This window comes from Lucilia sericata, unplaced genomic scaffold (assembly GCF_015586225.1).
Source record: "Lucilia sericata isolate MDLA Ls3-8-SP2 unplaced genomic scaffold, ASM1558622v1 Contig000161F_arrow, whole genome shotgun sequence".
NCBI lineage: Eukaryota > Metazoa > Arthropoda > Insecta > Diptera > Calliphoridae > Lucilia > Lucilia sericata.
Genome location: NW_023994191.1, coordinates 404,138 through 460,585, shown reverse-complemented (window position 1 = coordinate 460,585; position 56,448 = coordinate 404,138). Strand labels below are relative to the sequence as shown.

Sequence of the window (56,448 nt, the reverse complement as noted above, 5' to 3'; positions counted from 1 at the left end):
ACTAGACTATAGACTAGACTATAGACTAGACTATAGACTAGACTATAGACTAGACTATAGACTAGACTATAGACTAGACTATAGACTAGACTATAGACTAGACTATAGACTAGACTATAGACTAGACTATAGACTAGACTATAGACTAGAATATAGACTAGACTATAGACTATACTATAGACTAGACTATAGGCAAGACTATAGACTAGACTATAGATTAGACTACAGATTAGACTATAGACTAGACTATAGACTAGACTACAGATTAGACTATAGACTAGACTATAGACTAGACTACAGATTAGACTATAGACTAGACTATAGACTAGACTATAGACTAGACTATAAACTAGACTATAGACTAGACTATAGACTATAGACTAGACTATAGACTAGATTATAGACTAGACTATAGACCAGACTATAGACTAATCTAGACTATAGACTAGACTATAGGCTAGACTATAGACTAGACTATAAACTAGACTACAGATTAGACTATAGACTAGACTATAGACTAGACTATAGACTAGACTATAGACTAGACTATAGACTAGACTATAGACTAGACTATAGACTAGACTATAGACTAGACTATAGACTAGACTATAGACTAGACTATCGACTAGACTATAGACTTGACTATAGACTAGACTATAGACTAGACTATAGACTAGACTATAGACTAAACTATAGACTAGACTATAGACTTGACTATAGACTAGACTATAGACTAGACTATAGACTATACTATAGACTAGACTATAGACTAGACTATAGACTAGACTATAGACTAGACTATAGACTAGACTATAGACTAGACTATAGACTAGACTATAGACTAGACTATAGACTAGACTATAGACTAGACTATAGAGTAGACTATAGACTATAGACTAGACTATAGACTAGACTATAGACTATAGACTAGACTATAGACTAGACTATAGACTAGACTAAAGACTAGACTATAGACTAGACTATAGACTAGACTATAGACTAGACTATAGACTAGACTATAGACTAGACTATAGACTAGACTATAGACTAGACTAGACTATAGACTAGACTATAGACTAGACTATAGACTAGACTGTAGACTAGACTATAGACTAGACTATAGACTAGACTATAGACTAGACTATAGACTAGACTATAGACTAGACTATAGACTAGACTATAGACTAGACTATAGACTAGACTATAGACTAGACTATAGACTAAACTATAGACTAGACTATAGACTAGACTATAGACTAGATTATAGACTGGACTATAGACTAGACTATAGACTAAACTATAGACTACACTGTAGACTAGATTATAGACTGGACTATAGACTAGACTAGACTATAAACTATTGACTAGACTGCAGACGACAGTATAGACTAGTCTATAGATAGACAAAGACATATCCGGCCAGACTTTCAGCGTTATATTGAAGACATTTAGGTCATCGACCGATTGTCGATACAGAAGGCATTGCACCATATGGTGGTCACAGAAGTCATTAATAGCTACCGGCTGGAATAAACTCTTAAGTCAAAATCAACCCACGATTTCGTGCAGAGAGGCAAACTCAATGAATACTTTCACCGGTTGTACCTGTGTTCTCAACTGCTACCAGAAGCCCTCATGATTCTGTACATCTTTTTAACTGTCACAGTATGTCTACTAATCGAAGGCACAATTTCTCCACCTCATTAATGAATTATTCAGGGAAAAACTTACAACAACAGGCTGTTTTGTTCTTTACTCTTTATTCAAATCATATTTCCCTGAGATCCTTGTTTATGGAGGATATATTGACATTCTTGCAAAATGCTAATACATACTAACTCCTCTAAAGCAGTAACCCAAACAGAGGGCCAAATCCGAAATTCTGGAAACTATGACGGAAGTAAAATCAACTGAATTATTTAAATACATACTTCATTTTTCCACAATGTTGCCTTAAAGTCCAATTCCCAAAATCAAATGAAATATTTAAATAATTTCTTGCTTCCAGTATGTTGTCTTAAAACCCAATACAAATTTTAAATCATAGAAAAGCAATAAATAAAAAAAGGACATCATTAGTATGAGTGTATATTTCAATATTCATTCAGTTGACCAAATGGATGAGTGGCAACATTTAGAGCTTAAAAAATGTTTCAAAATATATTCCTGTGTCGATATAATTCAGTCTGTCCAGCAGTTTGCTTTTTGACCTTACTCACAATCAACCGTACAATTGCTGCTGGGATTTTGTATGTTTTTTTTTTTTTTTTTGTAATGAGGATGTTTTTGGTCTCTGCTTTGTTGTTCCTTTGGCTGCCTTTATCAATGACAGGAAACAAAAATGTTTGTTTTTTCTGCATCTTTCTTTCATTTTACCTCCAGTCCAATTGTTATTATTCAAAAGGACTCCAATGAATGAATGTTGATACAACCAATTTTCAACATTACTGACCTTTTTTTGTGTTGGTGGTTATGTGTGTGTGTTAATGTATACATGAATGTATGTAATTTACTCATGTTTACATATGTAATCTACATATGTATATATGTATGTGAATACATATGCATGTATGTTATTTGTCCTTTTTTTACTTTTCCTGTTGAGATTATGTCTTGTTCACCTACAAAAGTCATGTGTAAATATTTGCTTTTGTGTTCATATAAACATAGTTAGACTAATAATCAGCTGTGGCCAATCACTCTTAAATTGTACGCTAATGTGTAAAGCAAGCGAAAATTTAATTTCTCTTTTGTGAAATTGCAACAAGTTTAGCAGTGTACCCGTACACAGTATTTGAAAAAATACCCTTGGCTGGTATAGATAAGTGGACTTATAGTAAACAAATGTTATGAATAAAAGTAGAGTAAATGAGTAGAAATTTATAGAATTTATATCAGTTCAGATATGTATACGGACATCATAGAATTCACAGAACTCTATAGTAAAAATTTCCGAAATAATAGAGATGTCTCATTTTCGATTTTAAACATCGAATGTGTTGCAGTTTAAGTAGAGACCGCGTTTAACTTATAAGCATAACATGTCATGGCCGGGATTCCATCCCCTGCAGCCAACCAACATCAATTTACATTAAGTCCTTACCAAAACTATCTAGAGAGATTCAAGAAAAACTATCAACTAAATGTTTGGTTTGTTCAATATTTTTTAAGTTCATTAATTAAACAACTATGTGTAGTATTTAAAAAGTTTTACAATTTACCCTCATTAGGAAACAAATGTATGCAGTAATATGAAAGAATAAATTCATTTTTGTTCAAAATATCTATCTATCTATCTATCTATCTATCTATCTATCTATCTATCTATCTATCTATCTATCTATCTATCTATCTATCTATCTATCTATCTATCTATCTATCTATCTATCTATCTATCTATCTATCTATCTATCTATCTATCTATCTATCTATCTATCTATCTATCTATCTATCTATCTATCTATCTATCTATCTATCTATCTATCTATCTATCTATCTATCTATCTATCTATCTATCTATCTATCTATCTATCTATCTATCTATCTATCTATCTATCTATCTATCTATCTATCTATCTATCTATCTATCTATCTATCTATCTATCTATCTATCATCTATTATCTATCTATCTATCTATCTATCTATCTATCTATCTATCTATCTATCTATCTATCTATCTATCTATCTATCTATCTATCTATCTATCTATCTATCTATCTATCTATCTATCTATCTATCTATCTATCTATCTATCTATCTATCTATCTATCTATCTATCTATCTATCTATCTATCTATCTATCGACCAACTTTAGGGCAAACTTTACAGTTATGCACTTCTTCAAGATCAAAATCACAAAAAAACTTAAAAAATAATCGATTTTTTCCCCTTTTTTCCCTACTAGATATACAGCTATACGCATACTCAATATTTGTAATATCATCAAATCATTAACACGTATACGTACAGGTGTCTAAAATAGAAGCAATGTAAAACAATGTAAAACTTTTTTCCACTTAAAATGAAAGAATGAAGATGAAGTTTTTGATTTTGTTGACTCAGAAAGTAAATTAAAACTCCGTACGATTTGCAAGATATGAGCCTGAGATATTTATCACTTTTGACACCGTGGCCCCAAATCTTTGGGGCCGCGGCAAACAAGAAATGTTCTGACACAACTAAGGTTAGGTAGGAGCAACAGGTTTTTTGTAGCTATTAAGTAATTTTAGACTTATTTCCAACATATGCTGATTCTCTTATGAGTTATAGATTAACTCAGCTTGCATAATTACAATTTAAGGATATTAGTATTTCCCCGATTCTAATTCGATAATAAAAACACAAACACTTTTTAATTTTTTTGATTATTTAGATTTGGAATATTTATTGAAATATTTGAAAGTTTGTTCTTTTTTTAAATAAAATTATACTTACAATAAAAGTGTACTTATTAGTTGTTAAATAATTGTATTAATAATTATGTAAATTTTCATTATTTTTTTGTTTTTATGTCATTATAATTATGAATATTTATAGATGTTAATTCGTTCAAAAGCAAAACTATTTAAATATATCGATTTCAATTCATTGTTTTAATTAGTAGTTAAACATTTACTAATGTATTTAATAATATTTTTTTTATTTTTGTAATTAGTTACTATAATTTAAAGAAGTTTAAGTTGTACAAAATAATAAAATATAATTTAGTTTTGATTCAATTTTAAATAAAACTGCAGATAATTTGATTTAGATAATATTTGTTAAATTTGATTTTATTCGTTTATTTAAATTTATTTTACTCAGTTAGAAGTCTAAAAGTAATTGATATGTTTTTGTTTTTTTTTCAAAATCAATTTAAAATTAAAATAAATTATTAATAAATAACGTCTATAGAGAGTAATATATTCTCAGCTGATTTTAGATTTTAAATTTTTATAAAATTCTTTAATTGTTTATTAAATTTTTTTAAACTAAATAATATATTTTATAGTCAAAGTCAAATTGAAAAGAAAAATTTTAAATAAAAATTTAATGAAATTTTATTTTTTAATTATTTTTTTCCAATTTCGTTGTTTGTTTTGTTTTACTTTCTTGTTCTTTATTAACTCCTGAACCAACCTTATGAATTTTTTCCCCGGCTGAGAATATACAAACTAAAAGTTTATTTTAAAAATTTAGCATTTAAATTGTAATTTTTATTATTATAATAAAAAAATTTAATATATAATAATATGTATGTATTTAGTTTAAAAGAGTTTTTGATTAGTTTTTCAATTTCCTTTAAGATTTATAGATTTTCTATTAAATTTCTTTCTATTAAAGTTAAAAATGTTTATTATGATTCATGTTATTAGTTCCTAGAAAATTACAATTATTATGCAAAAAAAGAAAAGTTTTTTTTTTGTTTTGAGCAAAATTGATTTTTTTTCTTGTTGTTTAAATTTATTCGTACGTTATGGAAACATTGGATTTGGGTGTTGGCAATGGTGATGTAGTGTTTTCTTCTTCTTCGTCGTTTTCCTGTGAATCCTCTGGCTCTCCCAAAGCATGTACAAATTCATAGAAATCTATACGACCATCGCCATCGACATCCACTTCTTTAATCATATCCTCAACTGGTTAAGTTACAACAAAAAAAGGTAGAAAATAGTAAAAAGGAAAGAAAATACGAAAATGGAATTATTTTGGTAAACATATGTATGTATGTGTTTGAATTACAGTTCCATATAAAACGGAATAGTGAAATTAATAAAGAAAAAATCTTGCCCTTTCAATAAACAGTTCCTAACTTTGACAGTTGACACATTGTTGATGCTTCATCTGTCGAATTGTTTTTCATTTATTCAGAGTGTCCAGGCGTAAAACATCACTTGTAAATGAAACAAATCTTTAGTTAAAATGTATATTTCAACGCTGTGGCCTATTTTCGAATGTTTAGTATTCCAAATTTGTCGAATTAAGGACAATACCAAGAGTCCACTGTCCCTCTACCAGCACATTTTACAACGTCTTTTCACAACAAAGACGAAAATTCCTACCTATATTGAACACCTTAGGATCATATACAAGACGATATCAGTGGCGGAGAAGGTTTAATATCTAGGCGCACTCCTGCTTGGATGTACATAATTGGGGCCATTAGCACTACCTCGATTAAAGATTTGGAAACATTGTTGGACAAAGATACGTGGCGAAACTCACAGATAAAAACCATATACTTTTCAAATTCCGTATTTGCAGAATAACGTATGAATGTCACACTTGAAGGCCATCCTCCGCTCATTGCAGGATACGGAAAAAAACCGGCCGCGTAGAACAAGAGTAGTTCTGACACTACTAAGATTAGGATGAAGCAACAGGTTAAATGTCTATTGGTCGCACATAGATAGTGGTTAACTATCTAGGCATTCTCCTGCCTTGATGGAAATCGGGTCATGAACACAAACTCGAGCCACGATTTAGAAACATTGTTAGACACAGAGGACGAGTCGAAACTCACTGATGATAACACACGTATCTTTAGTAGAATTGATCAAAGTCGATTACAGGACATGTCATCAATATACAAAACATCAGACGTGCCCTATCAAATACCTGTGAGACATAGGAGATCGTAGTCAACCGAATTATTTGAGAAAACCCCTCCAGGAATCTGTAGGAGACAAAACGGTTCTGGGTATTTATATTGAAAACTCGGAAACTGAAATATAATACCGTCTTCCTAATCACAACACTAGCTTCCAGATGAAAGTCCATGGGGAATGTCTAAAGAATTCTATTGACGATTACAGGACATGCCATCAATATACAAACATCAGACGTACGCTACCAGTGGGACATAGGAGATCGTAGCCATGCGAATTATTTAAGAAAACTCCACCAGGAATCTGTAGGAGACAAAAGTAATCTGGGGATCTATATTAAAAACTCGGAAACTGAAATATAATACCACCTTCCTAAACACAACACTAGCTTCCAGATGAAAGTCCATGGGGAATGTCTAAAGAATTCTATTGACTTTTGTTAATAGTTAGACCGTATCGAATATAGCCATAACCAAATAATCTGCTACCAGGTTTATCGAGGATAATCGGCCAAGAAAAAGCGAATGTCCTTGCTATTAAAAGAAGCATGTTCATTATAGCAAGGAACACTTTCTCTGTCGTAGATAGGCTTTCGGAGAAGTTAGATCAAAATATTTCGGAAATGAATGAGAAATTCTAAAGAACTACATCCAGGAAACTGAGTTTCTGAATAAAATCAGCTGATAATGTTAAATCTAAGACCGTATCGCACAGAGCCATAACCGAATAATCTGAATCATATGGGTATCAGGCCTCTCAGGGATAATCGCAAAGAAAAGGCGAATGAAAAGAAGGATGCTCTTTATATCAAGGAGCACTTTCTCTGTCAACATCTAAGATTCAAACATCATGGGAATGATTGACGATTTCTAAAGAACTATATTCAGGAAACTGAGTTTTTGAACGTTGAACCGAAATTCATGCCATAAATGGCTTTTAAGTAATGAGTACATGTGATGTGGTACCAGGCCTCTCAGGGATAATCGCAAAGAAAGGGCGAATGAAAAGAAGGATGCTCTTTATAGCAAGGAACACTTTCTCTGTCAACATCTAAGATTCAAACATCTTGGGAATGATTGACGAATTCTAAAGTACTATATCCAGGAAACTGAGTTTCTGAACAATGAACTGTAATTCATGCTATAAATCGCTTCTAAGTAATGAGTACATGTGACAATTTTACAGTTAAGGTAATTTGTAATCCAAGAATTCAGAGACGAGGCACTCGAAACAGAAGCAGTGTTATCTCCCGTACTGACGTTACTAGCGGTCAACGGTATTATAAGGCTATTTGAATACAAAAGTAAGAAAATAATCGCCTATTCAAATGGTGTAGTGTTTGAATATATTCCTATACTTGATCACTATCAAAAATTACGTAGAGAATGTGGCTGCTGGGAACGCTGTATGAGTTTACGATGGTAAAAGTTTCGCGTGATAATCATACGAAACGGGTCCACTTGATTAGTATGATCCCAGTGGAATTTCAGATCATAGTGTAAATACTTCAGATTTCGGAACAACGATCTTTATAATGTCATAGCTATGATCTAGCTATCATACAAAGCAAACGAACTGATGCAAAAGCAATAGCTCTGAGGTCTGTAGTTATAATTTATGTCTATAGTCAAGCTGTACTTAGAACATTGGTGCTGACGTGTCTGGTCTTACAATTTAGAAAAAATACTGTGTTGTGTACCAAGACACTACAATATACTGTATAATGAGTTAGATGACAAACTTGCGAGACAAGGAAGAGAAACGAATGTCGAGTGCATAACGTGACCACTTGCCTTAACGGCCTTATTTCACGGTAATCTTTTTCATCCACTGGGTAGACTTGAGAACAGTATTCCACTCGCCCCTGAATTCTTCTATGAAAAAATCAGGTGGCATGTACAAGCATTTTGCTAAAGAGGTCGAGCTATCTAATCTCTTGCCAAGGGATCACGCTGCGGAAAGACAGATAGAAAGCTACCCCTACAGGCTGAAAAGTACCTGACGAATCGATAGAGGGGGGTCAACGTAGACCCCAACATCGCACCCATTGAATCTATAATCTCGGGATCAACACCGAGATAGATCAACAGTCATGAGCCGTAGCGCCCCCATCCTCTAACGATCCGCACAGGTAGTATTTACAACCAGTAGTCGCGCAACCACGAGGCTCTGTTGCTTCGGCAACAGCACAAATTGGTAGATCGAATCACAAATTCCATAATAACTTGACAAGACTTATTTCAGTGGCCATTAGGACCTACTGCTTTATGTTAAGCATCATTAAAATAAACTCCATACACACCCAAGCTTGAAAGAAAATTGCCGATAAAACAAAGAATAAACATCGTCACCAAACCGTTCAAAAACCATCAATCATACTTAAGAATGCAGAAAACCACCAATCCATCAACCTTCTTACATCATCCATCTTTTCCAACCCTTCCGTCTCATCCGACACTTCCATCTCTTCCATCAGATAAATCATATCCAACAGTCAACACATCATTTTAATGATCAATCATTGCATTATCAGCTCATTTGCGACATTTTATTACACAGCCTACCCTGTGGTTTGTACCGCTCTTAACGACGATAATAGAAACTTATATTGAAAAGATATTACTTCACCGTGAATCAAACCAACTGTCCCTTCCCACGATTTTGGATGTAAACCACAGCCACTACGTGGATCCCGAAGGAACCTCAACCAACTGACCAGACAGGACAAAGTCCTGTGGGCAACCGGCCACCTGTAGTACCAGATTATGTGGTTCTCTGATTAGACCCCATGTCAAATCATTCCAGGGAAAAGCACGAGGACACATTTGATCATCACCAGTTTATAGAGGTACTGGTAGCACCTCTATATCCCCGGATTGCAATACACCAAGATGGGATCTATCATCAAGGAAACATGCCCGGGGGGCACGATTGAGCATATAAAATGCTATCATCGTAGATGTCTGGATCTCAGAAAAAACTGGTTAATATTGCTGGATGCAATTTATTTCGGTTTTATTAGGGAAATTTGCCGTTCTGTCAGTTGGAGTCTGCAATGACGTTTCAGATCGTCTATCACATAATTTTCTTGATCTGATTCTGACTTCTTTGACTTTTCCACTATCGCCTTATTGCAGAAAATTACAATAAACCAGAACGATCTCTGAGTGGAGTTGGACCTTAGTTTATATAACCCTTTCTTACCTAACCTTACAATATCGTAATACTTACTCTCCTCCTCATCAAGATCTTCTCCCAAACACTGTAGAACGGCTCTTAAATCTGAAGCGGTAATATAACCACGATTATGTTTATCAAATACACGAAATGCATCACGTAATTCTCGTTCTTCCTGATCGGCAGATGAAAGACCCGATTTATCCTCGTATGCCATATTCGACAAGATGTCAACAAATTCCTCGAAACTAACATTGCCATCGCCTGCCAAAGAAAGTAAGAAGAAACAAAAATTGAATGAGTTTAAGACTCCAGTTAAGTTTTATATCTGACTAAAAAGATACCAGATAAATTTTATAAGTTCTAGGTTTCGTTGCAAATTGAGCAAAAAAATATATTTTTGTTTTACAAATTAGAATATATAGAATTGTTAAATATCATCAGTATGATTTGAAAATATCGCTTACCATCAACATCGATTTCCTGCAACATTTCTTGTAGTTCTTCAACACGAGCAAATTGACCTAAAGATCGCATTACTGTACCCAGTTCTTCTTTGGTTATACAACCATCGCCATCTTTATCGAATAAACGGAAGGCTTCTCGGAACTCTGTAATGAAATTATTTATAAATGAAAACAATGCTTAATAAAGACGGATAATAACTGATCAACTAAAATGACATTTAAAAAATTATAAATCTTTTAACTGCATAAGTTTATGGACATTTCTTATGTAAAATATGCTGTTACCTCTCATTTGTGCCTTTGATATGATTCGGCCACTACCGCCCTCATTCGAATCATTTGAATACGTTCGTTGTGTTGAGAATTGACGTATTTTCGATTTGCGTTTGACACGTTTCTCACGCGTAAATCGTAAACTACCACCCTCCGTACTTGAAGTATTACTACGTTTACGCTCTTTTAAAGCCGACTCTCCAAAATAGTCTTCATCTTCCATATCATCCTCATTTTCATCATCATCCTCCTCTTCTTCATCATCATAGTCCTCTTCATCGTATTCCTCGTCTTCATCTTCGCCATCATCTCGTTTTGTATCACGATCACTAGAGTAGTCTTTCTCTTCATTGCCATTGTCCTCATAAACGATTTCCTCGGCGAAATCCCTGACACACGTGACACGAGTACTTGTTAAGACATTTGAATAATTTTGACGTTGTTGTGCTGAAATAGTGGTGGTAAAATCACATGATGAATCCGTATCTGGATCTGAAGTATGTCGCTGTTTTCGTTGATTTCTTGGTCGACGATTTCGTTGAGTATTGATTTCTGTTCTAGAGTTGCTATCTTTATGACGTTTATTGGATTTTGTTGTTATATCAGCTATTGTGCGCTCATCTTCACCATTGTCATGTAAATGGGGTTTTTTGCGTTGTCTGGGTGAACGCCGTCGCGCTGGGGGATGAGTTTTTGTCAAAATACCATCTACTGAGGGTGACGCCGCTATCGATGTACTTTGTTCATTGTTTGCCGCCGCAATGGCATGTGATATATCTGTCTGCGCTTCATCGTTACTGCCAGTTATCTGGTCAACGTTTGTAAATACGTCTGCAGTGTCATCGACACTTACGGATGTAGTTCGTGTCTGAAATAAATTTTTTAAGAAGTTAAGAAGTTAGAAAAGCCAAGTGAGAGAGTTTTGTTTCTTCTCGAAGATATTCGGGAGATAAAGGTAGATTACCAGATTTCATATGTTTCTGTTAGATTCGATATCGCGACTAGGGGAATTTTAATATACTTTTAGAAAATAGTTTCGTCCAAGAACATTTCCTGACAAGGAATAGACTGTGGTAGGAAATGTCGCGTATACAATTGAGAACTCATTTCAATATTGTAATATTAAAGTTTAAAGCCTTGAGAGATGCAAACTGTCTAGGTATAGTCCCAATGTTTACTTCTTGAATTTATTTTGCGGTCCTATTATGTTAAGTGGAATCTGAAAAAAATTTCAGGATTTAAGCAACCTAATGGATACCAATCTCATTGAAGAAAATGCCATGATCAATAAGATAATATTTCAGTAGGTCTGTCTCTCTAAGTATAAAAGTTTTTATAACAAGAACTAATAAATGCTGTAAGACAAACAAGTATTTTAGTACCTTGCTTAGTTCTGATTGGGGTTTTTACCGAAACTGAACATCAAACACAGAGTCCGAATTCCAACGGTTGCCTACGCCTACTTGTCGCAAGATGTTCGGGATGAATAGATGTTGGGGATTAAGAACATGTGGACATGTTAGGATTTCAAGTCTACTGCCTTTAGCCAACCATCCGACCACACTACCCCAGAGTTTTCAAAGTCAGACCTCCCTCCAGATATGATTAGTGGATTTATACAGATGGTTCTAAAATGATCGGCGATGTTGGTTTTTGTCTTCTCGAAAAAGCTGGGATAAGTTATTCTCAACGTGTTTCCAACAACTGTTATGTTTTTCAGTTTATCGCCTGTGTTTTTCAGGCGATAAACTTTTACTGTACCAGTTCTCAATTAGTTAGATAATTTAAGAAGGATCTGCGAAGGCTACGCATAGCGCCTACTATAAAAATGAAGAGGCAGGTGACCTAACCAGAACGAGATCTGTTTAGAATATCTCCAACTCCTTTTAAGCAGCAACTATGTTGGGATCAAAATTAGTATCCACAGACTATTTTTAAACAACATGCTGAAAATGGATGGAATAATCTAGATACTGTAGCAGGGCCAAGTTATGGGGCCTTCATTCAAGGAGAAACGCACTAGGCAACTTATAACCTAAGGGAACAAGAGGGATATATCGAGGTTGCTGGCAGCACTAACTGGACACTAAATACATATCGACTTGAGCTGCCGTTTAGCGATTTTTTCAGCTGTAAAGGTAAGGTGAATGTGCTGCCTTAACTGTCATGAGAAATAGGAAGGGAGTTACATTATATCTCACTGCTACAAGCAGGATCTAATACTGAATACAATATGAATATTTTTGGGCTACAACTCCCTTAGATGAAGTGAATAATTAGATTAAAATATATATTTAATAATAATTATTAAAAAGCACTCACCATTAGCTGTCGAATTTCCCTGGCAAATGTTGAACCAGTGAAAAAATGATTAACTGCTGTAAAAAGTTTTTTTCCTTCCAACTTGACGGTATAAAATGAATTTCGTTGGTGATAAAATGTTCGTCACACACGCACACACACACTCGCACAGAGAACGGACAGGACAATACAGGACGACAGGCACTTTCACTAGAAATGCAAACTACAATTAATGGCAATTTTCAGGGAAAAATAAAATTCTGAAATCCAATTGTCAAGCTTTTAATTGTCAGCCGTCAATTGCTGTTTAATAATGCAATATTTGTCAGTGTGTGTACTCTCTCGTGGCCAGAGCAGCCCTGAACAAACGTGTAAACACGTACAACCACTTGTTTTACAATGATTTTATATTTAATTTTCCTTTTTATTTAATTTTTTTTTAAATATTCGTTGTTTTATTGTTGAACCAGTGTCAATAAGTATTTTACTAATTGGCAATAAAATAGTTGATGGGTTCTTATTTTAAATATTTTTGTTGTTGCTGTTGTTGCTGTTAAATATTGCTGCATTGCTGATGTACAAGACACGCTTCCTTTTTTGTTTTAAATTTTTTCTTATTTTATTTTAAATATGCTTGTAAATGATTAAATTTTTAATGTTGTTTAAAAGTTTCCTGTAAATATATTGGAAAAAAGTAAATATTTAATTATACAAAAAATATATATTATTAATACAACACATATTCTATTTAAAACTGTGATCTGCCTTAATATTTTGATGTTTGTAAAAACTAATAATCAAAAGTAGGAAATTACTATTTGGCATTTTATGCACTTTTTTCCATATGTCAACTTCATTTTGTTCAAATTGTCAAACTCATTTCCGTTTGCATTATTTGATTTTATTTATTTCGTTTTTGACAAGTTGATTAAACGTTAATGTTTTTTTTCACAAACCACACAAATGTCTAAAAATTTGCCAGAATTTCATATCGAATTTTGGGAAATTAATAGAAATAATATTTGCATAATAAAGGATGATTTTTGTTTTGAATTTCCAGAAATGAAGTTTTTTAAAAGTTTCAGGTTATTTAACTTTTGATCATATATCTTTAATACATTATTGAAATTGGCATATATACCCCACTAATACCATGGTGCCACTTATAATTATAAGCAAATCCAGATTCTCAGTTATTGCTAATACCACGTTTCCACGGTGTCGCAGATTTTAAGCCAGTGGAAACATAGCATGAAGAATTTAGGGCGTCTATTTAGAGGTTGAATGTGGCATAACTTGCTGTTAGATAAAACTCGGAACAAATTTAGGCAGACTTTAAACAATGATTGTGGTTTTCAGTAATGAATTTAAGAGCAATTAACTTCGTTAGTATTGCCAACTTTTCAGTCGAATATATAAACAATAAACAGTTGCTTTAGAAAATATTACTTTTATTAAGTTGAATAATTTTATGAAAAAAAAATAAAATTATTATTATTATAAATTAAATTATGTTTATCTTCTTTCTTATTGATTATTTTATTGTTTGTATTGGTTATGTTTTCTCACTTATAATAATAATTGACGTAACTGAATACTAAAAAGCGCAAAATTTAGATTAAACTAGATTAAATCACCCAGTCAGTCAATTAGTAAAGTTATGTATACATGATTGTTACATCTTACAACGTTGGCAGTAAAATGTTAGTTAGTTAGTTAGTTAGTTAGTTAGTTAGTTACTTAGTTAGTTAGTTAGTTAGTTAGTTAGTTAGTTAGTTAGTTAGTTAGTTAGTTAGTTAGTTAGTTAGTTAGTTAGTTAGTTAGTTAGTTAGTTAGTTAGTTAGTTAGTTAGTTAGTTAGTTAGTTAGTTAGTTAGTTAGTTAGTTAGTTAGTTAGTTAGTTAGTTAGTTAGTTAGTAGTTAGTTAGTTAGTTAGTTAGTTAGTTAGTTAGTTAGTTAGTTCGTTGTTGTTCGTTCGTTTTCGTTCGTTCGTTAGTTCGTTTCGTTCGTTCGTTCGTTCGTTCGTTCTTTCGTTCGTTCGTTCGTTCGTTCGTTCGTTCGTTCGTTCGTTCGTTCGTTCGTTCGTTCGTTCGTTCGTTCGTTCGTTCGTTCGTTTTCGTTCGTTCGTTTCGTTCGTTCGTTCGTTTCGTTCGTTCGTTCGTTTCGTTTCGTTCGTTCGTTCGTTCTTCGTTCGTTCGTTCGTTCGTTCGTTTTCGTTCGTTCGTTCGTTCGTTCGTTCGTTCGTTCGTTCGTTCGTTCGTTCGTTCGTTCGTTCGTTCGTTCGTTCGTTCGTTCGTTCGTTCGTTCGTTCGTTCGTTCGTTCGTTCGTTCGTTTTCGTTCGTTCGTTCGTTCGTTCGTTCGTTCGTTTCGTTCGTTCGTTCGTTCGTTCGTTCGTTCGTTCGTTCGCCCTCCCCTCGGCCCCCCCGTCCTGTTATGACCTCCTTTACAAGTATCTATTGAAAATCTAGTCCACAACCTCCGCATTGACAAGAATGACGAAGTGCTTTACGTGACCACCTGCCTTAAAAGCCTTATTTCACGGTGGTCTTTTTTATATCCACAGCTTCTTTGACGAATCACCACCGCCCCTTACTACTTCTTACAGGTACAAACACTTTGGACTCACTCAATGCATTCCTTTAAAGCGTAGGTCGCCCACTTGGCACTTCGAAGCACGGATTCATTTTTACAACACAAGATGGGATCTATAATCAAGAAAACATGGAGGAGTCTAATCCGCACTGACATGAATGTCGAAGTGCTTCACGTGAACACCTGCCTTAGAGGCCTTATTTCACTTTGATCTTTTCCAACTACTGGGTGAGCTTCACCACCGCCCCCTTGTGATTCTAACACGCCGGTGGCAATTTACGTACATATGTATATCGAAGTTCCGGTCCAGTATACGTGCACTTTGCTCGAGTGCTCTTATCTCTGACCATTGCTGCCCCGTTGCCTTACTTCCGAGATGAAAAACATCACTTCCGTTTACAACCACGCAGATGGGATGGCCTCTGTTGAGTCGGCTACTGCACGAACGACACACCCATAAGAAAACAACATCCGACACACTTTCTCTAGGTATACGGGTTGTCAAGGACTGTATACCCCTACATTCATCCTGTATCATATACAATTAACACCAACTTATTTCCAACGCTTAGTCTCACAGTCACTCCTCTGTGGGGTATCTGTTGATATTCGGTAACAGCACCGAACTTATCCCGAAATATATGTAGATTTCACCGTGCATCAGTTTTTTAACTACAACTTACTCTTCCCGCGAATTTGGGTTTAAACCACAGCCACTAGTGGATCGCGAAGGAACCTCAACAAACTGACCAGCCAGGACAAGTCCTGGGGGCATCTGGCCACCCGTAGTACCAGATTATGTGGTTCTCTGGTTAGACCCTATGTCGAATCACACCAAGGACTAGCCGAGGAATGAAGTTACATTACCATTTTATAGTCACGGCAGACTTGAGGTGCAGATAGCACCTCTTTACCCCGGGATTGCACCAAGATGAGGGTCTTTCATCAAGGAAACATGCCCCGGGAGGCCATTCCATGGAACCAAAGATGTTGTCATGAAAAGGTTAATGTGTAACCAAAAAATCGTTAAGTAAAATATTGCCACAAATTTCTTGAGAGTACTCTTGATAAAAAAAACCCTAATAAAACAAAGTTTCAAGGATGATGATTATAAATGAAAAAACAAAAAAGTATCAAATGTGTTGAATTATGATTTTTTTATTATTATGTGTATTTTTATCTAAGAAGAAAAAAAGTAGCAAGTCATAAAAAATATATTGTACAAAAACCACTGAATGTTTTCGCACACATACATCATCATCATCATATATATAAATACGCAAAGCCAAAACGATTGGGAACATTTTCCGGCTCTATTACTTGACCGATTTTCTTGATCCTTTTTTTGATGAATGTAGATTCGCGAGCCTCACTGCAGAATCTATATATGATCAAAATCGGTTCAGTATTTTCGGAAATATAAGCGTTTAAAGTTTCTACCAATACACAATCACACAAACATGTGCTTGAATTAAAAAATAGAAAACAAAATAAGAAAGCAAAACAACAACACTGCTTTTTTTTTCAATGTAGAAATAAAGAGAGGAGAGTGTAAAAACATGTTACTTCTCTGTTGATGGTTTATTTTTGTATTTTGCAAATTGCAATGATATTTTTTGTTGTTGTTTTTAATAAGATTTTTGTAAACTAATAAGTATACAGACGGGCTTAGGCAAAGCGAAAATATGATTTTATTGTTTTTTATTTTTTAAAAGTGTAAAGTGATAAATTTTTAATGTAATAGTGATATGTTATTATATTAATGAAGTAAGATACAAGAGGATGATGGGAAAACATTGGTGGGACAACAATTCTACATAAATGTTAGTTTTTATTGATTTTTAAGATTTTAATGATGGACAAAAACAAAGCCTGTTAAAATATATGTAAGTAGGATAGTTTAGTTGGTCATGTCGGTACATGAATGAATCAGTATATCGCAAATACGTAGGTTTAGCACAGTGAGGATTTGATGATATTCTTCTTTTTTGGGTTATTCTTACCAATTAGGAAAAAGGCGGTTATAGAAATATGTATTATATGTTTTATAAAAATAGAAAAATGAAACGGGTCAAATACAAATCATGTGTTCTGGGTTGATGGCTGCCCCTACTTAAGGTGATATTAGAGTAAAATACATGTCGTCTAATACCACCTTTAGCAATTTATCGTTTATTATTCTTTTACTTGCAATTAAATTTACATATGTTAATTAAGCATGGAATTTATAGTTTATTAACGTTTTCTTTCAAACATTTCTTATAAAGTACTTAAATACTTAAATAATTATGAAAAATTAAATAATAACTAAATCATGGACAAACTCTTAAAGTAAAGAGGCGTTAAAGTCTTATTCTCCAGATATAAGAATTTATTCCTGTTGCAAAATCTCTCTTGCCTATGCACTTCTATGCGGAAGCTAATAGAATGCCTATTAAAAGGTCTTCGCTTAAATGCCTATAAGTAGTACAGCTTCATAGAATATCTACTATTAAATTCTATTAAAAAACATTTAAATTTAAGCCAAATAAGTAGTAAGTCTTTATCGAGTGCTATAAGGGAGAATTTATACAACATAAACCTGAAGGATGGACTTTTTATACTAAAGACAGCAAAATTTATTTATTTCTTATAGAGATAATATATACTATATATATCCCTGTTCCAAATGCCCATTCCGATCTAAAATGGAGTTATTTTAGTAAAGATATTTATTAAAACTTAAAAAAAAATTAAAACACCCCACTTTAAAAATTGAAAGTGGTTTCATTCCACTTTATTCAAAAAACAAAAAGACGGAAATAATTCCACTTTTGATCGGAATGAAATCATTTTACAGTCCTGATGGCAATAATTAAAAAATTGAATTTTGAATAAAATGTTGTTAGATCATATTTTGCAATGTACTTTTTCAAGTCTACCTTCTGCGGAAATACATAGTTACAAAAGATGAAAACACAGAAGATACGTTGAATTTTAGTTATTAAAATCTATGTCCAGTTTTAGAAAAAAGGTAATAGGTTTGGATTCTGTGCGCTCTTGAGAATTTTAATCTATTTTTGTTTTTGTTATCTGTCAGCTAAAGAAAACTAAAAACAAATTTGGATAGTTCCATAATTTTTCGAATTCAATTCGGGTTTCTACTTTTCTGATTCCTCTTAACAAGAGTAAAGTAAAGAATTACAATTTCACTTCCAAATAACTATAAATAATATATTAAATATTAATTCTTGAGAATGACTTCAGGCGTAACGAATTTGGAATCAAATAAAAGAGACATTCCGCCTATAAATAAAATGTGTTAAAATCATCACTTCTGTAGGTCTTTTTTTTTTTTTTTTGGCTGGGATATAGAGATATAGGTTGAATATAATTACAGGTTACAAAGGAATAGTGCTGGGCAGGTTCGACATTGTTTACGACAAGGGGCATGGATGATTGCTGGAGGAATTGGCAGATTGTTAAACATAGGAAAATATCATATTGTAAATTTTGCATAGATTTTATGAACATTTATGTAGGGGATAATAAATCGAAAGGAGAAATGTTCGTTGTTTTTGTTTTTAAAAATTCAAATATTTTTAAAAAATATGTTGCATAAATAATTTTAGAACCAACTTTTATCACATTTTCTAAAAGAATACGTTGATCAAAGCAAGTTATACGCTTTGATAATAGCAATTGAAATAAATCTTTTCAGACATTTGGACTATAAAAGTAGGGTTTTATTTTGCAGTATAAGTATGCAATCTTTACTTCAATGGTTCCGGTCGAATTTCGGCCGCGGGGCGAACTCTAGTACATATAAAATATCCTTAATAAATATCAAAATACTCAAGAATAAATCTTGTAATCAAGGGATTTGTGGACAATGCAATGCATTGAAATGAAGTAAATGTTCCTGTTGTTACATAGTCGTCTCCTAACTGAGACACAAATCGGGTCTGGGAATCTACATTGAACAAACAGAATAATTAATACCCCGTTAACATGATGCAATTATTCGTCATTCACGCTCTCATTCATCATTCAACCCCTAAATACAAACTGAATGATATGATTGGCCAAACAAAATTTCACCTGCGAATTACACAAGCTGTATGTAATTCAGTTTTAATTACAAATGTACATATATGTACATACATATCTACCAAATTTATTACGTCTAATAGCTTCCACGATAACAAAGACAACCTTTTCCCAACTAAATTACAATTATGAACATATAAAGGAATTATCGTTTAAAGTTGAATGATTAAAAATCGTTATAAATTTTATTTATATTAAAAGAGAATTTCTGATGATGGCACATCAAAGGGCCTTTTTACAGCCACTTACAGTCGAATGCACAAACAGAATGTTTAAATGTTTAATGAAATTATTAATTAATATATAATGTTAAATAACTCAATTAAGTATGTATGTATGTATGGATATATGTTAAACATATTTAATACATTGAACAGATATAAATACATACAAACATATGTATATGCTTACATAGTACATATGTATGTATATACATTAGGTTTGTTGGAAAGAGATGGGTTCTTAAACCAAACATTGTGCGATGGATGTAAACAATTGACCAGAATATAAGAATAATTATTTTTATATTCTGGTCAATGGTGTACTTGTCTTCTGAAAGATCGGTTTAAAATGAGGCTGTAATCGAACTCAGAAAGTGATACTGAGCCGATTGCTATACTTTAAGGTGAGTCGATTAAGATATGTATGTATGTACATCTGTCCGTCCGTCTGTGTGTCCATATAACCTTGTGCTCACACTATAGGTCGCAATTTTCAAGATAATTTGATGAATCCTCTTGGCACATTATTTCACCTAGACCCCATATAACCGTAACCACCTGAATAGGGCTCTAGAGCTTATAATTATGTTAAATGTTCTAATATCTCTACAAAAATCGGTTTAAATATTACTGCTGATATTTTTAATAATCGGGTCTCATTTGACCATAGCCCCCATACAAAGTTCAATACTTGAAGGTCAATAACTGACTTGTGTACTCTAGAATCACAATGAATAAAAAAGCTTTTTTGTCAAGAATTTATTTCGAGAAGTTACCTATTTAAAATCAGCAAAATCGGTTCATAAATATTAGAGATATGAACAAAAATCCGAGAAAACCTCTGAAAAAATAAAATGTGACTTGTTGGTACTTTTTATAGCCTACACCACTATAGTGGGTAGGGTATTATGCGTTTGTTTCTATACCCACCTTAAGGTATATCAATAGGGTCTGAATTAGTCTCTGTGTCCATGTAACAGGTCGCAATTTTCAAGATAATTTGATAAAATTTGCACATATATGTACTTTTCCCACTTTGACCCAAGACCGATCACTATTGAAACTGGTTGAAATCGTAACCACCAATAGGGTTTTTGAGATTATATTTACGTTAAATGTTATAAAATCTATACAAAAATCTGTAAATCTTGGTTTTATAGAAGTTTTAATGTCGATTTTCCTAATGATCCGGCCTCATTTGGCTCTAGCCCCGTTATAAAGTCCCCTTCAAAAAATTACGTAAAGGTGAAAATTCACCTTTACGTAATAAATAAATAACTTTAATGCCTTCGTAAATCGCTCTACCAAAAATTATAAGGATAGGATCATATTTATGTTTTGATTTTTTTAATGTAAAACTGGTTTCATTTTGTATCAAGATATATTAATTATATATACGGTACATGAATAATTGGCTCTTTCGGAGGTCTCTATAAATAAGAAGTACAACGCATCATGCGATTCAAGTACAAGCTGATCAATAGTCTAGTCCATAGTATAGTCTTTATTGTAGTCTAATCTAAACTCTAGTCTAAAGTCTACTCTATAGTCTAGTCTATAGTGTAGTATATAGTCTATTCTATAGTTTTGTCTATAGTCTAGGCTATAGTCTACTGTTCACACGAAGATGAAGCGTTAACAAACTTACTCACCCTGAGCACCAAAACGATACAATCAACAATGAGGACAAAAATACCTACTTCTATAGTTAGATGTACGGTAAAACTTAATGAACTGCAATTTCCAGCAAAAGCACCATCCCTCTAATCATTCAAATCTACATTGATGGCAGTTTCATTACACCAGGCTTTTTAAAAACATATTTGGATAAATGTAAATCTGGATCACATGTTATCGGGCGTTTCATTTCCCAATGTATTATACATCCAACTTTCCAAGCAAGTGGAACTTTGTCGTTTTTTAATGCGACTAGATACGATAACGGTGTCATCAGGGGAAATAGAGGTTGGAATATATTTTTCATTCGTACCCGTTATGCTGCAGTCACGTTCGTTATGATCTTATAATGGTTTTTCACCCGACATCGGCAGAGCGTAAAATTTTCTTGCCTCACTAACCCCACTTCAGTTTTTTTTGCATTCTTTGCACTGAAAGAAAAGTTTGTAACATTTTCTAGTGTTGTATAGTGTACTACTTTACAGTGTACTCTAAGCCTTACATTTTGAATTTTGTATGAATATATGTTAGAAAAAAACTAAAGCATAAACTATTATTTTTGTTCATTGCCATCGGAAATGCATTCATTTGCTATTTAAGATATAAGGTGGAACCTAATATATACTCCGTGCAGTTAAAACTAAATAAATAATGGAAGATTTTAAGAAATTTAACAAATAATGGATTGTTATGTGTATAAAAATATCCTCCATGATGTTTTGCACTCATATGGAGTGCTCTAAATGTCAACTAAATGAAAATATTATCAGGACATTGACGGAAATCGGCGTATATGTCAGGAAATAACATAGTAGCGGATATTACATTTGCTTAGGAGTTTGTGTCGATGATTAAACCTTTTTTAGAATTTTTATTATTTAACTCATTCACTCAGAAAAAATAACATTCGGCAAACAGGAACTTATCTTCACGTTTAACATCAGAGATTTCTCTGTGTGTATCTCAATCAAAAAACTTCAAAACTAAGAGAATGACGTACGTACGTGTGAATGAGGAAAAACCAGATAGCTCTTACGGTGGCTTTTCGCGTATGTCTGGTATAAACACAAAAATATAAATCATAGGTACGACTTTTATTCTCTTTATCATACGGATGGAATTTCATTTTACTTTTTCATCAGACTTTACGTACGTATGTAAATGTGTACTTATATTATGTATCTATAACAAGTAAGAGTGCTATATTCGGCTGTCCCGAATCTTATATACCCTTCACCATAGTATATTTAATAAATATCAATTTTATAAAATTTAAATTTATTTAATTTTCCCATAGCAATAGCTATAAAGTTTATAGTATAAACCAGCGGTTCCCACCGTTTTTTACTTCGCGGTCCCCTTGAGGAATTTATTTAATTTCACGGACCCCCATACATATTTTGATATCTTATTGTTATAAATAATTGTTCATCCGAAAATTGTCTTAGTCCTGGTCCATAAACCCTATAAAATATTCCCGTACATTGAGAATATTTAGTATTTCGGAAATGTTTTCAATTGCATGGTTTTAAATATAGAATGACTTCTAACATGATGTTTAATTTTATGATCGTGAAAGCTTTCATGTTCATTTCTCGTCAAGGTAGCGAAAAGGGTTATTTATCAAGTATTGTCGACATGTGCTTTAAGAGTCATGTTTCTAAATTCTTTTGCAATTGCATAGGAGTGAGCTGAGTATGTAAGCTAAGTTTTCGGGAAAAATGTGAAAGTTAGACTTCTTCGATTTTATTGCGGAATGCGTTACCCACATAAAATATGACCTGAACTCTTTGCGAATGTACTGTGAATTTGGATCTTAAATTTGAATTTTAAAATACCTACGAATTATTTTACTGCGTGGTTTTGACTATTTACGCAAAACGCTATGAATTTTCTGATGTTGATTTAATAATATTGGACAACAAAATGAAATTAAAATCTGAGTATCACGTCGGAATGGAATATTTATATTTAAAATTAACTAGATTAACACTTTTGCTTACAATTTAAAAAAATATTATGAAATGTGACCTAACTTCATATTCCGGGATACCAGTATCAGTATTTAATTCTAAGGCAAATCATTATCCGTCTGATATAAAGACATTTATTTCGATACATATACATTTATAAAAATTACAAATTACGTAATACTTTACTTTATAAAAGTGAAACAATAAATTTGTAGGGCCTAGCTTCATCCTGATAAACGACCGAAACAATAAAATTCAAAAAGTCACCAACAAATCTGGGATTATTGAATAAAAATTGTGTATTTTAGTATTTATGAAAAATTTGGAGATATTTTTAATATTTTCTAACATATAGAGAATATTTTTTATTCATGATTTTTTTCGTTCGTCTTCGCGGACCCCCTAGGATTTTGCTACGGACCACTAGGGGTCCGCGGACCCCCTTTTGGGAACCGTTGGTATAAACGAAACGAGATACACAAAAAAACCAAAAGAAAATACACAACGCAATGAAACCAACAGACATCCAAACATATGAAACTGAATACACCAAGAAACAAAAACAATATACCCAAGGCATCCAAACATACGAAACGAAATACTCAAAAAGAAAAAAAAAACAAAAATAAAATACACAACGCAATGAATAAGCAGTGTTGTTGTTGATTATTTATCAAAGCATGAAAAATTTTCTATTTTTATGAAATTTTCAGAGATTGTCTCGGATTTTTGCTTATATCTCCGTTGTTTATGGACGGATTTTGCTGATTTCTCGAAAGCATGTCTGATAGAATTATTGAAGATTTGGATCCCGAAGATATCTGGGGTCTTCAGAAAACCGATTTCAACAGACAGACAGACCTGCATGGCTTAATCAACTCCGCTATCTATAAGAATTTAGAATATGTAGTATTACTTTATAGGGTCGGAAAATTATATTTTGGAAATTACAAACGGAATGGCAAACTTATATATACCCTTCTCACGAAGGTGAAGGGTATAATAAACATCTGATTATATGTATAATAAATATACATACATACATATATACATACATAAGTATGTACCCAGCAGTTCGACAAAGAGTCAATGCATACGTAAAAGACAGTCATTTACATTAATGTGTAACCACATGGTGACCCTAATTTCTATATATTGGGTTATTCGTCACCAACGTACTCTTCGTAAACGAGAGTGAAGACCCTGTACCCTAGGCAAACGAGTGAGGGACACTTAAAATTTGTTTTTTTTTTTCATTGTGCTTAAGAATGTAGATAGACACAATTGTTATTTTCCACTAAAGTATAACCAGCTGGTTGTACCCTATTTAAATGTTTTTGGTCATTCATCACGAATGTACCCTTCTTAATCGAGAGCGAAGACAGTCGCCACTTTACTGTACACCAAGAAATCAAGAGAGTGGCAGTCGTTACTTAACTGTCCCCCGAGTAAACGAGAGAGGTGACACTTGAAAAAACTTAAGAATTGAAGGTGAAGAGAAAAAGAATAAACATGATAAGTTTTGTCTGAGTGCAAAGACAATGAACAGTTTTTAAGTTATTTCATTTTTATGTTAGTTGACTTTAATAAGTAGATTAAGACATTTCTCGCAAAAAATTTTGTTATGTGAATTTTAAAATAAGAAAATGTTTTTTTAATTTAATTAAAAAATAGTCAAATTTAAATAAGAAATATTTACAATTTGGAAGACTGAATTCATTTAAGATCAGTTAAAAATTTTAGCAGAGATTACGGAAAAAATAATCTTTCCTTAATATAACAAATTATATTCTTTCAGAGTCATTTGTGTGTATTAATGAATTCCAATGTTTAAAAGTCCGATTTTACTGAAGATACAAATGAGCTGCAATATTAAAAATATTTGTTTTAATATCTATTTAATCTAGAAATAAAAGTATTTTTTTAAAAGCATTTTTTTTATTTTTCATAAGTTTTTAGAGTTATACTTCGATGGACCGGTTATTTAACCCTACTGCAATACCTGTCCATTGGACAAGTTACTTGAGGTCACTTGACTTTCCCCTAGGACACATCAATAGTTAGTAAAGTAACTAGTAAAAGAGCTAGTAATGTGACTGACTCCCAAGAACCCATTTGGAGATTACCATCCATTGATTACTTTTGACTACCTCTTGACAGTCTCGTTGTAGACTGTAGAGTGACGATTGACTTCCTCGTAGGACAAGCTCATGTTAAAATGGTTGGTCACTTGGGTAGTCGGGTGGCTAGGGGCCACCACAAGTGGTATGTCAAGTGGTTAGTTCCAGACTGTCCCGTCGAACTGCTGGGCAAATACTGTTTTTTTTTTTTAATTTTTCTCATACGCTCTTCATATTGTATATAAAAAGTGTTGCCACTTTGGTTATTATAATAACAATTGAACTGAATGCTGTTTGCTTTCATACTCTTTTTAAAGTGTAAAAATAAAAAAAATTTGTTTGATCTCTAGTAATAAACCAACTACATATGTGTATAAATATACGGGGAATTTCATGTCAAGTGACTCAACTCAAAACACTAAGGTTAGTACTATTGTATAGTAGGTCAGACACAAATTTTCAGCTATATTGGCCAAGAACTGCCGGACTTAGAGGGTGTCAAAGTTAGACATTTTGTTCATACAGGGTTTTATTCTTCCAAATCGGAAGACTTGGATTTTTAAAGCGTCACTTGACACGAAATACCTCATACAAATATTTTATTATACCCATCATAAAACAGATGGGGGGTAATTCCGTTTGTAAATATTGGTCATAGACCCATGTCCATCTGTATGTTGAAAACACAATAGAGTTGAAACGAAACAAGATAGAGAGCTTAAATATTTTGCCAAACTATTTTAGTTGATCCAGTTTGTTTGGTATAAAAAATGGAAAATATCGGTCAACGATTTCACCTAGCCCCCCCAATTAGGCTCTTCGAAAATAACTATATAGCTTTTAACTGACTTAAAAAACCATATGTATATAACGATGAAATTTTACATAAACAAGTTTTATTAGAGCCGAAATGTTTTTGTCAAAGTTTCTAAGCATCGTCATATAGTAAGTATGCCGATGCCCTATCCCCCATATAAAGTCCCCTTTAGAAAATGACTTCAAAGGTAATAATTTACTACAAAACTACAATATAGAAACAAAACTCAACAATTTAATCTAGTTTTAAATGAACTTAAATCTCTATGTCAAATATTATGAGAATCGCTCCATTATAGAACCTACGCCTCTTATAAGGTCACCTTCAGAAAATGACTTTAACGCTCGTAACTGTCTTCATAATATCAGTACAGCGACGAAATTCAACATAAAAAATTATTGTAGGTACAAAAAAAATCTCACTACCAAATTGGATTATGATCGTTACAAAATTGAACCAACGACTTATATAAGTCTATAGACTCCTAAATGGATGTACGGATTTTCATATTTTTCTTGAAAGGAACTATGAGAACGAATTTTGTATGCACAACAAAATTGTGAGCAAAATTGGCAGACTGAATATAGTGGGCGTGGCACTTCCTATATATAGAAAATATTGAATTATTATTTCTGAGAAAATATATAAGTTAAAGTCCTCAAATTTTGTGAGAGTCCCTTTAGTAATAATATGAATATTTTTGACAAAAGAAAAAAATAGTGGCGTGACACATATGAACAATTGTGAGCAAAATGGACAGACTGGATATAGTGGGCGTGGCACTTCCTATATACAGAAAATATTGAATTAGTATTTCTGAGAAAATATATAAGTTAAATCCTCAAATTTTGTGAGAGCCCCTTTAGTAAAATATGAATATTTTTGACAAAAAAGGGCGAACTAGCGATAGTGGGTCAGATGGCCTCATATGAATAAAGCACAAAAATTCGTATATCTGAGAAAATGTTAGAGCTAGAATCCTCAAATTTTGCAAGAACAATCCATGTGAATATAATAAATTGGCAGAGCAGCAGTAGTGGGCATGACACCCCCATATGAATTAAGAACAAAAATACGTATATCTTGGAAAAACTGTTTGAGCTAGAATCCTCAAATTTAGCATGAACAACTTTGACATCCATGTGAATATTAGTGCAATAAATTGGCGGATTAGCAATGGGGTAAAAGACCACCCCCATATGAATTAAGTACAAAGAATCGTATATCTTTGTACTTCACATCTATGTGAATCTGAGAATCTGTTAGAGACAGAATCCTGAAATTTTGCAAGAACAACTTTGAAATTCATGTTAATATTAGTGTAATAAATTGGCGATTTAGCAATAGGGAGCGTAAAACCCCAATATAAATAAAGTACAGTGTACTCTCTCATTTGGTTTAAGAGTAATAGATGATAAGAGGCATTTTCTACAACTTATACAAAATGGGGGATCTTGCAGGGTTCAATCCTTGTATACTATGTTTCAATTAAAGACCGCGAGAGAGATGAATGTCATTTCTTACGCAAATTCAAAAGTTTCCTGGTGTAGACGGGCATTTATTTGAAATAATTGTGAAATATCCTACTTTGTTAATAACAGGGGATTTACTCGCCGCCGTCTAGTAATGGTTGCTTTATTTATAATATAAAATGTACGTATGTATTAATATGTAGCTGATTAATTTTATTAATAATTTGAAATATTTCTAAAGATTGACGTGTCAATTCTAATAATTATTCGAGTCGATTTAGCAATGTTCGTAACTCTGAAAGATATGATACATTTAGTTTCAGGAACCAAGATAATTCACTTTACTTTCTCTGAAGAAAATCACAATGAAACTTCAATGGTCTCCAAGTGCAGTTGCACCTCTTTGGTACATAAACCTTTCCATCCGTCCAGGTAAACATTGTAATGCATGATCTCCTATTTCTCTTGGACTTCCTTGGAGTCCATCATTTCACATAACATTTACTACATAATAATGCAATTATCTTGAAATCGTTTACCGATATTGTCCATCTTCAAACTAACCTTATAATAAGAGAATATTTCTGAAAATTTCAGTTATCCATCTCTCTACGTTCTGACTTTATCGTGATTTCAACACTTAAGCAGACGGACTTACCCCCAAAATATGAGAAACTTCGTAAAAATTTCTTACGATAATTTTCGCTCCATATGATTTTCGTTTTAGAATGGATTATTTTTATACCCACCATCAAAAAAGATGTGGGGTATATTGATTTTGTCATTCCGTGTGTAACACATCGAAATATTATTCACAGACCCCATAAAGTATATATATTCTGGGACCTCGTAAGATTCTAAGACGATCTAGCTATGTCCGTCCGTCTGTCTGTTGTTGCCACGATAGCGTCCACAAAAAAAGAGATATTGAGACGAAATTTTCCCAAAATATTTCTTATTGATCAGAAATGTTTGGTATTGAAAATGGGCAAAATCGGTCAACGACTTCACATAGCCCCCAAACAACTGTACCCCCGGAATGTTGTGTAAAAAGCTTCAAACATTCACAAATTCATTGTTTATGAAGCAAATGCTACAAAATTTCGCATAAGTCAGTCTTTTGACTTCCGAAATAGAATTCTGAATTGGCATAAGTAAGTATCTTAGGAGCCAAAATCTTTCCACCAAGTTTTAAGTGGATCGGTCCAAAATTGACCCTACCCCCCAATATAAGGTCCCCTCCATAAAATTATTTTAACGCTCATTACTGGTACAGCGATGAAATTTCATAGAAGTAAGTTTTATACGAGCCAAAATTTCTCTGCCAATTTTTATGTGGATCGGTCCAAAATTGACCCTACCCCCCATATAAGGTCCCCTTCAGAAAATTACTTTAACGCTCATTATTGGTGTAAAAATACGAGTATAGCGAAGAAATTTGACATGAGTTTATTTTAAGTGGATCGGTCCAAAATTGAACGTTCCCCCCATATAAGGTCCCCTCCATAAAACTACTTTAACGCTCATTACTGGCTTAAAAATACGAGTACAGCGATTAAATTTCATAGAAGTAAGATTTATACGAGCCAAAATCTCTCTGCCAATTTTTATGTGGATCGCTCCATAATTGACCCTACCCCCCATATAAGGTCCCCTTCAGAAAATGACTTTAACGCTCATTATTGGCGTAAAAATAGGAGTATAGCGATGAAATTTGACATAAAGATGACTTGTATGAACCAAGATCGTTCTACAAAATTTTACGAGTATCGGTCTATAATTTACTCTACCCTTATATAAGGCCCTTTCAAAAAATGACTTTAAAACTCAGTACTGGCTTAAAAATACTAGATCTATGATATTCGATATAAACTAGTTTTGTATGAGCTAACATCTCTACAAAATTTGTTGGGGATCGGTCCATAATTGACCCTACCTCCCATTTAAGGTCCCCATCAGAAAATTACTTTAACGCTTATTACTGGCTTAAAAATCTGAATATGGCGATGAAATTCGACACTTATAAGTTTCATAGGAACCGAAATCTCTCTACCAATTTTTATGAGGATCAGTCCATAATAATCCCACCCCATATAAATCCCCCTCAGCAAATGACTACAACGCGAAAAATACGAATACCGCAATGTAATTCAATATAAACTAATTTTGAGCTAAAATCTCTCTACCATACTTTATGACGATCGGTCCATAATTAACCTTAACCCCGTATAAGGTCCCTTTAAAAAAATGACATTAATGCTCATTACTGGCTTAAAAATACAAGTAGATTTATGCAATTTTAAATAAATAAGGAATTGAAATCTTCCTACCGACTTTTACGAGAATTGGTCCATATATGTATAAATAACCCTACCTCCTATATAAATTAATATTTTTAATTCGAAAGAGCACTCTCAATAGTTTAACCCCTCTTTCAAATGTTACCCTGATGTTCAAAATATCAAAGTTTATTTATATGGCAGTGATTTGATGGTGGGTATAAAAGATTCGGCACAGCCCATAGCACTCTTACTTGTTTACTACTAACATTGTTTTCACTCGGTGTTTTAAAAGATAAAGCTATGGCAACACTGTTACTAAAAATAACACAAGAGCTGTGTTATAAAAAATTATCATACAAAATATTAGGGAATTTCCCTACAATTTTATAAGTATACGTATATATAAGATGTTTTATATTCGTTGCACTCAGTAATTCACTATAACTTAACAATAATACATATAACGATAACGAATATGAAAAAAAGTACAGACTTTTTATGTAGTAGAGGGCGACAAAAAATATTAAAGAATAAACAAATCAAGTGTTTAAGTAAAACTGTAAGAAAATGTAAGTATAAATGAATATTTATTATAATATTCATTGATGATACTTCAGTTTTATTTTATCAAATAAATTTTTGAAGGTAAATCTGAAAATCTGAAATGTCTTTTTAGCGAAAAATTTATAAAAATTATTCGAAAATAATTTAAATAAGTTCTGATTAAATATTCAGGCCAAATTATTACAGATGATTTTCAAATGTGTATATTAATATAAATAAATATCTTTACAGTATTTTGTATCAACTTCACCAAATTATACGCTAAGGATCTTTTACTATTTAGACAATATTTAAGAAATGCCGAATTCAGTGAAGAAATGTCCACAGCACTAAATGAATATAGGGAAAATCTACTCCACTTGGCGTGTCAATTTAATGAACCACAACATATAAAACAATTAATTGCTTTAAAATGTCCAGTTTTTAAACAGGATTTTTATGGAAGAACACCACTACACGTTGCTATACAAAGAGAACATAAGGAATGTATTGATGAATTCGAACGAATATTAACATCAGTAATAAATCTCCCTGAAAGTGACGCAGTGGACAAAAATGAACTTATAGGAAATTTAAGAAAAATGTTTGAAGTTTACAATCATGATGGTTATACAATTTTACATTTAGCTGTTTTAAAAAATTGTCCGACGTTGGTGAAAGTAATGTTGACATTTTGTTTAAAATTCAAAATTAATATTTTAGAAAAAGAAGTCTTGGGTTCGGGTGATTCAATATTGCATTTGGCAGTTAAAAACAATTTTAAGGATATTGAAAATATTATTGTTGATAAAGTAAAAGATAGTGTTAACCAACCGAACTATAGTGGAGCAACACCATATAAAATCATCACCACAGATGAAGATCTGACGGATGATCGCACCACAGATGAAGATCTGACGGATGATCTCACCACAGACTAAAACCTGGCCTAAGGTCATATTGGGGAAATACTTATATATATCGGTTCTTAATCTTCTATCAAAGGTTTATACAAATTTTTGAATAAGGTCTATCGTGTACACATATAGTAAATTTTAATATTTTATTTCTAAGAATAATATCACAAATAAATTAACAGATTGTTTCTTAAATCTGTATACATATAGAAGATCGAGTTTATATTTAATATTTTTAAAGTTAGGTCAGTCTGTTCTTGGAAAGCTTATGTGGATCAATTGGAATTTTACAACATTCACAAAACAAATTTATTTTCTTTATTGAATTTTTTATTAATTTTTCACAATTAAATTTCTTGTTGGACTTATTTGTTTTCAAACTTCACTTAAATTTAAACGAAAATTTAGTAAAAGAAAACACTTAAATAACGAATCCGTGGATGTCTTGATCTTGTTTATTTCATTTATTCGATTAAGACATAGAAATACCGAGAGAGACTAAATCAACGACTCCTACTGAGGCAAACAAAAGATATCGTTTTTTTAAGTAAGTCATTACTAGACTCCTTCTAGGTAATGCAGAAGGTATGAAGGTGAAAAGTAAGTTGTTAATTAAGTTTAAGTCTAAAGTCTAAATACAATTGGTAAATTGGAATAAATCAATATTCCAGTTGATATTTGAATATTTTTATTTAATAGTCGGAAACAATTTTCTATTCTGAGTAAGAATTCGTAAACAGATAAAATGGCAACCGTAAAATTTTTTATAAAAACATAATGTCAGTACCAAAAAATCCCTTTTTATAAGACCTCACTTAATCAGAGCCCTACATGCTAAATTTCATGTTTCAAGATTCAATCTTACAATCGGTAACAATTTACTTGAAAATGTAAATTTTTGATAGATATGAGGTGAATATAATTTTACTAGCTCATAGAGCTACACATAATAAAACAATAAAAGGTAGAATCACTACAAAATAAGTTCTCAATTATACATGCCTTGAATTGTCAGACTCATAGTAAAACAAAAAATAAAAGTACAATTGAAATAAAACATCAAACATTAAAACTAAATTGAGAAATAATTTAAATTTAATTTAAAAAAATATAAGAAACATGCGTGTTAAATGTTGTTTGTGTAAATGTTCATTTGAACAGAATCTCGTAAGATTTATAAAATGTCCCGAAAATAAAATTAGAGAATGGAGTGAAGCTTGCGGTGTTGAGCTGAAGAAACACTCCCGGATTTGCATGCATCATTTCAATGACTCCGATTATATTGAACTGCATCAAGCCACAAAACGTGCACGTCTAATGCCAAATGCTACACCTTCTCTTGAACCAGTAAAAGGAGTAAATGATTTTTTTTCTTATGCAAATAGATTATGTGGTAAATTGTTTTTTAAATTAATAGTCTTCTGTAAATTCGCCGAATTTAATACTATGTACATAGATATATGTAATGTATTTCGTATATGTAGTTAATGATTGATAGATACAATTGTTTAATCTTGTTTTTTACAATTTTAATTTGATCTTCAAGTATTTTTCATTTTTATACTTTAAGACGAAATTTCAACCAATAGTTATAATATTAATCTCGGGGGAGTTTTCCAGATTTTTCCTACCGAGCGCGTCCCCGGGTGGCGGATAGGGGGTGGTGATGGACCATCTGTCCTCTCCCAGCTTTAATTTCACTTAAGCTGAGGGAGGGCAGATTGTCCACCACCTGGGAATATTATATTCCCCGCGGACCAAAAAACTGGAAAAAAAAAAAAAAAAACAAATATGGAAAATAAAAATAAAAAGATAAAAGTTACGGTGCAGGGCCTAAATACCCCAGTACCGGCGGCAAGTGTTGATCTACTCGCGAGTCACGTGTCGTCGTCATCCTGCAATCGTGAGCAGAATACTACTACGGAGGTGGGTACCTTGGCCTCCGTGGCGGACAATGCGTCAAGTGTACAGCATGCCGCTGGCAAAAATATAGGGGTGAAAGAGAAGGATGTACTCGGAGAGAGCTCTAAGCTACCTCAGCCTTTAAATATAGGTGAGGGTTCCGACTCTGAATCCTCAGATGATAATAATAATAATACCATTATAGCAAATCCCAAAAAGGATGAAGTAGAGCAAATGGTGAAAGAGGTGAGTGATAGCATAGCTAAACTACCTATTACTAAGAAAAGACTTTCTGGAGCACAGAGGAGGAAGTTGAAAAAGATGCTTCAGGAAATCATAGTTAGTCAATCCCACGACACTCCAAAGGAATCGGACTCTCTCACAAGATCTGAGGCAAAAAGGATCAGGTCACCCGAGGAGTTGACAACTGAGAATAAGCCTAAGAAGAAAAAGAGCTCCCCGTCTTCTAATACACAGTCGAAGCCAAGCCATACTTCACTCAAAGGAATCTCAAGTGAGAATCCTGCGAGTAAGGGTGACAACGCCAAGCCAGATATTCCGAAGACGAACACGTCGGCGAAATCAACCTCGAAGGTAAGGGAATCTCAAAAGAAGCCCCGAAAAACGAGGAAGGAGAAGCTAGACGGAGGAAAAGGTAAAGAGCCGCCATCTTACGCCAAAGTTGCCAGAAGTAGGCACCGGGACGATCTCTGCTATGCAGTTTACGATGCCGGTAATCCGACAGGCAAAATTCCAATAGACCAACAGAGTAAAATAGAAGACCTGGTCAACAATAAGATAGTGGACCATGCAATAGCTTCAAAGGGCAAACAACCAATAGAGAGCGAGAGCTGCGAGTTCAGCATGGGCGTGATGTTGATGAGGTTGGCATCTCACCAATGTGTTAGCACCCTAAAGAACTTGGTGGAAAGTATCCCTCCTCCCTGGGACGGCGCTAGGCTGGGACTGGCAAAGAAGAGCGAGCTTCCGGTGCTCCTAAAGTCCACTGTCTACATAAAAGGATGGGGCAGTAAACTGGCTAATGAACGTATACTGGAAATTCTTGGAGGTCAAAATGCTGAGCTGGCCGTGGAAAAATGGGATGTCTTTTACAGGAAAGAAGAACCTGAGGGAACTTTATTTGTAATAGGTATCGACCAGAAATCCATGGCTAGTCTTGCCAAGAATAAAGGTAGGGCTTACTTCGCCTCTAAATCTGTCATATTCAAAATTGGGAAGGTGCCGATTGGAAGGGCTGTTACAACAAGCCTCGAAAAGGACACTAAAAAACCTAAGACCACAGTATCCACTACTGATAACGTTGAGGAGTCAAATCCTAAAATCGAGGAATTTACCATTAACTCGCCAGAAGAAAGTGTAGTTGCCCTTTCCAAAATTGGGAAGGCGCCGATTGAAAGGGCTGTCAAAACCGGCCCCGACAAGGACACTAAAACACCTAAGACAGTACCCAAAGCATCATTAGCAAGTACTAGCAATGTTGAGGAGTCAAATCCTAAAAGCGAGGAGGAAATCACTCACCCGCCAGAAGACAGAACAGCAATGCTCTCCAGAATTGGGAATGTGTCTATTAAAAATACTGCTATTCCTATGCCTGATAAGGACACCGCAGTGCCATCAACAGTACTCACTGCATTAATAGCCACTTCAGGCTATCCGGAGGAGTCAAATCCAAAGAGCGAGGAGGTGACCACCAACTCGCTGGAAGACAGTTTAATGGATGACCATGATTGAGGTTATCCAAATAAACCTCCATCGGAGCGAGACAGCTACCAACGCTCTGATGGCTAAAATCAACACAGGTAAAATACATATAGCTTTAATCCAGGAACCTTGGACGATTCGCAACAAGGTTTCTGGATTAAATCACGTAAATTTCCAACTTTTCTACGCTGATACAGGATCTCGCCCGAGAACATGTATCTTATGTCACAAGAACTTATGTTTTCTCCTCTCAACAGGATTATCAACATCGGATGCAACGGTGCTGAAGCAAGGTCGAGGCAACATATACCTTGCATCTATTTACCTGCCTTTCGATTCTCCGACCCTACCACCAACGTCGGATCTGATGAAACTGGTTGAAGAGGCACAAAGGAAAAATAAGAAAATTGTAATAGGTTGTGATGCCAACTCGCATCATGTAGCTTGGGGTAGTACAAACACCAATCGCAGGGGACAAGCCCTCATGGATTTCTTTAATACTAAAGACTTGATAACATTGAACTTAGGTAATAAAGCTACCTTCGTCAATAGAATCAGAGAAGAAGTATTAGATATAACTATATGTTCAGAAGAGCTTATAAACGAAATTCAGGATTGGAGAGTTTCGGACGAGCACTCCTTTTCTGATCATCGGTACATAAGATTCAAAATACTAAGGCCACCACCAAAGCCGATAAAGTTTCGGAATAAGTCTAAAACTAATTGGACAATGTTCGGGGCCTTACTAAAGAACCGTTTAGGTCAGGACACTTTTCAATGTCGAAATAAAGAGGATATAGATGCCAAAGTGGAAACGTTCACAAGTGCCCTGGTTGAATCGTTCGAGGACAGCTGCCCTCTGCGAGAGCGGAGATCTGCCCAGGAAAAACCCTGGGTAACTGGGGAGATCCGGAACCTTGGGAAGACTCTTCGCAAACTATTTAACCGGGCACGGCGTAAAAAGACCGCAGTATACTGGGATGAGTATCGTAATAAACTTGGTGAATATAAGAAAATCGTTCGAAGAGCCAAACGAGACTCCTGGAAACTTTTCTGTGAACAGGTAGATAGCGTAAATGAGGTATCGAAGATAAAAAAATTCCTATCCAAAACTCATGTCCAACCGGAATCTATGATCGATGACACGGGCAGGAGGCTTGAGGATATGGAGGAGACAATGAAACTCCTAATGGATTCTCATTTCCCACCCGGTATATCGAATAACATAGATGAACCGATATTGGAGGAAGGGGAGGGTAACACGGAAATAGTTATTACAACTGACATGGTTAAAGGGGCAATCAAGAGCTTTGCTCCCTATAAAGCTGCAGGGCCGGATGGAATTTTCCCGGCACTTTTGCAGATGGAGGCGGGACTGGTTTCCGTACATCTGTCACAGATATTCACTGCATGCTTAAAATTGGCATATACCCCAGTTAAATGGCAGGATGCAAGGGTAATATTTATACCCAAACCAGGGAAACCTAGCTATGCGACACCTAAGTCCTATCGACCGATAAGTCTTACGTCCTTCCTACTTAAAACCTTGGAACGGATAGTCGATAGCATGGTTAAAAGCAGCATACCATACAATGACCTTAAATATAAGCAGCATGCTTATGTAAAGGGACGATCGGTGGAGACCGCTTTAAATGAAGTTGTCCACTACATAAGTGAATCTTTCGATAGCAAACTGTATACACTGGCAGTATGCATTGACATCGAAGGCGCTTTCAATAACGTGCACACTGATACCCTTATCCAATCCCTAGACCAGTTTTATGTTGACCGGGTGCTCCGTAACTGGATCAACTACATGCTAAGGAACAGATGGATAAGCTGCGAGATGTACGATATAACTATCAGGAAAAAGGTATTTCGCGGTATACCACAGGGTGGCATTTTGTCACCTTTACTCTGGGTCACCACGATTAATAGCCTCCTAAGGACCCTAACCGAGAAAGGACTTAGACCTGTCTGCTATGCAGACGATGTCGTAATACTTTTAAAGGGAAAGGATCCAAATTACTTGTGTAGAAGAGCTGAGGAGGCTCTGAATACGGCCTTGAGCTGGGCTCAACCGAGAGGCCTCAATGTTAACCCGGCGAAGACGGAAATCTGTCTTTTCACAAGAAAGACAAAAATTTCTACATATACTGAACCTTGCTTCTTGGGCAAGAAGATACCGGTGACAGACAAAGTTAAGTACTTAGGTGTAATACTTGACCGGAAATTAAAATGGAGACACCACATAGAGGATAGGATCAACAAGGCACATCGGTGCTGGGCGATATGTAGGAGAACCATAGGCATGAAATGGGGTCTTAGTCCTACTATGACAAATTGGCTTTATAAAAGTGTAATTAGACCAATTCTAGCTTATGCTTCAATAATCTGGTGGACTGCTTTGGACAAAAAGTGTAATATCAAACTACTACAGGGAGTTCAGCGTACATGCTGCTTGGGTATAAGTGGTGCCATGTGTACTACTTCAACCAAGGCTCTGGAAACGTTGCTAGATATTCCACCCATTGAAACATATATAAGATATGAGGCGGCGCTTACAGCCGAACGGCTCTTTACTTTAGGCGAACTGGCCAAAAACGGTTATAGGACACGTCATCAATGTATACTGGACACATTGGAAGATTATACACATTCATCGGACGTGCCTGATCGCATACCAGACACTGAATATGTCGGAAACTTTGAAACGCTAATCCCAGATAGAATGTCTTGGTCAAGCGGAACATTAGAGCAAATACCAGTAGGAATCCGTTGCTACACGGATGGCTCTAAATTAGGGGACAAAGTGGGTCTGGGGTTCTATATTGAAGACCCAGAAACAGAAATATACCACCGTTTACCTAATCATAACACAAGCTTCCAGGCAGAAGTACGAGCAATAACGGAATGTGTAAATTGGATTAGAATAAATATGGCGCCCACAGGGCTTAATATATTTACCGACAGCCAGAAGGCAATTTGTGCGATATCAGGTGATAGAATTAAATCTAAGACCGTATTGGATTGTAAGAAAGCTTTAACTGAATACTCTCCCAGAGGTAAGGTTCACATCATATGGGTACCAGGCCACTCGGGAGTAGCCGGCAACGAAAGGGCGAATGTAATAGCTTTAAAGGGAAGGGAGCTCGATGTAGTTAACCTGACAAACGCAAAACCATTCGACGCAACAAAAGCTGAATTAAAAATATGGATGAGAGAATCCCATAAGGCCTCTTGGAATAATGAAACGGTGGGTAGAACCACAAAGATTCTATGGGGTGACCCTGATGAGAGCAAGACGAGAAATCTTCTCAAAATGAGCAAGTCTGAGGTTAGTATGATGGTACGTATTCTCAGTGGACACACAGGATTACGAGCACATCTATACAAAATTGGACGTGCGAATTCAGACGAATGTAGAGCATGTGGAGAGGACAGTGAAACTCTGGAGCACTTTCTTTGCCATTGTCAGGCATTCGTCGAAGTTAGATCCAAGTATCTTGGAAGTGATGTTATTCCAGAAATAACATTCTTAACCAACACCGATTGGAAGATTCTTAGGAATTACGTCCAGGAAACTGAGTTTCTGAACATGGAAAAATAATACATTCAGTGAACAATTTTTTTTTTTTTTTTTTCTTGAATTGGAGCGCACAACAGGCCCGATAGTGGCCTAGGTGTATTTCTTCGGATTTGATGTAGTATACATCCTCCTATCAACCTACCTACCTACCTACCCTATAATATTAATAGTGTTGAAGTTAATGCAACTGCTAATATTGATTCCAACGTTTTAGAAAAACACATTCAAGTTCCACATTATACTCAGAAGAAAAGTAAGTAGTTTCTTAGATAAATTTCTGAATGAACACGTTATAAATCATTTATTTTTTAAAACTTGACATCGGTTGAAGGTTTAGCAGTAGAAAACTGTTATAATACTGATATTGTTTTCTCCTCGAACACACTTCAAGTTCCAATATCTTTAAAAAGAATAAGTAAGAAGGCAAATAACTTTTTTAAATATCAAACTAATCTGGATAATACCATATAAAAATTTTTTTTAATTTCATTAAAATGTTAAATTCAGGCCCTACTCAAATTCAAAATTCTTATGGTAATCCAAAAGATACCGTCATTATGAATGACGGTCCGAATGTTAGTACAAAAATTTCAATTAATGTGGATGCAAGTGTACAAACTGAGTAATAAACAAGACACATATTTTTATTTATAATTGTATACTATAATATTTACGATTTTAGCGATGAACTAATAAAGTCTAGTATTCTTGAAGAAAACCTACGCCTTAAGAAGCATATAGCATTTATATCCAAAGAAAATAAAAAATTGAGAGAAAAGCTTAGCGAAAATGAAAGCACAATGCAGGCAATCGATTCTATTTTTACTAATGGTCAAAAACGCAAACTTTTAAATCAAAATAATCGCATACATTGGAGCTGGGAAGATATTTCTTACGCAATTTCCCTTCATTCCACTGGACCCAGGGCTTATCGCAAGTTATACAATGATCAATTTCCGCTACCTTCGGTAAGTACCTTAAATAGATGGGCCAGAAAGCTACAATTTCGAGAAGGTTTGCAAGAAAATTTTATAAAACTAATGAAAGAGGAAGATCTTCCCCCTATCGAGAAAATCTGCGTAATTTGTTTCGATGAAATGAAAGTTAAATATACTTATAAACACGATCCAAATAAAGATTATATACGACGTCCAGCAAACTACGTTCAAGTTTTAACAGTAAGAGGTTTAATAAAGTCTTGGAAACAAGAAATTTTTTTTGATTTTGACACAAAAATGGAAAAAAATTTACTTTTCAAAATAATTGGCACATTAAATACTGCGGGCTTTGAAGTTGTTGCTATTGTTTCGGATATGGGGCCTACCAATCAAGCTCTTTTAAAGGAACTAAATATAAGCATATGTGAGATTTGTTTTTTTTTAATTTTGAGTCCTATATTCTACATATTTCTAAATTACTACTTTAAGCTAAAAATTGGTTCGAAAACCCAACAAATCCTGAAAATCCTATTTTTGTTATTGCTGATCCACCACATCTTATTAAACTCATTAGAAATCATTTCCTTGAAACAGGTACATTATTCAATAACTCATCTGATTCTTTCTTTTCAACCTGATGCAAATAACTATTTGATACAGGTATTTTATTCAACAATTCGTTGGTTACTCCCGAGACCATTGTTCAAATTCTAAATTGTTCAAAATCTGAACTATCAATAACTCACGATGTGACTCTGGAGTATCTAAACCTCAAGCAGTGTAGCAAGCAAAAAGTTAAATATGCGACCAAGCTATTTTCCCATTCAATTGCCAGCGCTATCCGTCGATGTTTTTCTGTCGGTGTTGATGTGTACAATGATGTGTTCCAACATAAGAAAATTTTATTTTACCATAGAACTTTGCTACCGTTTGGCACACAGCCTTATTATAGAAAATTCAAAAAGTACCTTTTGTAGAACGAAAAAGTACCAAAAAGTCCGCTTTTATGTGTTCCCACTTTTACTCCGGGATCTATATGCTTAATTTAATCGTTCTAGGTTCAATATTATAGAAAATTCAAAAAATACCTTTTGTTCGACGAAAAAGCCCCAAAAAAGTCCACTTTTACATGTTCACACTTACTCCGGGCTCTGCATGCTTAATTTCGTGTCTGTAGGTTTAATATTATAGAATATTCAAAAAGTATCTTTTGAAAAACGAAAAAGTACTAAAAATCCCTTTCTATAAGTACCAAAAATCCCTTTTTATAAGACCTCACTTAATCAGAGCCCCACATGCTAAATTTCATGTTTCTAGGTTCAATATTATACAAAATTCAAAAAGTACCTTTTGAAAAACAAAAAAGTACTAAAAATCCCTTTCTATAAGACCTCACTTAATCAGAGCCCCACATGCTAAATTTCATATTTCTAGGTTCAATATTATAGAAAATTCAAAAAGTACTTTTTGTAGAACAAAAAAGTCCCATTTTACATGTTCCCACTAACTCCAGGCTCTACACGCTTAATTTATTGTTTCTAGTTTCAATATTATATAAAATTCAAAAAGTACCTTTTGAAGAACGAAAAAGTACCAAAAGTTCCTTTTTATAAATTCTCACCTAATCTCACCACATGCTTAATATCATGTCTTTAGGTTCAATATTATAGAAAATTCAAAAAGTACCTTTTGTAGAACGAGGTTGAGGTTGTCTCGGATTTTTATGGACGGATTTTGCTGTTTTTAAATAGGAAACTTCTCGAAAGCATGTCTGACAGAATTATTGAAGATTTAAATCCCGAAGATATCTGGGGTCTTCAGAAAATTGATTTCAACAAACAGACTGACAGACGGACATTGGTTAATCGACTCCGCTATCTATAAGGACTCGAAATATATATAATAGAAATTACAAACGGAATGACAAGCTTGTATATATCCTTCTCACGAAGGTGAAGAGTACAAAAATCTGTGTCAGATATCTTAATAATTTCCTTTAACTTTAATGGAAAGAAATCCAGAATCGATTAAGCTATATATGTCCGTCCTATAAACCTTGTAAGCAAACTATAGGTCGCAATTTTAAAGAAAATTTAATAGGATTTAGTACATGAACTTCCAACAACTGTCCCGACTGGTTGAGTGACGGCCCCCTGGTCGCGTTAAATGTATCAATATGCATCCTGTTGAGATGGCAACAGCACCTAGAACTTTCCTGAAGTAAAAAGGTATACTCAATCAGGGCGTCATGAAATAACTCCCCAAAACAAAAATGAAATAACTCCCTAAAAATTTTTTCAGAAAGCAAAAACAACGAAATTTGGGTATTTAATTCGTTTTTGGGGCATTATTTCATATTTAAAATGGGGAGTTAATTTATTATGAAATAATTCCTCTAAATTCAAAAATGAAATAAATCCCTAAAAATATTTTTGGGGAGTTATTTCATTATATTACTTTTATCACACGAAATAAAAAAAATATATGTCTGATAGCCCGCCTACGGCCGGGCGCAAGGGTTTTATCCTCTGGGGTACATTGGACACCGGCTTCGCTAAGAATATACTCTCCCTGTATCAAGAGTGTTCAGCCCTAGGCCGGTGTTGGTCATATTATAGAGTGGTAAACCCTTGCGTACGGCCATAGGCCGGCTATTTAGGAAATATTTATTAAGCAAAGCCGTTGTCGGACGTACTATAGAGTAGAAAATCCTTGCGCCCGGCTATTAAGGGAATTTTTATTAAGCGATTAAACTGAAATGTATTAAACTTTGAAGCGAAACTATGAAATAAATCCCCAAAAATGGGGTGTTATTTCATTTTAACTTAGGAAGTTATTTCATTTCGTTTGGGCTTTTTATCATTTTTAAATTGGGGAATTATTTCAAATTTGAAATAATTTGAGGACTTATTTCATTTTTGTTTTGGGGAGTTATTTCATGACGCCCTCAATCAGGAATAGTCTCCTGTCGGGCAAATCAGATTTTCCCGAAATCTCACCATTTACATCAGTTCTATTCCCAGATCATAAAGAACGAATTACGGAATGACAGGCAACAATCGAATGTCAACCTACTACGGGAAGAGTAAAAGATACTCAACGGTTTTAGGAATGAACATAAGTTGCTCTGTCACATCACCCAGTGATATCCGTTGAGATGGCAACGGCGCCCTAGTGAGAATCCAGACATACTTATATGGCATTTGAATATATCAGTCCTTAAACCAATTTTCTCAACCTGCGATTTCGAAGTGGATATCGAAGGAACCTCAACCAACCGACAAAGAACAAAGTCTTTCGGGCAACTGGCCATCCGTAGTACCAGATTGTGTGGTGCTCTGGTTCGACCCCATGTCAAATCATTCCAAAGAAAGACCGAGGATACATTTAAAGTCCCGGCAGACTAGAGGTATTGGTATATATGGTATATGGTAATAACAGTCATACAAATTCAATTTAAATTTTCAACTATATCGGAGATAATTAAACACATGTTCACGTTACACGCCTTTGTTTATAATTTTGAAAAGTGCCTTTTTATTGTTCTCAGTGTAATGAAATTTCATTACATTCTATTATCTTTACGAATCATGTAAATACGTAATTTAAAACAATAAATTATATACTCTAATTTCACAATATCAGGTAATAAATTACAATTTTATATAAACACACACACACACACGTAAATAAATGCAAATAACTCAATGATGCGTAGGAAGGATGTTTATACTTTAGCAGAAATAAAACATATTCCAGCAAAAACTTACACAATACTATCATTTTATCTGCCAATATTATCAAACTACAAATCCCTCAATTTATCCAATTTCAAAAATCGTTTCATAATTTCGCTTAGCATTCAGACAATTGTTGTTCTGAAATTCCTTTATGAAAGAGATTTGTACTCAGATATCCCACTCGGAGCACTTGTAAAGCTGGACAAAGTCTTAGAAAATATGTGATTGTACCCCTCCTAGCTGGGGCATGGAATGAATGCAATTGATAAGAAATTTCGATTACATTACGTTGAAGTTGAGAGAGAACCTTGAGAAATGTTATCATAAATGTTAATAGTTGCCGTCTCGAGATGTAGTTCTCCGATTCTACTAGCGATGTATAGTTGGGCCTGAAAAACAGCGCAGGTATGTATTAAACAATATGATGGAGACCAAGCTCTTCGTAAAAACTTCTCCTTTCCAGTATGCGAAAAAGATATAAAACCGTAAGTGTATAATGTTATCACTTCATTTGGAGGACTGTGTAAGCAGTCCAGTCTATTCGGTATTTTGCTTGGAAAAGTTCTATTAAAGCTTGGTGTAAGTAATTCTAACTTTTTGCGTTAAGATAGTTTTATGTTTGTACAATCATGTTACAGAGCGACTGACAGAGTCTAACAACTGGTTAAATAGAAATACATTCAACATTTGACATTGTCTTCAGGTCTAGGGCGTTGATTCAGTTCTCACTTTGCACTAAATAGATATCATACCTTGTTTTTTGTGACTTTCTACTTTCGAATTTTTCCTAGAAGACGTAGGCACATTGATCCTAGAAACGTCAGAAAGTGCTTCTTGTTGTGCATTTTGCCAGAACTTAGATTCCGAATAGAACCGAAAACGGCACTCCGGGCAGCTTTTACTGACCGTTCGTTTTCTGCCTAGAAAATGTTCACCATAGTGAGGATATTTCTGATATGGAGATCAACCAGATCAAGAATTAACCATAGCCTCCTTATAAGATCCTCATGGTGCAATGTTAATGCTTAAGTGTATCGAGCCAGGTCTTTCTAATCGGGCTACCCGTGCACGAACAGAAGACTTCTTCTCCCGTGTTATATATTATGCCTATAGGGCCGATTATCAGTCACCACTGAATCTGTTAGAAAGTAACCTTAAGTGTGTCGAGGCCTTTCTAATCGGACTACCCATGCACCCATCTCCATAGGACCGAAAATCAGCCACCACCGCATTTGTTAGAAAGTATCCACTTTTATTTATATTGGTCTTTTTGGGAGGGCAGTCCGTTTGAGTTTCCAAGTCCACTTTATTTACCTAAAACTATCAAATCTACTAGTATCTGTACCCATGTTTGGCGGCTAACCGCTTTGCTCAAGTCCGCAAGTCTAAAGAAGTAAAGTGCTACATGTATTCGTATCCTGCAACGATGATATGTCTCACTTTCGTATTATCTATTCAATTGTCTATTTCGCAAATAGTCAGTAAAAGCCTTGACCTGATTGTCACTAATTTGCTATTGCGGAATCTACACCTGAGATCAGAAAGTCTAGCATTAGAGTTAAGACGCAATAAAGGCCACAGGTGACTATTGACAAAGGAACTTATAAAGAAATAAAGTATACATTAAGGCGTTTTTCTCATTTTTGTGATTAACTATTTAAAAATCCCTTGCTAAATTATTAATTATGATCTGGCACTGTCTTAAAATCACTCAAAAAGTTTTCGAACGACGTTTAAATTTTAAAAAATTCTATATAATAACGTTTTAATTACAAAAAGCAAAAGGCTCCCTAATAGACTACATTCAAAAAATAAAAACTACAAAATTCGTAAAAGAAAAAAAGAATGGAAACACCAAAGGACTAAAGTTCCATAAACATACTGCAGTCTGCTTGCTTTTAGTTAGATAAACGAACAATTTTCTAAAGACCTTGAATTTGTAATCAAAGAAAAACATAATTGGTTCACACTCATACCAGGTTCATTCTTCATTTTCTTTTATTTTAACGGTTACGGAAACGTTTAGTAGGCATCGTACACACTCAAACTTACACACATGTAATTGTGTGTCCTTTTTATAAATGTTTGCGTGTAGGTGTATAATATATAAATGCATAAATGTGCGACTGGGTATTGAAATAATTTTAACATTTGTTGTCCTTTTTTCCATGTCGGCACTGAAAACATTGAAATAAATAAAGATCCTTTTGTTGCTAAGTTTTGACAGACCCTTCAAATATTTGTATTTTTTTACTTTTTAAACAAAATATAATTTTCATATTTTAATTTTCATGTTTTATATTTCTCTTTTTTCTTTAATTAACAACATAAATCTTTTTAACTTAAAATTAAACATACGAGTACTTAATAATACTTATGTAATTTAAATTGGCTTTAATCTGATATGATTTAATTAAATCGGCTTCAATTTAATAACTATAATTAAACAAATTGTTGTGTAGTTTTGTAGTAAAACTAAAATACAACTTTAAAGCAAAAATTTAATGACTTGGAAAATTGAAAAGAACATTAGCAAACACTCGCGCTAATTATAAAAGTTTTCTAAATGTTTTTCTTCCTCATGTGTTACAATTCCTAATGGTGCAATGATTTATTATAATGTTTAACTTCTTTGCTAAAAAGGCTTAAAGTATTATAAAGGAAATTATGTTTATAAAACTAAGTAGCAAGAAGTATAGACGGTCATGTACCGAATTTAATAACAGTAATACGAGTTTTATATGCTTTAGAGTGATATCGGTGAAAAGCCTTTAAGGGGTTTACAGAAAAGTTATTATTGAAATCCTAGTTTTTAAATTAATGTAAATCAACCGAGAGGGTTAAATGTTAACCCGGTGAAGACTGAAATTTGTACGAATATTCCTGACAAGAGCCGAACTGCTCTTAGCATTAAGCGAACTGGCTCACGAAATCTAAGCATACAGTATGTTGGACATATTGAAAGGCTATATCCAAACATCGGAGTTCTCGATCGTATCCTCGGTGGGTTATGTTAGCTAGATGATCATTCCACATCTTGGTATTATTGCAATGCGGCGGAAAAGAGGTGCATTCCCCGACAGCCGGTTCTACGTACCAGAATGACCCGAATTATTCGGCCAAGGGCTGTGAACGGCAGCAACAACAATAAAAAAAAGAGGTGCTACCAATATCTCTAGTCTGCCGGGACTATTAACTGGTGATGATCAAATATATCCTCGGTCTTTCGAACCAGAGAACCACATAATCAAGTACCACAGGTTTCATAGAGTTTGGAACTTTGTCTTGTCCCATTGGCCACTTACAGCCGAACTGCTCTTAGCATTAAGCGAACTGGCTCACTAAATCTATGCATACAGTATGTTGGACATATTGAAAGGCTATGTCCAAACATCGGACGTTCTCGATCGTAACCTGCGTGGGTTATGTTAGCTGGATGATCTTTCCACATCTTGGTACTATTACAATGCGGCGGAAAAGAGGTGCATTCCCCGACAGCCGGTTCTACATACCGGAATGAACCGAATTATTCGGCCAAGGGCTGTCAACCCCAGCAACAACAACAATAAAAAAAGAGGTGCTATCAATATCTCTAGTCTGCCGGGACTATTAACTGATCAAATATATCCTCGGTCTTTCGAACCAGAGAACCACATAATCAAATACCACAGGTTTCATAGAGTTTTGAACATTGTCTTGTCCCATTGGCCACTTACAGCCGAACTGCTCTTAGCATTAAGCGAACTGGCTCACGAAATCTAAGCATACAGTATGTTGGACATATTGAAATGCTATACCCAAACATCGGACGTTATCGATCGTATCCTCCGTGGGTTATGTTAGCTGGATGATCTTTCCACATCTTGGTATTATTGCAATGCGGCGGAAAAGAGGTGCATTCCCCGACAGCCGATTCTACGTACCGGAATGACCCGAATTATTCGACCAAGGGCTGTCAACCCCAGCAACAACAATAAAAAAGAGGTGCTACCAATATCTCTAGTCTGCCGGGACTATTAACTGGTGATGATCAAATATATCCTCGGTCTTTCGAACCAGAGAACCACCTTATTAAGTACCAAAGGTTTCATAGAGTTTTGGACTTTGTCTTGTCTCCGTTATTGGAGCGATTCCTTCGGGTGCATGTGGTAGCGGTAGTTTAAACCTAAATTCGTAGGAAAAGAATGTTGGTTGAAAGACTGACACACGATAAAGTCAATAATTCTGCATAAGTTCGGTGCTGTTGCCGAGACAATAGATACCCCACAGATGAATAACTATAGGACTAAGCATTGGCAAGGAGTTGGTATCAAGTGTATATGATAGGGGATGAATGTAGGTGTATAAGGGCCTCAATCATCCGTAAAGTGTGACGGATGTTCTTCTCAATGAGTATGTCTGATGAATGGAAAGTGTGCTGGGTTAAATGATGATGGATGTAAGGTATCTTACATAAGTGATACCATAGAATTACCCTTCCTTGTTCGGGTGTGTTTAGGGCTTACTCGGTTCATACCAGATTTACCACAGTATGTTTTCTGTAAGAACAAGTCCTCGGCTTATTTGATGAATTCGTATTTTCGAATCAACAGAGTCATCCCATTTGCGTGGTTGTAAAAGGACATGATGTTTTTGCATCTCGGAGCAGCAATGGTCAGATATTAAACAGCTCGAGCACTTGGGCAAAATGCTAGTACATGGACCGGCAGAACCAATGTACAAAAGGAAATGATGTTTTTGAATCTCGGAGCAGCAATGGTCAGATATTAGATAGCTCGAGCACTTGGGCAAAATGCTAGTACATGGACCGGCAGTACCAATGTACAAAAATTGTAAGATACACAAAGGGAAGGTGGTAAGTCGTCTAACACTTCGAAAACACTTCGACTTCTTGTTCTCGATCTCATGCCAGACACATAATATAACGGGAGCATTGAAACACTGATCCCATATAAGTAGAATAAGTCAAGCGAGACATTAGAGCAAACACCGGTAGGAAACCGTTGGCTCTAAACTGGAGGACAAAACTAGCCGAGGGTTCTATGTTATAATCATAACAGTTGTATGGGAACTAGGAGAAATATTGGACCGATCTTAACCATTTAGTTAAAATGACGAACGTTAAACTGACAAACGCAAAACTATTCGACGCAATGGGGGCTGAATTAAAGATATGGGTGAGAGCATCCCATAAGATCTCTTAGAAAAAAGAAACAATGGGAAGAACCACAAAGATCTTATGGGGTCTAACGAAAGCAGGACGAGAAGTCTCCTCAAAATCAGCAAGTCTAAAAGTTGTTATCATGCTACATATTCTAAGTGGACTCACAGAATTACGAGCACAGTTTTACGAAATAGGCCTCCAGAAAGTAAAACTCAGGACTACTCGAGGATGTATCAATAATGTTGTACATAGGCTTGTCAGACGCACAGTGGTATAGGAAAAAAAAAAAGAGGGAAATAATTCGGTAACTTCTAAACGGTTAATCCGATTTTAATGAAATTTGGTATGCAAAAAGATGAGGTGTTGTCGAGTTTAGGTTTTGAATTTGGACCTTATAGGCCAACCAGGGGCCCGGCGGGGGGTCCTCAAATTAGGACACCTCGGCTATGTTAAATTTTTAAAACGATCCTATTTCTTCATTTGAGTTCCGATTTAAAAAAAATTTCGTATATAGAATCTCCTCATCGAGCACTATAAGCTGTAAATTATCTCTTATAGTTTAGGAAATATTCGCATTTGAAAATTAAAATTTTAAAATTTTTACCGTCCTTACTTTAGTTTTTTGATAATAGCGGGTCCAAATATTCCCGATTTTCGCCATTTTTTTTATTCGCTTAACAACAAGTTTATATATCAAGCAGTGAAAGAATTATGTAAAAATCATGACTGAGTCCAAAGTTATAGGCATTTTAATTTAAAAAATTAAAAAAAGGCGATTTTTTGTCATTTTTTTGGGAAAAAAGTATCTTTTTCTTTTTAAGTTATCTAAAAAGTTTCTAAGAAGATGTATATAGAATTTATACTTTTTGGAAAGCTGACTTTACATAAAATACGATAAATGAAACAAAACCTAAAAATTTTTGATACCGAGGGGACCAGGTCCATCCAAAAAAACCCTATTTTTTATGGAAAATTAAATTTTGAGCAAAAATTCTCAAATCGCATAGTCGATATCAAATTATAGTGACCTGTTTTATATGACCCAATATGTTCTTAATCATTTTGTAACGGGTTTCGATAACCCCGCCCCTGGTATGGATATAATAGGCAAAAAACCAAAAAATCCCATTTTTGGGATTTTTTAAAACTTTTTTGGGAATTCCGGGATTTCTAATAAGAAAATTCGAAATTTTTATTTAATTTTGGATTTTGAGTAAAAAAATCTACCTAACTGTAAAATTTCATCAAAAAATATTCATAAATAAAATTTTTATTGCAATAAGGACGGTAAAAATTTTAAAATTTTAATTTTCAAATGCGAATATCTCCTAAACTATAAGAGATAATTTACTGCTTATAGTGCTCGATGAGGAGATTCTATATACGAAATTTTTTTTAAATCGGAACTCAAATGAAGAAATAGGATCGTTTTAAAAATTTAACATAGCCGAGGTGTCCTAATTTGAGGACCCCCCGCCGGGCCCCTGGTTGGCCTATAAGGTCCAAATTCAAAACCTAAACTCGACAACACCTCCTCTTTGTGCATACCAAATTTCATTAAAATCGGATTAACCGTTTAGAAGTTACCGAATTATTTCCCTCTTTTTTTTCCTATACCACTGTGAGACGTACTGTTTTCAACAGTACGCGTACTTCTTTTTAGTAATTGTACTTTTAACTTCATAACCCCTAAAGAAGTACGCAAATGTACTTCTTTTTAGTATTTGTACTTCTTTTTTAAATTTAACCATAATTTTATAGATGTAATCATGACCATATACAAATATTCTATAGAATCGCTATTTAAGGACTTCAGAGATACATAGTTTGAAAGTGGATTTACTAAGCTCAGAAAGGCAAATTCAACTATTAGAGGTTTCGATGCATTTGTCATACATAAAATAGTGCGTTTATTCAAAATGCTTTAAAGTTGTTAAATTTTGATTAAGATATCACTGTAATGAAAGTTTTTAATGAATTTTCGGCATAAAAAAAGACAGCAAATGTGAAGGACATGTTTGAATGTTAAAATGTAATGCATAATGCTCCGTCGTGTAGGTACCTATTCGATAGCTTTATCCAGTCCCGCTGTGGAACGATTTTTAAAAAACTATACTGCTATTCTTATTTTTTGTAGCAGGGTAAAAGTTGTAACGTTTTTGTAACAGTTAGAGATAGAGAATTTTTATATTTTACTGGACATTTTTTCTCCATAAAAAGATATCAAACATATGTTCACAACAAATGGTTGATATTTGAAAATGTAAACAAACCAAACGAAACTAAAATTTAGGGAATTTTACACTTTTTAAAGAAAATATATAAATTAATAGCACACTAATATTAAAAACAATGATTTGTAATTGGATTAATTTTATTGTCATAAATTAGTTTTATTTAAGTTGTTTTTTGTGAAAAATCATAGCAACCAATGTCAATATAGCGTTTTTAGAACAATTTAATTTAATTTTTTTTTTTAATAAACAATTGTACTTTTTTTATTCAATTGTACTGCTTTTTTAACTACGATGTACGTTTTTCGTTGATTTCAAATCTGGCAAGCCTAGTTGTACAGCTCATTAAAATTTTGACACATACGACGAAATGAATCAGCATTAGCAAAATTTTGTTGAAAATATTAAATTGATAAAGGCTCTTACTAACATTCAGCATTGTACGGCGGCTTTTAAAGTTGGTAGATTAAGTTTCTGTAACCTAGTTCTGTATGGAGGAAGATGGATAGAAGGATTACGATAAAAACTCCGTAAAACGAATAACAGAAATTGTTTTTGAAACGTTATAAAATGGATCCCAGACAATTGATGCATACTCGATTATAGGTCCCACAAGCATTATATATAACTGTTTTCATATAGATGAATCGGAAATTCTCTTGACCATCGTTTAAAAAAACCAAGTACATAACATAAAAATTTTACATTGTCAGCATACATAAGAAGATTGAATGATTTAAATGTGGTTGGAAGGTCGTTAATATACAACAATAATAGAATTAGTCCGAAATACGGAACGTCAGAATGGACAGAAATAGTTTTAGATGAGGAATTATTAAAACGCACACGCTGTTCAGCACATATAAGATTTTATACATTCCAAACAGCAGTTGGTAAAACCCATTAAGTACAATTTATGTAAAACAAGATGATGGTTAACGCTGTCGAAGGCTTTACTGAAATCGGTGTATATGACATCAGTGTAGAGTCCATTTATGAAGCTACTATTAATCTTCGTTGTAAGTTCTAACAAATTTGTTGTAATCGAAGAACATCCTTTACGAAAACCATGTTGGAATGGACGGCTTAAGAAATCAGTGAGGTATTGTTTAAATAATTTATGTATAGCGATATCTCATTATATTGGATTTATTCCCCGATTTAAAAAACAGAAGAATAAATGATGTTTTTCCAAAATTTCGGGAAGTAGCCATACTTTAAAGACATGTTCGATAGATTCGAAAGATTCGGAATTTCTTTTTGAATGAACATATTTATAAAATGTTTTTGGATCACGTTTTATATTAGCGCGATATAAGGAAAATTTGGAATAAACAATCAGCATTCCAGATTATCTATCTATCTATCTATCTATCTATCTATCTATCTATCTATCTATCTATCTATCTATCTATATATCTATCTATCTATCTATCTATCTATCTATCTATCTATCTATCTATCTATCTATCTATCTATCTATCTATCTATCTATCTATCTATCTATCTATCTATCTATCTATCTATCTATCTATCTATCTATCTATCTATCTATCTATCTATCTATCTATCTATCTATCTATCTATCTATCTATCTTTCTATCTATCTATCGATCTATCTATCTACTTGTCCATATAAAAATGAGTGTGTGTTTGTTTGTATGTTTGTATGTTTTTATGCTTGTAGTTTATAGACTGCTAAACGGCTGCACCGATTTTCGTGAAATTTTGTTTTGCAATTTCAAGGCGAGGAGCCACGTCCATATTAAGAAAATATTAAATCAGAATATCTGAGATATTATAACAGTTAGAGTCTTCAAATTTTGTCGAAGCCACTTTAGTGTCAATTTGACAGACTTTCAATGGTGGATTGGCACCTCCCATATGAATTAAATACAAAATTTCGTATATCTGAAAAACTATTAGATTTTTAAAATTTTCCATAGATCACCATAATTGTGCCCCCTATTTCGAAAATCACCCTAGTAATCATTCTATTATTATAGTTAAAGTGATCAGAAGTACATAAATACGACTTAAATACGAGAAAAACTTAAATTAAAAAAATATTTTTTTTATTTACATACTTACATGTAAACTCTTGAAATAGTTCTACAAAATGATTTTTGTTTTTTTCTTATTTTTTTGTGGTGTATTCATTCATTTGTAATGAGTACTTTTGAAAACAATCGAATAATATACTTGAGACGAGGCCACACAATTTAACAAATACTCATATATTTACTGGGTGAAATAACTGTAAGTATTTTGTAATTAAACACATATACTGCACACATACATATGTACATAACACAAGTTTACAAAGAAACAATTACTTTTATTTTTCTTAAAAATAGCGGACCCAAAATTAAAGATCATTTAGGAATATTTTTAGAAAATGTTATCAAGACTAGTTCTTGTCTTTTAGACACTACTATTTTTTAATTAATTTATTAAATTCTTTTTGTAGTAAATGCAGAACCATTTTACCCCTTTTCGCCTAGAAATAAACTTTTTCGAGAATGAAGTTTACTAAACATTCCGTGTTTAAATCTATATATCACACATGAAACTCAAACGATTCAAATTTGCATTGATTTGTTCCAGAAAAATTGTGCTTTCAAAAAGTACCAAACAATTTAACCGAATTAGGTCCTATATAGGGCATAGTACCCTATTACACCAAAAAAGGACAGAATTTTAAAAAAGTGTCTCAGGTGTCTCATAATTTTGGAAGATATATTCAAAATATTTACAAAAATTTGATTACGTTTTTTAGTTAAAAAGTTATAAAGGGCCAAAATCACCATTGTTACACATTTTCACCCCTTAAAAGTACGAATTTCAAAAAAGTACCAGACACCCATCTGCTAAGAGTAGATACATTTAAAACTTTTCTTGTATCACTAATATTGGGTAAGATAATTAAGAAAACCTGTTTTAGCCGTATTTCCCTTTTTTACCCCTAAATGTACAAATTTCCAAAAAATCCCTCCTTAGCGGATCAACATAAACAAAAACACATCTACTGTCAACATTTCATGATTCTAGGTACAGCTGTTTGGGCTGTGCGATGATGAATCAGTCAGTAATGCGACTCTTTTATATATAGCTCTTTTTGCAGTTAACAGTGCACTGTTAACAAAGTAACAGCCAAAATGCTGCAATTTTATAGCAAAATTATACATATGTGTATCCAATACTTCTGAAATATTTTCAGAATAAAAAGTAATAAAAAAACAACAAATTTACGATAATGGTATTTAAAAAGATTTGTGAACAGAAAGTTCTGGAGAGAATTTCGGGTCATTATGGAACTTTAAGGAGGGGCTGGGATAACACAGTAAATGCAATCGGTAAGCCATGATATCATTAAAAGTTCCCTAATAGTGGTTTAACCCAAATAATCTAATAATAATCTAATCTAAAACTGGAAGAGTTTCGACTCGTAACTGTCCAGAATTCCTTATTCTGTTCTGGTTGTTGGTAAGGTCGCCTCGAAATCACATGGTGCCTGTTTTCAAAAACCCCAAAATTGCATGGAGTGATTATAGGTTAATGGCCTAATGTGTGTAATGAGCTAAACTTAATTTAGGTTAAGACTTGCTCATGTGGTTGCCTGACTGATGGATACGCCAAATCTTTATTGTAAAATTATTATTAGCAGTCAGTCTCGGTTATATTGATATCAAGGATTTAAGAAAATGAAACTTTTATGTTAGGTTGATAAAGGATTTATACTATATCAAATCCGTGCGCTTTTTTTCATGAAAAACGTTTGTTGGTCAGAACAAAAACCTTATATAATAGTATTGAACGTATTATCGTCCAATGTTCAGCAACTGTTTTATGGACGTAACTCCTTAAAATTTTCTACTAAGTGTTCGTGAGAGTTTGAATAAATAATAGACGAATGCCTTACAATGGCAAATAAAGTGCAAAGTTTCACTGTACCCTCTACATGCTTGTCTGAATCCGCGTGTCCAATTTTGTATAGTTGTGCCCTTAATCTTGTGTGTCTACTCAAAATACGTACCATCATACTAAGCTCAGACTTCCTCATTTTGAGGAGTCTTCTCGTACTCCTCACGTTAGTGTCTATAGGAGTTTTTTGGTTCTACCCACCGTTTTATTATCGCAAGAGACCTTATGGGCTTCTCTCAACCATATTATTAATGCAGTCCTCGTTGCTTCGAATGGTTTTGGGTTTATCACCAGATAATGAAAAAAGTTTTTGACCTTTCATTTGATGTACATACATAGTGTCCAGGGTAACAATTATGTGTTTGGGATAAGCACCGAAATTTGAATTTTTCTTAAACATGGATTGTTTCGTAATTTTGCTGACATCTGAGTTAGTTATAGACCGATTTTGCTAATTGTAAATGGAAAACCTTTGGAGAGTATGTCAGATAGAATTATTGATGATTTGGATCTGGAAAATATCTGGAGTCTTCAGAAAATTGATCTCAACAAACATGCGGACAGACAGACATACATGGTTAAACGATTCCGCTATCTATAAGGAGTCGGAATATATATACTTGTATAGACACTCACGGAGGTCATAAAAAGTGGAATATTTTTAACAAATATTACATCTTAAATGATTTGCAAAACGTTGCCTCCCTATGACGCAGTACTTCTATTAACATTATTCTAAATAAAACTCATAATAACAAAAACAATTCAAATAAGTTTTTCAAAGCTTTTAATTTCCTAAGATAAAATGTTCATGGTTGTACAAAAGGAAAAGAAACAATAATAATAAACGGTTTATTTACGAAACTATTATAATGGAGCACGCATCCTTTTTGTGTTGTGTGAAGATAAGTGTGTGTGTGTGTTGTGTGTGCCAGGGAAGCTGAATGCTGAATAAATAAACACAATCCTTGTTTGTGGTCATGAAAAATTTGTGTGGCTGTTTAGAGCAATATGGGGTCGGTTACAAATGTATGCGAATAATTGTTTGTATTACTTATGTATATTGAGAGGTGTGAATTTAAATAAAATTTTAAATTCCTTTTTAACATTTATAATTCATAGGATGTTGTAATGTAAGTATGTTATTCAGTTATATTTGTATATGTATTCATATGTAATATACATATGTATGTTTGTATATGTGTGTATAACAATACCAAATATACTTTTTTAACACCCACTTCAACACAGAAATAAACAACTTTCTTAAACTTTTTTCACTTTTTAAATTTTTGCTAAATTGAAAATCTTTGTAACACTTTAATTTGTTTCCGTTTCATCAAGATTTTTTAATTTTTTATTTTTTATAATTTTTTTTCGTTTCCGTTTTATGCGTTTTTTTGCCGTTTGCCAAGTTTTAAGGTTCAAAGTTCTAGTTAAACTGATGCTGTAGTTCTCTCAATTGTATCTGTAACATCGTTGCTATCAACCTGTTTGTATCCTTATGTGGAATGTAAACATAAAATTTTCTCTCTTTTAGCTATCCTCCACACATTGTGGAACACTCTTTTGAGTGCGCAATATCCGAAAATTTATTAAAGATGCATTTTTGTAGGTTTTATTCCTTTTTTTTTTGCTACTTCAGGTTTTAGATAAGAAAACTAAATTTCATTTTTAACACTCACCTTGGCTTTGTTTTTAGCAAAATTACGCGTAACATGCAGGGTGT

At 33.9% G+C, this 56,448-nt stretch overlaps 2 protein-coding genes across 7 annotated transcripts; one reads left to right on the top strand and one right to left on the bottom strand.

The window, feature by feature from the left end:
* Positions 1-4,577: 4,577 nt before the first annotated feature.
* LOC119601420 (MATH and LRR domain-containing protein PFE0570w) lies at positions 4,578-56,149 on the bottom strand. Of its 6 annotated transcripts, none has more exons than XM_037952350.1 (7): positions 55,937-56,149; positions 52,883-53,052; positions 12,825-13,476; positions 10,515-11,370; positions 10,230-10,373; positions 9,817-10,026; positions 4,578-5,616 (listed from the first exon to the last, which is right to left on the bottom strand). In XM_037952350.1, exons 3-7 carry the CDS (start codon positions 12,825-12,827, stop codon positions 5,444-5,446), a joined length of 1,386 nt encoding a protein of 461 aa, XP_037808278.1. In that variant the 5' UTR covers positions 12,828-13,476; positions 52,883-53,052; positions 55,937-56,149; the 3' UTR covers positions 4,578-5,443. The 6 variants fall into 6 exon arrangements, with proteins under 6 accessions (XP_037808278.1, XP_037808277.1, XP_037808280.1 ...); XM_037952349.1 differs by having other exon boundaries at positions 52,887-53,052; XM_037952352.1 differs by having other exon boundaries at positions 52,887-53,039.
* On the top strand, positions 30,482-31,718 carry LOC119601422 (nuclear factor NF-kappa-B p110 subunit-like). Its single transcript, XM_037952355.1, has 2 exons — positions 30,482-30,615; positions 30,842-31,718. Exons 1-2 carry the CDS (start codon positions 30,522-30,524, stop codon positions 31,528-31,530), a joined length of 783 nt encoding a protein of 260 aa, XP_037808283.1. The 5' UTR covers positions 30,482-30,521; the 3' UTR covers positions 31,531-31,718.
* Positions 56,150-56,448: the final 299 nt, after the last annotated feature.

Bases quoted from the DNA above. Each gene is read 5' to 3' on its own strand.
- LOC119601420 (XM_037952350.1), bottom strand. The intron at 10,374-10,514 runs GTAACAGCATAT...ATTTCATTACAG, and splicing joins ATCAAAGGCACAAATGAGAG to AGTTCCGAGAAGCCTTCCGT. The intron at 5,617-9,816 runs GTAAGTATTACG...TAACTTAACCAG, and splicing joins AGATCTTGATGAGGAGGAGA to TTGAGGATATGATTAAAGAA.
- LOC119601422 (XM_037952355.1), top strand. From the start codon at position 30,522: ATGAAAAAAAGTACAGACTTTTTATGTAGTAGAGGGCGACAAAAAATA. The intron at 30,616-30,841 runs GTAAGTATAAAT...ATATCTTTACAG, and splicing joins AAGTAAAACTGTAAGAAAAT to TATTTTGTATCAACTTCACC.